The sequence below is a fragment of the Hyaloscypha bicolor genome (assembly GCF_002865645.1).
Source record: "Hyaloscypha bicolor E unplaced genomic scaffold K444scaffold_10, whole genome shotgun sequence".
Classification (NCBI taxonomy): domain Eukaryota; kingdom Fungi; phylum Ascomycota; class Leotiomycetes; order Helotiales; family Hyaloscyphaceae; genus Hyaloscypha; species Hyaloscypha bicolor.
The window spans coordinates 2,874,869-2,935,816 of record NW_020194512.1 but is presented as its reverse complement, the minus strand read 5'-3'; the positions used below and the strand labels follow the sequence as shown (position 1 = coordinate 2,935,816).

At 32.6% G+C, this 60,948-nt stretch overlaps 8 protein-coding genes across 8 annotated transcripts; 3 read left to right on the top strand and 5 right to left on the bottom strand.

The window, feature by feature from the left end:
- Positions 1-233: 233 nt before the first annotated feature.
- Positions 234-4,096, bottom strand: K444DRAFT_515187 (uncharacterized protein; the record flags this gene model as incomplete). The annotated part of the gene is made up of 2 exons (XM_024873573.1): positions 234-306; positions 3,978-4,096. Coding segments are annotated over 2 exons (192 nt in total), but the record flags the coding sequence as incomplete, so codon positions are not given.
- Positions 4,097-9,622: 5,526 nt separating this feature from the next.
- Positions 9,623-11,169, top strand: K444DRAFT_606407 (uncharacterized protein). The gene has a single exon (XM_024878986.1). The coding sequence runs from the start codon at positions 9,664-9,666 to the stop codon at positions 10,993-10,995; it is 1,332 nt and encodes a 443-aa protein (XP_024744372.1). The 5' UTR covers positions 9,623-9,663; the 3' UTR covers positions 10,996-11,169.
- A 454-nt stretch (positions 11,170-11,623) lies between these two features.
- Positions 11,624-14,283, bottom strand: K444DRAFT_606406 (uncharacterized protein). Its single transcript, XM_024878985.1, has 6 exons — positions 13,875-14,283; positions 13,586-13,824; positions 12,513-13,536; positions 12,374-12,462; positions 12,112-12,325; positions 11,624-12,055 (listed from the first exon to the last, which is right to left on the bottom strand). Exons 1-6 carry the CDS (start codon positions 14,040-14,042, stop codon positions 11,870-11,872), a joined length of 1,920 nt encoding a protein of 639 aa, XP_024744371.1. The 5' UTR covers positions 14,043-14,283; the 3' UTR covers positions 11,624-11,869.
- A 1,184-nt stretch (positions 14,284-15,467) lies between these two features.
- K444DRAFT_639411 (uncharacterized protein) lies at positions 15,468-16,770 on the top strand (the record flags this gene model as incomplete). Its single annotated transcript, XM_024884381.1, has 4 exons — positions 15,468-15,606; positions 15,700-15,953; positions 16,006-16,434; positions 16,486-16,770. 4 exons carry the CDS (start codon positions 15,468-15,470, stop codon positions 16,768-16,770), a joined length of 1,107 nt encoding a protein of 368 aa, XP_024744370.1.
- A 728-nt stretch (positions 16,771-17,498) lies between these two features.
- Positions 17,499-19,874, bottom strand: K444DRAFT_606403 (kinase-like protein). The gene is made up of 2 exons (XM_024878984.1): positions 18,184-19,874; positions 17,499-18,129 (listed from the first exon to the last, which is right to left on the bottom strand). The coding sequence occupies exons 1-2, from the start codon at positions 19,830-19,832 to the stop codon at positions 17,793-17,795; spliced, it is 1,986 nt and encodes a 661-aa protein (XP_024744369.1). The 5' UTR covers positions 19,833-19,874; the 3' UTR covers positions 17,499-17,792.
- A 1,122-nt stretch (positions 19,875-20,996) lies between these two features.
- Positions 20,997-21,203, bottom strand: K444DRAFT_515813 (uncharacterized protein; the record flags this gene model as incomplete). Its single annotated transcript, XM_024873629.1, has 1 exon — positions 20,997-21,203. One exon carries the CDS (start codon positions 21,201-21,203, stop codon positions 20,997-20,999), a length of 207 nt encoding a protein of 68 aa, XP_024744368.1.
- Positions 21,204-26,251: 5,048 nt separating this feature from the next.
- Positions 26,252-26,982, top strand: K444DRAFT_606402 (uncharacterized protein). Its single transcript, XM_024878983.1, has one exon. The coding sequence runs from the start codon at positions 26,496-26,498 to the stop codon at positions 26,778-26,780; it is 285 nt and encodes a 94-aa protein (XP_024744367.1). The 5' UTR covers positions 26,252-26,495; the 3' UTR covers positions 26,781-26,982.
- A 24,278-nt stretch (positions 26,983-51,260) lies between these two features.
- On the bottom strand, positions 51,261-54,446 carry K444DRAFT_514843 (uncharacterized protein; the record flags this gene model as incomplete). The annotated part of the gene is made up of 2 exons (XM_024873551.1): positions 51,261-51,572; positions 54,141-54,446. Coding segments are annotated over 2 exons (618 nt in total), but the record flags the coding sequence as incomplete, so codon positions are not given.
- Between the last annotated feature and the right edge of the window lie 6,502 nt (positions 54,447-60,948).

Below are 60,948 nucleotides of genomic sequence, written 5' to 3'. Positions count from 1 at the left end.
TTAATACCGGTATTAACGGAGATAATAAGGCGGATCTGCTAGATCTGAAGTGGATTGCTAGAAAAAAGAATATATATCCGCTAGAGTACTACCTTAATTAAGAGAATAACTCCGACAAATCCGAGAATAAAGATAAGAACTATAGTAATAGTAGTCTTCTTCTTCTGGATATAATTAAGAACTAGTTTAATTAATATATATTCTATTCTCTTCTTATCTGCCGTCTTTTACTATTAAATTACTAAGCTAACTCTCTTTAAAAATACTGCAAATATATATAAAAGAATTCTATCCGGATAATATAGGCTATCTTTTGCCAGATATTTAAGGCCTTTTTCGAATAGATATTAAATTAATATTAGGGGAAGAGTAAAAGAAGGCTTATAGGTATTAAATTAGCTAGAATACTCGGGATATACTAGAAGATCTTCCGGCTTATATATAAATAAGTAACTAGAGAGAAGATTAAAGGGAAGCTAAACTATTAAATATATTAGATAAGTAGTATATCTTATCTGGCCGCTTAATTTAGTTCGAATAATTATAGATAAGAGGCTAATATAATATCCTTATTATAGGTCCTTAGGAAGCTAGTAAAGAAGTACTATCTATTAACGAAAAAGTGTAAGAAGACGGCTATATATATTAAGAATCTTATAGAATACCTCTAGACTAATCTAATTATAATAAAGAAGCGGTTTATATATAGCCGGTAATATATCTAGCTTATTCTATTTTACTAGCTTATTAGGTTTTCCGGAAACTGCCTTTTAGTACTTCTTAAGCTCTACTACTATAATATTATTATAATTCTGCTTCGGAACTCTAATAGTGGCTTTTATTAGATCTTAATAAAATTTATCTATAAGTTTATAAAGCAATTTCTTAGTATAAAAAATATATAAGTTTTTTAGCCTATTTTCTTTCTATATCCTCTTCTTATTTATATCCGGCTTAAATACTATTTATATATACTTTAGAATTAAATTAATTTTTCCCGAGATTATCTTTAATTCTTCTTTTATCCTAAGCCTATATGTCTTTCTCTTAGGCCTTACCTTTACTAACGGAATATTTGCAGCTTTAAATCTCAGGTCTGCTATATAATTAAGTAAACTAGATATCTGATCTGGCTATTAATAACTGGAATTACTTTTTAAGCCAAGTATACTTAATATTCCCGTCTTTAGAAAGTCGGTTAAGACAGGATATAATTATAAGATCTTACTATATAAGCCTCTAACTTATATAACTCTTTTATTACTAATAAAGGTTATTAGCCTTATACTTAAGTTCCTATAACCTATATACTTATACTATCTCTATTATAATACCGCTAATAAATTTAACTAGAGCGGTAAGTACTTTATATTTCTATACCTATATCTATAGCTAAGAGCTAATAACCTCTATATAGGTAATATAACCGATATTCTTTAGAATATAATACTATAATATATAAGTATTAATACTTTTATTAAGTACTATCTCTCGAGGCGGTCCAATAATATCCGGGCTATTATATCTAGCTATAAGTATTATAAGTATAAGATCTAGAGTCTAGAAGGTATAGTTAGACTATTTCTATTTCGATAATTTAAAGCTAAAGAGAAAAAAGAATTTCGAAAAAGCCTCGGATCTAAATAATTGCAAGCTATATATAGGCCTATATACTAGCTTAAGCTCGGGGTCACGTATAATTATTAGGTAACTACAGATATTATACTCAGATACTAGATACCTTACTTAGATACCAGATATCTCACTTAGATATCAGATACCTAGCTAGCTCTAGTCTAATTCCTACTAGTATTATATATTATAATAACTATAATATTACCCCCTCTCCTTAAAGTAAGCTTATTCCCGAGCTTCGAAAGTTCTTATCGAATTCTCAAGTTATAGTTATATATAAAAGGCCAGGGCCTTTTATATATAACTTGTAAGGATTTCCGTCTATATTATACGGTTCCGGTAGTATATTATTCTTAGTATAATCTAACTAATAGGGGAGGTTCTAGGGCGGTTCTAGCTATTCGGGGTTCTTATTATAAAAGCTCTAAAGAGCTAAAGCACTATTATTTAATAAGAATATAGGATATTACTTCGGATCTAGATTCTATTCTTTTTACTAGACTCGGTATTTAAGCTTCCTATAAAGTAGCTTTACTACTAGTATCTCTTAAACTTTATATTCCGTTTCCCTATCTTATAGTTCTAATAGTAGAGGCTTCGGATTTGCTTGTCCGGAAAGGGGGTTACCTGGATCTTTATATAGCTTCTCTATATAAAATACCGGATATATTCTTATAAATTCCGGAAGCTTAAGCCTAAAAAAATACCCTACTTATTCCAGAATTTCATATAGTTCTTCTATTTAGTAAGCTAGCTTGCGGCTCGGATAATTATTCTTTTAATACTTAGTAGTAATTTATACCTTATCTTTTATTCCAAAATCTACTAATTAATAGTACTTATTAGCTTAAATAATATAATATTCTTATACTTATATTATATTTTCTTATATTTTTTGCTATAATTTATAAAGCCATATTACAAGGGCCTTTACTTCTTATCTATTTAGCTTTTTCTTTAAGGTATCTAATTATATTTAGGTTTCCTAATTAAATAATATCTGTAGTTTATAGCCCTTTTTTATAAGGAATAGGAATTAGCTTATAGTCTTATAAACTAGAGCTATTTACTAGTAATTAATTATTACTACCTATTTATTCTAATTATTCTAGTAATAATTTATATAGGAATATAGCTATTAGCTAAAATACTAGTTAATAATCTCTATCTAGCTATTAGTTTAGAAATAGTTAGTAGTTAATAACTTAAGCTTTATACTAATATACTTATAGAACTTATTTTAGAAATCCGATATAAACTAGGGGCCTTAATTAAATACTATAGTTTCCGGGATACTAACTTAACAAATTATATAAATAAGAAATAGGGGTACTAATTCTTTAGCTATTATTATATCTCGGACAGGAATTATAATAGGGTACTTGCCCAGATAATTAATAAAGATTATTACTATATTATACTTATTTTTACTTTCTGGATACTTTTTAAAATCTACTAATATATATTACTAGAGGTAGTTAGAAACTAGTAATAAATATAAGAGCTCTAGCCTTCTATTTCTGGGAATATAGAATTATTAGTAGGTATAATAATTATTTCTATACTAATTAATATTTATATTTTAGCCTAGCTAGTAATAGTAGGCCTAAAAAAGCTATTAAAACTTAGCTTATTCTAGATATTCTATTAGAAGCTATATATATACCTTCTAAATAAGGGTAATATATAGGGATATCTCGGGCATTATTATATTATTAGATATAAATAATTTACTATATTATAAGAGAAGGCTATCTTATAGTATTTAAGTACCTTTCTTCTTATTTCTTACCTTATTCTATAATTCTTCTAGCTCCGGTAACTTTCAGTTCTTGCTTAATAGCTTGTCTACTAGCTAGATACTATTATACTGGGTTTCTTCCTGAGCCTGGCTTACTAAGGCTTTAATTAGGGCTAATTAGAGATCCCGTATAATATTATTATTAATCTTTTATTATAGGAGGAAAATTTGGGTTTAGTAAACTATTATTATCTTATTTTAGGTAATTATATTCTTGTATTTCTTATTTAGAGTATCTGCTTATTTATTTAACTTGCCTATCTAATATATAAGCTTAAAATAATAGCGGGAAAAATACTTTATCTAGTAAGCTTATTTTACTAAAAGCTTCTTTATAGTTATAAAGTACTTAAGGATTTAGTAATTTAAGTAAATTATAAAAAGTATCTTTTATAGGCTTTCTAGTTCCGCTTACTATTTAGTTAAGAAAAGAATAATAGCAAGTATCTCTTTATTATAAATATTATAGTTTAGCTTTACTAGCTATATAGTTTTAGAGAAAAATACTACCGGATACTAGAGTTCTATCTAGAGGTCTTACTATAAGAGAATACCGGCTATAACTTTATTTAATATATTTGTCTTAATTATAATAGGGAAGTTCGGGTTATAGTAATATAGAATTAGTACTAAGAATATAGCTTGCTTTAGCTTTATAAAATCTTCTTAATACTAATCTATTTATTTAAATAGAACTCCCTTATATATTAGAGCTATTAGGGACTTTACTATATAGCTATATTCTGTAATAAAGTACTAATAAGAATTATAAAAGCCCAGAAAGCCTTATATTTCCTTAATTATCTTTAGTAGTTACTAGTTCTTAATAACCGCTATCTTATCTAGATCTACTTTAATATCTCTAGTAAAGATAATAAAGCCTAGATACTTTATATAAGTAATCTTAAACTCTAATTTCTTAATATTTACTTAGAGGCTAGTATTTTATAGTTATTAAAGAATCTTTTATATATAGTCTTTATATTTCAGGGAATTATTCGAGTAAATTAGGATATTATTTAAATAAGCTATATAAAAGATATTAAGGTAATTAAAAAAGATATTATTTATATACCTCTAATATATAGTAGGGCTATTAGTTAGGCCTTCCTAAAGAACTTTATATTTATAGGCCTTATATCTTATATAAAATATTATAAGTTCTTCTAATTCTAGATTTATTCGAATCTAATAGAATACTTACCGGATATCTAGCTTTATATAGACTTTCGCTTAAGCTAGCTATATAAGAGTCTTATAAATAAGAGAAAGAGAATAATAATTCTTCTATATTAAGTTATTTAGCTTATAATAGTTTATATAGAATCGGAGAGCTCTATTAGCCTTTTTTATAAAGAGAATCGGGGATATAAAAGGGAACTAGCTTAATTTAATAAAGCCCTATTAGAGGTTTTCTTTAAGGAAACGCTTGACCTTCTATAGCTTATAGATTAACTATTAATAAAGCGGGAAATACCCTAGGCTTTCCGGGCCTTTAGAATTATTAATCTAAATCTTATAGTTATATAGCTAATATAGGAATAAGATATTTAATATTTTCCTTAAGAAAATATCTGCAAAATCCTTAAATTTCTCTAGTAAGACTTTTACTAACTACTATAGCTTCGTCTCTTCTAGCTATTACTTATCCGGAACAAACTCATTCTCTTACTATAATTCTAGCTCTTTATTAATCTCGAAAAATAATATTATAAAGAAAAGGTTCTTCTTTTTCTATAAATTTATCTAGAAAGTAACTAGAAAGATACCTATAATATTAATTATAGACCTTAACTAGATCTTATAGCTTTTCTTTAGATAGTATATCTTTAATATTTCTATCTCTAGCTTAAGAGAAACTTCTATATTTCCTAAGGCTACTTATATTTCTTTATAGTATTAAGCTTAATTCTTTTATTATATATAGCTTTCTAAGCCCGGCTCAGAAAAAGAATAAGGGAGTTTCCTCTTTATAAGCTAAGGTTTCTAGAACTTATTTATAGCTATAGCTTTATTTCTTCTATCTGTATTTTCTTAATACTAGTTACTTTTCCCAGATTTCAAGTTCTTATATATAGTAGTTAGGACCTTATTCTAATTCTTCTTTCTAGGCTAATTATCTAGCCAGATTAACTTTCTATTCTTATAATTAATTAGAATACTAGTACTTATAAACTATTATTATTCCAAAATTATATTATATTTGCCTAGTTCTATAACTAGTATAGGTATTAGAACCTTCCGTCTATTAATTAAAAGTATAAGCTTAATATAGTAAGTAATAGATACGGCCTACTTACTATTAAATTCTCTTATATTATAGGATAATACTAATTAAGTAGGCTTAATATCTAGAAATTATTTAATTATTTTTATAAACTTGAAATTAATAAAGATATATCCGTTTACTCTAGTATTAATAAGAGAAGAAGTCTTAATACCTAATTTATTATTACTAACTATATAAGGAAGTATAAATGCTTTATTTTCTAGTAACTAGCTTAAATTAACTTCTACTATATTTATATAATATAGCCCTAAAAAGGAGACTTCTTTTAGAGGTCCTTATTTCTCTGCTCTATATTCTTAGATAGCTTACTTATAATAAGTACTACTAGCTTGGCTACTAAGACTTGCTTTATATACTTTATTTTAGGCTTTAAATAGTTTCTAGATATATAATTAAATCTATTATAGTTATAATACTTGAGATCTAAGAATTCGGGCTTTAGAATAATAGGTTTATCTATTACTAGGGTCTTAGAAGCGGGCTTTATATAAAGGGCGCCTCCTAAGCTTGGCTTATCCATATTTTTATTAGCTTTCTTAGATATTTAATTTATTTATTTATAATAAGCTTGAATCTACTAGTTATTTATAGTATAGTATTATATAAACTTTATAGTATAAATAGCTGAATTATTATAGTATATAGCTATAGCCTCTTAGAGCTTTCAGGTAAGCTTATTATTTAGGTTATTCTTAAGATTCTATAAGTTAATATTTCTATTTACTATATATCTTAGAAATAAAATATAGAATTCTTAGAAAGTCTGGCTTTTCTTTATAAATAGTTTCTTAAAGGCTTATCGAGTATTATACTTCTTATTTGGGTTACTATATAGCTTCTCTAGGTAAGTATATAGTTCTCTAATAGTCTTATATATATATTAATTATTCTAATTCAGGCGGAAAGAGATTAGTATAAGAGTATAGCTACCTATATAGCCGGAAATATAAATAATCTTAAGGTTCTCTATCTAGTAAGTATTAGAGTTACTATAGAGCTTGTTCTTAATCTAAACCAACTAATTATTAAAAGTAATACTATTCTTAGTTATGCCTTTAAAGATAGGAGAATTAGAGAGTTTAACTAAGTATTTACTTTCTAAAATAGAGGAACCGGTTATTTCTATAGGCTATATAATAAGCTTCTTAATAATAGCTTTATTCTTTTATAGGGCTTACTTAATTTCTCTTAGCTAATTATAATAATTCTTGCTATAAGCAAGGATATTATATATCTTTAGAATTAGCTTAATAATCTCCTTATATAAAGCCTCTAGATTCCGGAGTAACTCTTAGAAGTCTGCCTTTAAAAGAGCAGGTCTCTCTTCTTCCTTAGCTCTTTAAAAAAAAGTATCTCTTCTACTATAAGTATTAACGGAATATTCGGATCCCTTAGGAAACTTAATAAGAGGCTCTGGTCTATCTTCTAGTAATATACTAGTAGCGTTTTATACTATAGCTTCTTCTAACTTGCCTAGTTATTCCGGAACTTACTTTCTTATAGATCTTCGTTTAGTAATAAGGTTACTAGCCTATCCGCTTATCTAGCCGGTCTAGGGCTTTCTTGCCTAGTTATTCTAGGGCTTTCTTTTATTCTAATATTAGTTAACCGGTACGGGAGTAGCTATAGTGTATTACGTCTATACTCGTTAAAAAACTAATTGGGTAGATATTATTTAAATTCTTTACAGGATTAAAAAGTAGAAAAGCTTTAAATTATATTACAAGTATAAGATCTAGAGCCTAGAAGATATAGTTAGACTATTTCTATTTCAATAATTCAAAGCTAAAGAGAGAAAAGAATCTCGAAGAAGCCTCGGATCTAAATAATTGCAAGCTATATACAGGCCTATATACTAGCTTAAGCTCGGGGTTACATATAACTATCAGATAACTACAGATACTATACTTAGATACTAGATGCCTAGCTAGTTCTAGTCTAATTTCTATTAGTATCGTATATTATAATAACTATAATAATAAGCCCCAGAAAGACCTAATATAGGCCGCCTCTCGGATAATGCAATAGATTAATTCCGGTCGCTTGCAGGCCCTTATAGTTAAGCAGTCCCAGTCCATAGATAAATACCGCCGAGTCCGCTAACTTCTCGTACTATATATAAGGTGAAACTACTGCTATAAGGGCGCAATAACGAAATAGTCCGGATATCAAAGCCTAAGTAGCGAGATTATTAATCTAAGGCAGTAATTAAAGGCTATACTACTTAAGTAGCTCTAAGACAAGTGGGATACAAAATACCCTATAAATAAGGTCGAGCTATAGCTTACTGGGCTTAAATTCTGTAATAACTCTGGTACCAGTATATCTATAGTTAATAAGATACCCCTAATATAGAAGCACTTGGCCGTAACGGTTATAACCTTGCCGGGAACGACTATAGAGAAGGAGTTCCGCCGGTATAATACTATAATCAGCACTATTACTACCTACTACCACTTCCAAGAAAGCGGAGCTATTACTATACTATATAGGAGGCCGTCTATGCGAAAGGCGAGTCCGACGCCGGTAAAAGAGATTAACCCGCAGCTGGCAGTTACTAAGGCTAAGAAGCAAGCGTTAAGGAATACTATACTATTAATATTTATAGAGAAGAGGACCACTACCTGCTTCCTCTATTTAGGGGAGCAGAGCTTGCCGTTCGAAAAGCGTACCTACAAGTTTGCCAAGCCAGGAAACTTGATAAAGCACTTCAAGCGGAAGTATCTAGCCAATATTAAAAAAGGGGATCTGCTCGAGTATAAGGTCTATCAAATATCTCTCGAATATAAGATATATCTTCAGAATTATACAGAGCGTATTTACGGGACTATATTCTAATACTTTAGTAATATACTAAGAGTATATAGCTATATAGCTCGACTTTTTATTTCTTTCTTTCTCCCTCTATTATTAGGTATTTGGATATAAATTAGCAGTGGTACTATATATCTTTTATTAGTCCAAATATATAACCTTGGATTTCTATAATTCTCTCTTCTTATCTTTATATACTTGTATATTTACTAATTATAAAAGTCACGTGAATGGGAGATTTGGCAAGTCAAGTGATCTGTGACTAACGAGTTCGTCGAGGATCATGAGGGCATACCAACGCGATAGGGGGAGTACGCTTAGATGCGTATACGGTGTACCGACTTGTGGTAAGTTGGGTGACCTCCGCCCGAGACATGGTAGCACGAGGGCGAGCCCGAGAAAGAATTCTCAACACCTGCCTGAGCCAGGCAATCTCATCCGTAATGTCGGAGCGATACAGCTGTGAGCGAAATCGGTGTCCTGCTCGTCAAACACTTTAAAGAATAATTTAAGCGCACGGTTCAGCTAAAGGCGGTGCGGATTAAGTTTAATCCGCGCACGGTACTTTATGGACCCCGAGATACAATCTACCTCTAACGCCCTCGAATTAGGCAGTAGTGATGCCACAACTAGCTCTTCTACAAACCGCCATGAACGGCTCGACCGCAATGGCGCCAAATCTCACATTGCAAGGATACTTTTGTACTACAGTATTAACTAATGCCTCCCCCCCCCCTTTTTTTTTGGACATAATCCAATAGTTTCATTTTTGAAGCATTGCTGCCTTACAGCCTTAACGAAATCGGCTCATACAGTACAGAGAAATATGAACATTAGAATTTTCCTGGTGCGATTATAATGTGACTCAGTTCTCATCCAGGGTCGGCACTCTTTTAAGAGAGCATTGTATCTCTGCAATGCTTGGTAACTTCATATGCATCTGGAGACAGCGCCGTGTTCGAAAAGGGAAGTGATTGGCAAGATTGGCGCTTGGTGCTACTAGCGGGTTTCAGGTGACCCGTTTCGGCCACCAGTGCGGCTGAAGCCGAAAATTTAGACCTATCCGTATATATATTTCGTGGGAAGTCTCATCGTCTTGCCCAGGCTCCCCCAGCTCTTGACCATGGCAGTACCAACCTCACTTGCTCCCTCCACATCAACTTGCCACTTTGTCTCAATTCCAGCTACGACCTCGACTATTGTCTACACGAGCGGTGAAGTTGGTCTCTTTCCGCAGACCACATACACAGCATTGACGACCTCGTTCATAACGCTATCGTCGGACCTGGTAGTAGAGTGCGATCCCTTATATCCGGGCGAGACTTCCGTATCGATCGCGGATCTGGGACAGACCTGCTCATCGACATGGCTCCCAGCGACAACTGAATATATCACCTACACGTCGGGCCAACTCAACGTCTTCTTTCTGACCACGTACACTGCAGCTTCAACTGGCACCATCGTTTCTGAACCCACAAATTTTGTAACCTGCCAACCTTTGCCCGACTATCAGAATCAAGCCACCTGCCACGGAATCTCCCCCTTGACTTGGACTTCACTCGTCATCACATTTGTCTCGGTTCAGCTTACATGGTGGATCTTCGAACTGCCGCTACTGTGGAAGGAGAACGCCGGCTGGATGACCTTCTTCGATGCGGTATCCTGGGCCTGTGTGCGGTCGCATTCTCCAGGTAGCGCAGCCGCTATCGCAGTCATGAAAGGCTCTGACGCATCCGAATTTGCTCGGATATACTATCTTGGACTTAGACGGAAAACAGCGCCAGACGAATGGATAAAATGGAAGTTGTACACCAGTATTGGGGTAGATTTGATGAGCATCACCGCTACAGTCATAACAATCTACCAGGCTTGCACGCTGCCGCAATATGATCCAAGGCGCCACTTCGGCCTGAGTCTATGGGTGTATCCAACCCTCCCAGTTGCTTTGATTGGCCTCTGCCTCCTTGCTGGGGAAAAGCTTGCCCCTCGTACGCATCATGCGAGCCGGCGTCTATTTGCATTTACAATTTCTATTCTAGGACTCACCGCAACCGCCGTTTCCCTCGTTCTCTGGAAATTTGCCACGACTGATGAGAACGGCACTTGGTGGATTTCCCTGGTCTTCTACGTTTTAATGATCCTGCCGTTGTTATTCCTTGCCAATCTACTGCCTGGTTTCTTGTACGAGATACTTTGGCCCGCCTGGTCCAAGGTTGGATGGTTTTTTTGGTGCGTGGCCGCGTGGGTGGTTCGCGTTGGCGGGGTGAGCATTGCAGCACTGGACCACTACAGTGGTGGTGAGCCGTATTGCAAATTTGCAGGACCTGGTTTTGCCATTGTTTACATGATTTTGGGCGGCCTCGCCGCTGTTCTGGCTTGGGGGGGCATATTTTATCATGCTGGCCCTTATTTAGGCCAGCCGAAAATAGCTTCAAGAGGCGTACAAGGCTCCTAGATGTATTCCGGCCTGTTCTGGGTTTGCACTGGTACAGCTCAACAGCTCCATTCAGGTATATATTAAAGGATATATACCTTAATACTTAGGCTATAAGTTAGCTATTATAGGTGTTTTCCTACGCTAGAGCCTAACTTTTTATTCGATATATTGCACCTGAAACTCCACTTTTACCAAGGGATCTTTATAACCTAAATGCCCCTTTTCAGTGGCAAATACGACAAGGGCGATCTCGTGAGCGGCGCCGCCTTCCATTTCTGCCTTGCTGCCTAATTCGAGCTCCGGCGCTCCGGGTTCTAGTAGATTGTATATCAGGGTCCCATTAAGTACAGTAGAAGGCGAATTGGGTGTCGCTAAGTTTTAAGTTAATTATTTTTAGCGTGGATCCATTTCCAGACACTTGTGGCTGTGCACCCCTGTCTGGTTGTACTCCAAAGGTACTGTACCGCTACTGATGGTCATCGCAGCGCAGAGCCAATTCTTGCCCATTCTACGCCTCATGCTCAAGCTTACAGGTTCGCAGTCTGATGACTTCGAATTAACCTTACAGTACAGTAAGGTTAGAATTCGAAGTTCATTTCGAATTGCTGACTTTTCATGATGGATATTACGCATAACTTATAGACAACGAAGCTTTTGGTTGTTTGTGTATGGCGACAAAGAGGGCTTAAATAATGTAGCAACTAAGATAACTTTCAGAACTTGTATGCTACAAGCTTCGACCACCACCCAAAACGATGAACGATATAAGTGCGTCTCAAAACAACCGTATTAGTCCACCCAGTCAAGTCGCTCTTGAATCCTGTCATACGCCAACGCGGGATGTCAAGTTCTGCGCGAAAAACACATTGCATTATTCGTTCAATATGCTTCATCAAATATGCCCCCAAAGATTCCACAAGCTCTTTTCTGGCTCTACGTCGGCAGCGCCCCGATGACGAATCTCGTTGAGCCTCCGGAAAATCTCCTCAACTTCTGCGCATTGAGATAGATCAACGAGAGCCCATTTAGCCCCCTTGGTGAGCTTCAGCAGCGCAACTATCAATACGAACACTATGATCTGGTTTGTGACATCAGTGTCTACACAATTTGGGCACATACAGGAAGGAAACTTACAGTCAAATACGCCGATACAAAAGGCACCCTCTGAAAGCCACGCCACAGAAATGCCCCGTTAGCGACAATTAAAACCAACAGGCATGCGAAGAGAGCAAAAAATCCGGTCACGGGCTGGCCGTGGCTGCGGAATGGGTAATCGTCGTCAATACGTTGGAATCGGCGAACTTGCGGGAAGCGCTTCTCCTCGAGGGTAGGGGCGTGACGCTTCACGCTTTGTAGTAATGAGTAGACGCCATCTATAAACACGAAGGAGACTCACCAGTAGTAGAAGCGAAGGAATGCCCAGCACTCACAAGCCCAGACGATGATCACACCGTCTGTTCCCATTTGGCTGAGCGCCTCAATGAACTGTAGTGATTTAGCAGGGCGTTCATGGTGTAAGCAGGAGTAGAACGTACCATGCCGATAGGACTCGAAGAGTCTGATCCCCCTGGTGCCAATGATATAAGAGGGACCCACCAGAAAGCGACAGCGGAAAAGATCATAGCGCGCATTGGCACATTTCTGTTGTTCGTCTTGCCAAACCAGGCAAGTATACGTTTCCACGGAGGGGCACCCTCTCCTCCTCTTAGACGACTGGCCAGGCCAAAGAAAGTACGCGACGCGACATACAGATTGGTGTTTGCACACGTTATGGCCGTGAAAATGAGGAAGATGTTGATTGCCGATGCCAGCGAAGGAAGCTGTGATCGTTTCGCAATGGCTACGAAAGGCGCCATGCTGGGTCTGTTCGCCTTGAAAGGTATGCCATTCTCAGCACACAGTAGCTTTCCATCGCTATCTACTTTTTTGATCCAGCTTTGCCGAGTCAGCAGACAATCGTCGTGCTCGATGTTCGAGGCTACTAGAATCCCGCCAACAGTGTACGCGATCATCGCAAACACGGGGATCCAGACGGCCGCGAATCTGATCGTTTCACCGATCAACATGGCGCTCTGGCGCTCGGCGTCATGACCGCCCACATTGTTTGGCTCCTCGTCATCAGATCGCCTGGATGTTGGCCACCGAGCTTCAAGCGCTGATGCTGCAATGATTTCGACGCCGACATACGCAAAGCCAGCCACTGACAATGTCATGAGGAATGCAATGAACCAGTCAGACGCAGCTTGCGTCTCATACGGTGTAGGACTATTCCAAAATCTTGCGCCAATGTGCCCCCCGTCTGCCACTGGATCATTGCCTGCTCCTGCATTGATGGCAATCATCGCGATGATGATCACAACGAAGACAGAAATCTTCATGCTGCCCACAACCACCTCCACTAACCCGTACACTTCCACTCCTAGTGCGTTGATGAGCACCAGGATCAGAGGCACCACCACAAACATTATAGCTCCTTGTATGCCTTTGCTATTATTCCAATATGTGACTTCGGCGGCGGTCGTTGCGAGAAGGGCAGCGAAGGAGACGGAGTACGTAAACCTGCAGAATTCAGCCACACAATTGCTCGGTGGAACAGAGTACAACATACCAATAAGCTATACCGACAGCAATACCAAGCTCGTTGTCCACAAACTCGCTGACGTAGATTGCCATGGCTCCTGGGACCGGCCAAATACACAGGAGTTCGGTGATACACTGCATCACCGTCCAAGCAATAAAACCCATGATTAGGAAGGCGAGGACGACTGCGAGCGGGCCGCCCATCTCAACGATATCACCGCCTCGCCAATACAATCCAACTCCGAGGGTTCCATTGATGGTAACCATCTGAAAACAAGTCAGCTGTGCTCGAACTCATCTCATCTTGGAAGACTTACAAACAAAGCTAACGGCCCAAGCCAACGATTGACGGATCGCGAGTTGTCAGGCTGTTCTTCTCGGGGCATGCTAGCGGGAACACGTTGCACTTCGACACTCTTCTCACTCGGAGAGGATCTGCTCGAGCGCGGTCTCGACCGAACCAGCATCTCCATGGAGTCGGCCATGTTACCGTGAGGCAACAAGAAGCCGCTGTAGGGCTCCGCGTGTGCGACGATTACAACCGGACAGCAGCGGTGGATCGGTGGATTTTAAGGCTGGTGTGACAGGTCAGGGGAAGACAGATGTCGTGGACAAGCTCGCGCCCGTCATAGGTAGTGGAACATACAAGGCTGAAAGACCCTCTGGACTAGTACTGCCATCACATTATGACTCCTAACAAGACAGGTGGCTGCCTGCCCCACGGTAACAAGGCAAAAGGGGAATCCACAGGGCTGTGCATTTCTGCCCGGCACTCGGTCACAAGGTATCGTGTCTTGCGCAAGCTCCCGGCCCGATACGCACGTCCCGCGGGCTGAAAAGATATAGCCACGTTGAGTCCGCCGTACCGTTAAAGGATCACAGCCACGCGACTGCCCCCTTTCTCATTCTTACCAGTCTTCTGCTTCGATCATGGCGCTCTCACGGCAGACAGTGTCTAAGAAATACATGCTGAGAGATGACTTGGAAAAGCTGCTGAAGGGCCTGTTCAAGGGCCAGAAGGAGTTCAATATCCGCGTATGCATCACGTACAGAGTGCTGCATTGGCTCGTTGACTAAACCGCTGGTAGATGGCGAACGACATATACTCATTTGACGCACCGAGAGCGTTGACGGATGTAAGTGTATCTTCACATCCATTTCACTTCGAGGGAAGGCTAATCTGTGGACACAAGACAGAGATTGAGTAAGTATTCGGCCTTTGATGCTGAAACGAGCAGGCGAAATTGGAGAATTGACCAATGCTGCAGGTCTGCGCAAACGAAGGACTAGGGTGGCAACTAGGGGCTGCGGACGCAAAAAACTTGTTGCAACATCATCGAGATCGATTGGCTGGGCATACACCACACCGCAATCAGCTCATCCTTGCTTTGCAGCAGCCCCTGGCCGTGGCCTCGTTTGCGTTTCCCCCCGACTTGCCGGTGGCTTGACCGGTCGTCAAAGCCTTTGTCAAGGAAACTAACACTGCCCCCGAGTGGAGAGGAGGCTTGGGATGGCAAGGCACAATCTACATTGCGAGAACTATAAATTATATAACCACAATACAAATCGAGTACGGCTCTTTCGCATTGTCCCATTGAAAACCCATCCACCACATCTGCTGCCCTTACTTCACCCCCATGGCTTCGTCACTCAATTATCTTAGCAAGACTGTAGATGTACCCGTCAAAATTCTAGATCTCCCAACAGGCGGAGACGCAGTTTCATCCCATCAATTCTCCGATGCGCAATCTCTCATTAACTTTCTGGCTCCTGATGCTGGCAATTCGAACTATTCATGCCGAGTAATGTACGAAAAATAATGTGACTAAGATAGCGGCCACAAGATGCTAACATGGGCTAGTTCGATATGCCAGAAGCACTCATGGAGACCCCTTCAAATCAGTGAAGAAATGCTGGATGCTCTTGTGAGCCAATATGGGCTTGATGAACATATCCATGAGCTGGCCTCGTGTTTCTTTCAACGAAACCTTGCTCTTGAGGAGACATACTGCGTTCCATGGATGCAGAAACGGAGTACTACAAGCGAAGGTAAGATTACGTTAACTGGCCCAAGTAAATGATTTTTTGTCGGCTAATCTCTTGGTAGACCTGCTTTACAGCATTCGGTATCCCGAGTTCAAGAAACTAGCGAGGAATGGAGCATTCGTCAGACTGGATTATATCACCAAAGACGACTGGATGGCTCAAAAAACGTGTTCATTTTGCTACACCCACTCCCAAACTCAGCGTTACAGACGTCCGTAGAGCGTTATGTGGATGACAATGCCGGACGGTTTGCTGCTAGCCCAATGTGGTTGCATGGCCTGCTCTTTGATACATATTTTCCAGCTTGGCGGCATTACAGTCTTTCTTTGGAGCGAAAATTCTTACCCATAGTAAGTTTTCCTCCAGCATCATCGTGCTAACAAACTGTTGACCACTGCATAGGTGAACCTCACATGGGCCACCTTCATTGAAGAAAACCTGCCCGTCGACCACGAAACACTCAGAACGTTCGCGAGTCTTCGCAATCAATTCCTGCAGATCCCGTCTATCCTATCCCAATCCGCAGATGTCTTGCAAGAGATAACTGCAACGCTGGTCGATCTGAAAACAACCCAGCCAGCAGCATCAGAACACTGCCAACATATCTCCTCCCAGGCCAACAATTACCGAACACAGTGTGCGACTCTCACCAAGACAGCTTCATACCTTCAGCAGCGGGCGGAGGTGATGGCAGGCTTTTTGGCAGGGACGTTGTCTCTCCGGGATCAACTCGTTTCAAAGCAGCAGAACAACAGTATGGTCCGGTTGAACAAATCCGCCGTCTTCATAACGGCTTTAACATTGCTATATCTGCCTTCGTCGTGGCTGGCTGTAAGTTTCTCGCAAACCCTCTCAGATCCGATCCAGTCTAACACCAATCAGACATTCTTCGGCATGAACTTCTTCGTCATGAACCAAGATAGCCATCGACTAGTCGGCTCGCCCATGATCTGGATATATGCTCTCTCTGCAGCCGTCCTCACAGCGGGCACCATGTTATTTTATTATGTATTGATACAGTACGAGGGGCAGTTCTTCAGTGGACTGTCGCCAAAACCGCAGCTCGGTGCCCCGGAGAAAATCACCCGCCTTGAAGGGTTGAAGAGAATGTTGACTAAGTCAATGACGGGGGCTATCTATGACGAGTCGAAAGAGATGATGGTGTAGGAGACGTGCATACAGGGCTTCAACTCGCGACTATTAGCTTTATAATAGCGCCCCGTTGCGTGGTTATGAGCATGTGTCGTGGTCCATCATCTCGGGACAGAGCCACCGCGATTCGGTCACTTTCCGACAAGTCCGGGAGCTCTGCAATCAATGCCGGAGAGGGCTTTATGTCCCGTGTCGGAACGGACATCCTCAGAAGCAGCAACCTATCTCTTCTTTCCCCGGTGGCAAAAGCATAGATGGCCTTGTCGTCGTGGTCGACTAGGATGTGTAAGATGCGGTACTTTGGCACATCGTGTTGATAAAAAGTAACTTCGGCGCCTTTTGGGTACGGATGAATCCATAAACGCCGCTCACGAGTGATTATGGAGAATGCGCATTGCGTGTTCAAAGGAGCGAATGTTGTCAGAAAGCCAAGATTACTGTTGTCTTGTCCCTATAGAAATTATCAGACTATCGTAATTTGGAAATCATGGGTTTTGGCAACTTGCGTCCGCATTGGCATTTTCATCCAATCTTTTAGCGCTATTTGTGCCTAATTGAAAGAGAGGAAAACTGATATTGTGTTTGCCTCCACGGACCGTTAGCTCCGGTCTGATGGCAACGTGCAAATTGCCAGCGGCCGAGAATGTGAAGTGTGTAACTTGTCCAGCTTCGGAAGAGAGCGCTGCCGCTAGGAACGGATCTTGAGAACTGACTGAAGGATGCATCGAGGAAGTCGGAGAGGAAAGATTCGATAACGATGTTGAGCTATGGCGAGGTTACAAAGATGATTGACTTTGGCAGGCCTATTGTGACTTACTCAGAGTCGGCCAGGCTTATTAGCTCTTCTATCCGAATCCAGCGCAACCTCAACGGTGATCTACGTCCAGTCGTTACGCAGGCAAACCACTTGCTATCATCTGATAAGGCAATATTTTGCGGTGGAGGGCAGCTGCTAATATTGATAATATAATACTTTTCCAGGTTTGGTTCCACAAACCGTCCACCTCTGAAGTCGAAAACATAGCACTACGGACGCATTAGCTTCGTCCACACACCCTAGTATAAGCGTCTACCCAAGAAAAATTTGTACGTCTTCGTACCTGAAATCTATCCTTGTTTGTTGAAGCCACCAAGAAAACTTCAGTCAAACGTACGTCCCGCCAGGTGACGTTTTCTCCTCCGGGAAGTGTGAAGACGGGGCCATTATCCAGGGTGCCCGAGCTGCCTGCATTCGAAAGCATCTGAGCCGTACAAAGCGCAATCGTCTTGTCGGTCCAATATGCTGCCAAGGTTGCATCTGCTGTAACAGAACATCCTTTAGGACCCGAGAGACTCATAGTCCATTGTGAAATGTCAGGAGCGACATGTCGCTCTCTACTTTACGGGTCAGCGATTTTCTTTGTATCTAGTGAACCGGTTAGTACTGACCTACTGAAAGGATTCCAGAGTCCGTGCTTGGCAGGTTCCGATGCATGGCTGGAGGAATGGCCATCTGCCACAGCTGGCTCAGCCAGCTTTTTGTAACCCTTGTACGCATCCTCCATCTTCCTAACAAACTCTTTCGCATCCGTACTTCTTCGGCGAGATTCTGGGTTGAGAACGAGTACGGAGTTGTCAATATATCCAAGAAGATGTTGCACAATCTTCGCCTCGTTTGGATCTCGTTTCTTAGCTTTCTTGACCAGCTTTGCGTGCCACTCCGCAACTGCCGGGTGTCGCCTCGCTTTCTCAAACCTTTTGCTATCCGAAGTCAGAAAGAAGTAGTCGTAACCCTTGGAACCCTTGTACTCGTTGCGTGCTGACGTGTACTTCTCGAGTCCATCCCTTCCCTCTTCCATGTATGTAAATAGGGTGCTGATGATGGCACCTAAAGACCATACATCGCTCTCTCTTCCCGACGTCTTCGTCGAAGCTTGAGTCTCCGGAGCAAGATACGTCCCTTCGGCGCGGAGATTCTTCGTCTTTGACAACGACTGATTGCGCTTGAGAAATGGTTGTTCGAAATCCTGCTCGTCTTCATTTAAAAACTTCACTCGCGACATGCCGAAGTCGCTCAGTTTCCAAATCATCCTGTCTCCATCCTCGAAGAGCAAAATGTTCGCCGGCTTAAGATCCATGTGGTAGCAGGCAAAATTTTTGCGATCCACGGTCGTGGACATTTTGTAGTGGAGAAACTCCAAGCCTTCTGTGAGACCAACCGCACTCCAGAGGATGGATGACTTTTCAACGACGGTTTTCAGACGCTCAGGCCCCTTCTCCTCCATATACTTCTGGAGGTCACATTTGGCCAGAGGCATGAACAAGCTGTATCGAGGTTTGGTGTCGTTTACAACTTCTATGCTCCCAAAGCTCTCGACAATATTTTTGCAGTTGAATCGACTGGTAAGAATCGCGTTGATGATGTTGTATTCGCTCTCCCCATACCTTTTGGGATTGAGCAAGTAATCTTTTCTGGCCACAGGGATCTCGTCATAGAACGATTGTCCGTCTTGGGTTTTCGTTACCAAATGCCCCGCAGCGATTTTAACCGCGTATACCTCGCCAAATGACCCATCTCCAATGTATGTTGGCTCGAGATATGGAAGCCTCCATTCTTTGAGATCTTGAATTTTTAGCGAATGAGGATCGCCTATTACGACGGTGCAGAATATTGGCTGGGCATCGCGATATTTGCGGGTCTGCGCGTGGCTGCCATCAAACAGTTCCAAGCAGGCGTCACGCGACAAAGGCAGATTGCTAGATCCATCGCCGATGACCAACTTGGAGATGAAAGCTTGAGCGGCTGTGATGTTGCAAGATGCGTAGAGGATAATTGCCAGGACATTGTGGAGCTTCTTGTCTTTGATTTTCTGAACGAAGACGTTCTCGTTGAAATCGTCGGGCCAATCCGTCGGAGACAAGGACAGACTTCGGAATACGCTGCCTAAGTTCTCGTCGTGCAAAACTTGCTCAGCGATGCCGCGGGGTGCGAAGCGCAGACTATGCTCCTCGTCTGGCAAGAGGTTGCGGGACAGTTGACAATAAATATGCGTAGAGACTTCATCGTAGCTGTCTGAAGGCACGCTCCCACCAGCCATAATGCCTGCAGGTGGTGCTTCGGGAATCAGAACATGTGTTTGTACTTGGAGCTGCTCTGCCTCTTTGGAGGGAAACGAGGCTCTGACACCCGCCGAGCAACTAATGATGCTTGTTAGAATACGGTGAGCTGTTTTGACCTCATTGGCATGTTAGGCACGTGTTGAGTCACGGGCTGGATGACTCTATTGAGTATGGCTGCCTATGGATGCCTACTACTTGAGAAACTATATAGGGACTTGCTTTTACAGTCAGAATAGAGCAACTCTTCCACTACTGATCTGTTAGAATGATTGGTAATCAACCCGTGACCTGCTGCGCTAACAATGCTATTTAAAGGTAAGCGACACGTGACTAATAATTGAAAATTGCTAGTTAAAAGAACGAATACTGTACGCCTTAGAGTTTTCACATTTTGCTTATTGCCTTAATAGACTGCGATAAACCCCCCAAAAAGCACAAGCGGATGTCATTGGTGCACCAAGTTCGAATACCTAGCTCGATTAATTTATGTATTCCATCCTGCTTAGTAATATATATCTCCGCTCTGGTGCTCTGCGATAACAATTAGCAACGGTACCTTTTGGGTACAACCTGGCAGGGATGCACAGCCACAAGTGTCAGGAAATGGACCCCGCTTAAAATAATTAACTAAAAAACTAGCGACACCCAATTCGCCTTCCACTGTACCATGTGGGGATAAAGTTTAATCCATACCGCTTTGAGATGGTCCGTACGCTCAAGTTATTCATTAAGTATTTAAAGGGCGGACACCGATTTCGCACATAGCTATATCAGGTTGCATCGGATGCATCTTACTTTTGGGGTACTTTGAAGTTATCTCGTCTCTATAGCGTCTTGTATTTATATAATACTATTTACAATAATTAATGCAATGTATTTTGAGGGTATTTATTTAATTATTACACTTGATTCCGTTCTTCAATTATCTGACTATAATTTACAAATATTAGCTCCGTCATTACAATCTCTATCTACTGCCCCTCTTCTGCCCCGACCTTTTGCTCTACCCGCTCTAGTCTAGCACGATTCTTGAGATTTCTACGCCCTGCTTCTATATCATACGGAAGCAGGTTCACCGGTACCGGGTATAATAGTTGCTAACTCCCCGTTAGTTACACCCTTTAAGACCTTTAAAAGCAAGGCTAGTAACTTGCAATTTGCTCTTTAGAGGGTGGCCAGGACTCGAGATCGACAGAATTATACGTAAAGTAACGACCAGTCTGACGGTTACGGATAATAAGGGCTACATCAATATTGCAAAGCTCTGCCAGCTCGTAGGCCTTATTAATCAAGGTAGACTTCCGTCTGCTTAACCTTTCGCTTCTTCTTTTGGGTGGTTTGACAGCCATAATAAGGGAGGTTATTCTTTAAATATTAAGAGAGTAGGATATATAGTACTTTAAATAATCTAAGCTCAGATATCAAATATAGGAAATTCTATAAAAGAGCGCTTGGAATAAACATTTCTAAAATACTGAAAGTTAAGTTTCGGTAGCTAATTTAAAGAAGTTGAAAATAGAAAGTGTATTCTCGATACGGATTTGCAACTCGCGCATTTTCGAAAGGCAATAGAACGGTCCGCTTAGCAACCGCTCAGGCAAGAACACCAAAAAAATTACGATTTTTTCAAAGTACTTAGAAAATTCTAAAAACTTCCAAGATAATTATAATTAAGTTGTAGATTACAATTATTAACTATTTTTCTTTATTTTGTTGCGTTATTATGGTTAAATAGATATTTGGGCGGTTGAGGGATATAGGCGGTTGAGGGATATAGGCGGTTGAGGGGTATAGGCGGTTGAGGGATATAGGCGGTTATTGGGTAAATCCTTGTATTACTTTCGAGGAACGAAAACAGACGAGCGAATAGAAAATAACTCCACCTTTCGATTTCCAAGTAAGGTCTCTTCTTTGACTGGCGTTGCAGGCGCGCGTTTGATATAGCAGTAACAGGAAGTAAATAGTAAATGCTTGCTAGTCGAAAACAGTATTCTGCCGGGCATATCTATAGCCAATTACATTTCAAAGAAAATAAAATAAAATATTTTTCTATATATCTTGATTGGCTCTTCTAAAGTTGGGTACGCAATTTCCTCCATAAGCAGGGCGGTAATTGCGTGGTCGCTTGCCCCACCTTAGCATTTAGGGAACTAACGTCTGTTCCTGCGTCCCAAGACGCACCCTGTTACAAGACAAATCTACAGTTTTAGAATTACAAATTTTTTCTTAGTGGATCTATAAAGTTGTTATTAATATATTACTTTCTTTACCTATTTCTCCTTCAGAAGACTACTTAGCAATAAGAATAAAGAGTACAGTTAATTATACTATTAATTATTTTAATTATACTACCGATCGCCGCTTCTGCTATCTCCCCTTATTTAATTGCAACTATTAAAGTCTTTTCAAAATTCGGAGCACTTGAGGAAAGGTTCTATTACGAAATAATATAGCTCCAAATTTTGAAGACTTTCAGAAAGGAGAGAAATACAGTCCGAGAGTTACGCCGGTATAATAAGAGGGTCCACATATCTCAGTACTTAGTAATATCTATTAGCCTAGTAATAAATATACTATATTTACGCCCGGGCTTGCTATATCTACTCAGATATAACTTTTAGGGCTTATCCCGTATATGGCGTAAATATAGGGTTCTCGAACATTCTATAGCTATAGAGGAATGCGATCCTAATTAATTAAACAGCAGCCGTTTTTATCCTTAACGGAGTCTTTCATTCCGGATAATATCCCCTATATAAGATCTTAGAGCTATTTATACAAATTCCTGTATATCTATATTAAGAGCTCTTATACTCTATAATATACGAATTGCGCCCAGTTTAAAGGCCATTTCTAGTCTTTCGCTCGCTCCTCTATAATACTCGTATAAAGTGCTACTATAATATCCCGACTCTCAAGACGCAATATGCCTTATTCTATAAGCGATATATAGAAGCCGCAAGCCACCTTAATATATACTCGATCTGGCGACGGCTACAAGTATCCGATTATATATGGAAATTCTGCTATTTAGAAGCTACTAACTATATAGATTACTTTATTAGCCAAACCGGCGGCTTTATTCTCGGCTATCAAGCAAGCAGAGAGGTAGGCCAGTCGAGTATATTACAAGTTAATCTTCGAGAGATTATATATAATTAGTATATTCTATATAGGACTTCCAGATTCGTCTTTCTGCTATAGTATTAGCCTACTACTCGAAGAATTAATATAGTTTATCCGGCTATAGTAGGCAAAGTAGGTAATATTATACTTCTTTATATAGTAGATAACTACTTCTATACTAGGCCGCTTAATATCTTCTATAATAGTATAGTATTATAGTATTTCTATAATAGTTCTTTTCTTATTAAAGATTCCGGGAAGCGGTATTATACTTGAAGTTACTAATATTATAGTAATTAGGGATTTTGATTATAAACTTATATTAATGGAATAATAGGACCTTATATAAGAGAGAGCCTTAATAGATAATATATACGAGAAGATAATATAGTTAAATGTATTCTCGGTCGAGCCTAGAGAATAATTCCCTGCTATATAAAAAGGCATTAAGTTTATAAGATCCGTTTCTATCTACTATAACCTTAAGAGATATTTAACTAATATACTCTTTATATAGCTAATATTATCTAGAATATACTTTATATATATCTTTTATAGCTATTTTAGGAACTTTCTATTATATAGCAACTATAGGCTAGTTACTTATATAACTATATATACTATATTTAGCTCTGGCTATTCGTGCTATACTTCTCTTTATTAAATAATCTGATTATATTATAATATAACCATATTTAATATAATACTTTCTATATTCTATATTTCTTGCCCTATATTTGAATTTGAGGCCATACTACTATTTACTAATTCAGATCTCTATATTAGCTGCAGACAGGCTTGAAAGATATATTATATAAATACCAGTTAGTAATATAATAATGGTATTACTATATAGTTGACTTATATTACCTCGGTACTTTGGGCTGCTATAAATAACTTTTAACTAGATATACTTTAAATTAACTTAATATATAGCTCGAGCTCTATAGCAGTAGTATAACGCCGCTATATAGTAAGAAGTTAATCTAATTCGGTACTCGAATAGCCGGAATAAGCATTAATAGTATTATAGAAAGCTTTAAACTTTATAGCCAGCTTTAGATAAGCCTTTGCTAAGGATAATAGATTACTCTAGTTATTAATTATCTGGCCTAAAATAATAGTATAACCCTTTTTTAGGTACTTTAGTACGGTTTCTAGGTCTTATACCTAAAGAAGTACTTTATAAAAGTCGGTAGTAATGCCTGCAAATCTTGAAATAATATATTATCTATTATTACAATTAAGGGACCGGGTATTAATAATTAGAAGGAGATCTATAACTAATATTGCGATTTCTATAGCTTTATTATATTATTTTTAATAAAATAGTAGTTTGAGGCATTAACTTACTATATAGATTCGAATAAATGGTAGGGAAATATAAAAGTTCTAAGACCGGCCAAAAACTCGATTTATTTTTTTGAGATCAGCTATATTTCCTGTTTACTAGTACTGCCTCTTAAGCTTATTACTAAGGCTAATTAACTAGTATACTAGATCTGAGTAGTCTTTAGATATTAATATAACTACTTAACAAGCGACTTGGATAGCCTCTTCGAGGTCGGCTATATTACTTGTCCGCTAGTAGCGGCTCTTAAGGTAATTACTAAAGTTACTTAAATAGCCTGTTAGATCGAAGTAGTTTTTAGGTATTAATATAACTACTTAACAAGTAACTTAAATAGCCTCTTTGAGGTCGGCTATATCTCCTATCCGCCTGTATTACTACTCAAGCTTATTACTAAGGTTATTTAAATAGACTACTAAATCTGAATAGTCTTTAGCTTTAGATATAATTGCTTTTCGAGCTAATTAAATAGCCTCTTTAAGGTCGGCTATATCTTCTCTCAACCTATACCGCCTCTCAAGCTTATTACTAAGATTATTTAAATTACCTATTAAAGCGGAGTAGTCTTTAGGTATTAATATAACTGCTTAATAATTAACTTGGATAGCCTCTTTAAGGTCGGCTATATCTCCCGTCCACTTATACCGACTTTCTAGAAATACCCTAAAGTTATTTAATAAATAACTTATAATTTCAGGTTTATTATATTTATAGTATAGAGATATCTATATAAAGCTAATAGCTATATTAATCCACTCTTTAATTCCATTCCGGGTAAACTTATTATAAATCTTGTTTGCAACTATTAAGGCTTACTTATAAGGTTCAAAATCTTGCATTTCCAACTTCTTAACCAGATATACCAGAAAAATATTAAAGTCCACTTACTAATCTTCCATTTCGATAAAATATATCTCTTATTATAAATAATTAGTCGCAAAATAAATAAAAGTAACTTTGGTATTACTTTATTAGCTATTATTTAAGCTATACTACCAGTGTATCTTATAGCTATATTAGTATAGGGTTAAGGCAGTAGCGGGTCTCTTGGTACTACTACTATACCACATTACTTGAGTTATACTTGTATACCTTTCTTATATCTTAATTTGCATCCCTAGAAGTGTAATAATAACAGCTATTCTTCTTTCCCAGATTTTTATTACAGTCGGATTAATTAAGCTCGGACAGCTTGTTACTAGTATTAATTATCCCTACCAAGACTACTATAATTCTTTATACTTCTCTACTCCGAATCTAATAATTAATATTCGTATATACTATAGCGGCCCCGGTTATAAGCTATATATATCGAACTTTTCTTCGGTACTAACGTTTTTGCTATCCGCTAGATATTTAAAACGTACTAAATTAAAGGTTTATATTAAAACGAACCTAGTTCGAACCTATATATTACAAAACTCTATATAATAGTTTGAGAAAGCGGTCTCCTTTAAAGAGACTCGATACTGGTTTGAGAGAGTAATTGGCCAGAGCAATAATATATACTTTATTATAGGCTTCTATACTATTATAGATATATAGATTATCTATAAGTCTGTAGAAGGTAATAAATATACGGGGCGACTTGGGCTGCCCGTTAGATTAGTACTAAATATAGCAGGAATAATAGCTCCCTTTGGAGACCTTACTAATTCACAAGTCGGCGTTTATTACGGGAGTATAGAAGGAATTATTAAGTATTTCAAGGCCCCTGGAGAGTAAATCTGTACCTTTTAGTATCGGAAAGTTTACTATTATTAGCTATTAAGCCAAAGTATTAATAAGGCCACGTTAGCAAAAATACTGTAATAGTCGGCAGGCGATTAATGGCGTAACGAGGAGGAAAGGGTTGAGGACATTCTTGAGGTGGAGACAACGGATCTGGGTCGGCTAGAAGGAGAGTAGGATGTAGAGGTAGCAGATAATGAAACTCTTCTGTAACTATTATAAGCTAGGGAAAGATATATATATCGATCAACAATTCCGTACTATACCAAAATTGGAACATAGAGTAATAACATCCCAACCTTTCTCTCGCTTCTTGTTATGTTGTCTTCCTTTACTCGCCCTTAATATCACCCGCCAGCGTTCCACAAGAAATAAAGCGATCAAGCCTCCAAGCAAGAGACTGGCCCATCGACTGCGGCCTGCTTCGCGCAGAATGTATCTTCCTCCACCTAGCTTTGTTTACAGTCTTGTTCTTGTCCTTGCCCTTCTTCAAGTCTTGATAAATGACCTCCTCTTCTTCCCAGGTATGAGAGAGTATTGCGTAAGCAGGGGCTTCGCTGCTGATGAATTCGCGAAAGACAATCTCGCTGTCAGGTTTGCATTGCAAGAGGCGTATACGAGATATGGTGGAGGTTCGCGAGCGATCTCGTGGCAAGAGCGACTCGTATCACTACTTCAGCGAGTTGGTACAGCACTGCGATTAAGAATTAGATGTTGAAGACCTGAGCGCGAGAAGGATATTCCAGGTGTGGTCGTAGGTGCCTATGAGGCTCTATCGTGGCATAACCTGGCCAGTTGGAAGAGCGGTAAGATGCTGTAGGTGGGAATTAAGGGGACAGGACGGTCATGAAGCATCAACGGTCGCTGAAAGACGGACTGCTTCGCACAGGCTACTTTTTGCTCTGCTCGGAGGATGTCAGGAAAGCGGGATTTTCCGGCAAGATCTCGCGCAGCTACAAACGCGCAGATTTTACCGAGATTACTATAAGCACACCGCCGCTGACCAGCATCTTTGATCGCTTAATTGGACGAAGTATCAGCCTACGTTGCGACGGCGTATAACATTGTACGCTCAGGCCGCTACAACACTGAGAATGCCGTTCTAGCATTATACTAAAACCTGGATATCTATTTCAGGTCATTTTATAAGTTTAAAAGGTGAAAAAAACTTGAGGGTAGTACTGCGATTCGAGGGGTCTATTATAGTATCAAAGGAAGGCGCTCTGTAATTTCAATTTGGCGGCGACAACGTGGTTATAATTTTCGGAATTAGTAAGTCAAGAGTATTCAGGAGTGGTATATAATTCATCTGAAACAAAAAAGAAATAGAAATTTTTACACGATCGCAGAGTTCTAATTGCTTAAACTCGAAGTACCTATATTTTGTCTCGTTATAGGGTGCGTCTCGGCATATAGGGATAGACGTTAGACAACATTTTCCTTTTCCTAGAGGCTTGCTAGTAGATTTCTACTGGTCTTACAGACGCCCTTCAAACCTGGAGAGCTCCTCAAGGCTAACGTCCGTCCCTGCGTAGCGGAAAACCCTATGTGCCGGAAAATTAAACGAATTTCAACATTCACAAGTCACTATATGAATAGAACTCGTGTGATAAACTTATTACTAACTTCAGATATAAAAAGTTTTTGTTGTGATTGATTTAAAGAGGGTGTAGTGGAGGAAAATCCGCGATCGGTGCGATCTCATTAGTCGTTTCCGGCACACCGGGTTTTCCGCCACTCAGGGACGGACATTAGTAGATTTCTACTAGTCTTACAGACACCCCTTCAAACTTGTGGGAGCTTTCGTAAGACCAGTAGAAATCTACCGGCCTTGGGAGCTCGCTAAATTTTAAGACGTATTCGTACGACTAGTAGAAATCAACCAGCCTTGGGGAGCTCGCCAATTTTTAAGGCATATTCGTAAGACCAGTAGAAATCTACCAGCCTTAGAGCTCGCCAAGCCCCTTAACATTATCACGTGATATCAATTTTTATTACACATTATAGGGCTACCATATTCATAGAAGGATATAGCGGGGCTCTTATATACTTGGTATTTGCATACTTCTTAGTTTCTATACAATATTTGGTTCGCACACTTTATATATTCGCTAGAATACCGAATATAGCCGCTTATATTCTGTAGCTATATAATATCCATATTTTCTTATCTTTAATACTTCTCTTTTATAATATTATCTGGTAGCTATAGGCATAACTTTATATATATAATATCTAAAACTATATTCTATCTAAAAGTAATAAAGAAGTACGGGGGAAAGTTAAATTACGGAATAAAAAATATTATCCAACTACCCTATCTGCCTTACTACTATAAAGGTTAATAATCAAGTTCGAAGAAGCTTACTCTATCCGTTAGATAATCTTGTATAATACTTTATAACTTATCTCGAATCTCGTTAGTACTAGAGACTTTTATTTATTAGTACGGCCAGAATAATAGACTAAGTAACTTACCTACTATAAGTAACTAGCTATCTCTTCTAATCCGTTCCCTAGATTTAAGTTCTCCCTTAACCAGTATCTATATATCCCAGTTAATATTATTTGTTAGTTTCTTCTTAATATACTCTCCTATAACTTCTGTCTAAAGGATCTCTTCTAATAAAGCTTTGCCCGAATAGACCTTTATATACTTCCTAAAGGATTTTTCGCTAATATTACTCGATTTATAATAGATTAAGATAAATAGAATCTATTCTCTACTATTAGCAAGTACTAAGAAAATAGATAGTTTATTTATAATATATATCTAATTATTATCTAGTATATTCTTATTTAATGTCCTATTAAGAAGCGGCTAGGCCGCAACTATAATATCTGGCCCGGTTAGATCTCTATTTAAAAGAAGGTAAAGATAGAGTTATAACTTACTAATATCCCGAATCTATTAGACCAGATAGATTTAATAAGTACAAACCTTATAGGTATTATAGCTATAAATAAGCTACTTTAGATATAGTAAATATACTATAATTCCGAAGCTACTAGCTACTATAAGGATATTCTTATAGTTGTCTATAGAAATACTTTTCCTATAAGATCCGCTAAATAGTATTCAGGAATTTATAGTATATCCGCTCTTAATATACTATAAGAGTTCTCGGGTTAGACCTTACCGAGACTCGATAAAGAGATCCAGATAATCTTGCAGCTTCTCTGCCTATAAAATTACTATAAATAGGTAACTTTATAAGAAGAACTAGAAGCTAATAGAAGGCATTTATATTTAAAGGTTAATAGCCTGCCTGGCTTTAATATTAAGTGGCTTCTAAAGCTATATATAAATCCTGACCGCACTATATTTATAGGTAATATAGGCCTATATACTATAGTAACGGAAGACACCGTTTTGGCGGATAACTATATATTTTTAAGTAAGATATATAAATAGAAATAGCCCTGCCGAGATATAGAGATATATATAGAAGAAGGCTTTCTCGGAAAGCAAATATTACTAGATAGAGTAGGTAGTAAGTATAGCTAAAACTTAATAGATACGGAGGAAAAGTTTATAGAATAGTTAATAGAAAAGTAATATAGAGAATAGAAGAATAATAAACTCTAGTAATAATACTTCTTATATAGAGTATTAGCGGCGAAATATAGTAAAGGAACTACTTATAATAACTGCAAACCTATTCTAGAGCAGATATAAAGAAAAGAAAGGCTTTAAAGCTATTATAACTAATAGATAAAAGATAGTAAATATAACTACTATTATATCTGCCGACTAATAAATCTGCTAAAAGATACTAAAAGTTATATCTAGTAGATCTATAAAAGTATTAAGATATAGAATTACAAATAGTGGAATTAGATTAATTATTATAAGTATTCTAGCTTAAAGTCTGACTTATAAGATAGTTATATTTCAGAACTTAAAGTAATATATATTTCCTATAATATAGATTAGCTATACTAAAATACCGGCTCGACTTTACGGGCCTAGAAGCCGGTACTAATAAAGAATATAGTAGTAAATTAGATACTTTAATATAAGAGAAGAGAGATATCTAATAAGGCAGATAATTAAAGAAAGACTATTAATAAATAGAAGAAGGCAGAAACTGCCGCCTATAATAATAGTATATATAAGGCTAATATCTATAATAAATAAGTAAGAGTAAGAGTAACTATTTACTATATAGATAAAGACAGATAGTTATAGAGAATAAGGTAGAAAAAAGGTTAATCTCAAGAAGAAAAGGGATAAGAGAGAGAGGAAGAGAGGTAGAAAGAGAAAGGAAATCTGAGAATATAGTAAAACGGTTGCTTATAAAGTCTTTATTAGAAGATAGAACTATAAAGAAAGATATAGAATCTCTCTATCTATTAAGATTAAGAGATAGTCTTTATTAAAAAGTTATAGGCTAGAGGTAGTTACTTTATAATAGTTATTTCTATCTAAAATATATAGTCTATAATTCTAAAATACAAATACTTAAACTAGAGAGTTTAAACTAGACCCTGCCTATTTTAAGCTCTTTTAATAGGGACTTTCTAGTTAAAGGAAGCTATAATCGGCAGCTTCTAAAAACAAGTAAGTTATTTTTAGAATAGAGAAATTAAAATACGGCTTTCTATTATTTTAGTTTAAAAGAGACCGATTTGGGCCCCTTATTATCTAATTAAACTATAGATTTAAGATTTAAAGAACCGGGGCTTAAATTTAGCTTCTATATTTCTATTATTTATTAATATAATAGAGTCCCTAAAAATAGCTATTAAAAATAGAGGGTTTTTTTAAGTTGGAAAGTATTAAATAACCTGAAAAATCTTCTTAATCTTTAGAGCAGCTACTATATAATAGATATAATAAAGATTAAATATAAAAACGAGAATATTAAAAGAAAATAAGAGAATAAAGAAATAAATAGAAAAAAGAATATTTTAATTAAGAAAGTATATAAGTTAGAGCAATTCGAGAATATAGATATAGTATTAATTATTTATAAGTATAGTCGGTATACTATATATAGATCCAGAAATTATAAAATATAGCTATTATTAATAGTAGAAATTATAAGTATTTATTTAATTAAATCCGAGTAATATTAATTCTAATCTAATATAATATATATCCTCTCCCGAAAATAATAATATCTAAAGATATTAAGAAGTGCCTTTTAAAATAGAAAGGAAAAGGAAAATTATATTTGAATAAATAAGAGGAATTAAAGAGCTATTAACTTAATAAGTAGAATATTACTAGTAGATAGATAATTAGTTACTATATAAGATAGAAAATAAGGCTATAATAAATTAATAGAATTAAATAAAGCCTCTATTCTCTAATATATTCTTATACTAGCCTCTTTTATAGTAAAAGACTTTTTAGTAAATAGCTTAGACGAATAAAATAACAAATCTTCTATTAATATAGTTAGGGTTAGTAGAATTACTAGAGTATTAGCGGGCGCTATTACTAGAGTTCTTTTCCTTATAACTAAAGTAAAGAATTAATAAATTAGAGAAGGGATTTACTATTTAAATATTCAAATACCCAAATACCTAAACTACTTAAAATTTGATTTGGTTATAATAATACTATAATTTAGAGGAAATAATATAATATCCGGGCTATTTGAGGTATTCTTTATAATTTGTAAAGTTTTTAGAATTTTCTAAGTACTTTGAAAAAATCTCAAGTTTTTAGTATTCTAATAGAGATATATAGGCAGTTAGAGGATTTGGGCGTTTAGGCAGTTATTAAAGAAAGTAATATTATAATTACTATATAGCAGATATATACTAGTAGGGGAGAATAACCCGAATTATTTATTTCTATTCGAGTTCTATTAAACTCAATAAATAAGCTATTCTTTCTATTATTTACTATACTAATCTTAAGTAAATAGTAATTTAAAAGAAGTTAAGATAGAGTAATAAAATACTGCCTCTTAACTTAGAACTAGATTTAGAGCTGAATTCAGATATAAATAAAGTTAGAAATTACTTCTCTTATATCTCTCTTCTCCTCTAATTCTTTTAATATCTTTTTAGATATTTAATTATCTAGTCCGCCTACTATAGAACTGCAATATTACCTAATATATCGAAAACCACTCTGCCGCTTATTATAAAGTTATAGTAGCTATTTAAGAAATTCTATAGCTAAAGCCTTTATTAACTCTGGTATCTATATCTTAAGAAGAGCCTAATACTAATAGCCAGGCTTATTAGTATAAAAATAACCTCGTTAACCCTTATAATTATAGCTCTCTAGTAACCAAGTAAGAGCTTAGTTAAAAGGGTTATCCTTTATATTATATCTCTACTAAGGATATAAATAACTCTAGTATTAAAGCAAGTAATAATTCTTAGTATTTAATAAACCTTAATATTTAGCCTCTATCTAATTATAATAATAATATATATAATTAGAATACTTGTTAAAATAAATAGCCCTCTAAATCCACTATTATTTCTTTAATTCTATAATAACTGGATATTATATAATATATATCCTCTAAATATAAGTAGTACTTTAAGGATAATAGTACTTTAAAATATATATATATCAAGCTTATAGATATAACTAAAGGCAGATCCGGGAATAGTAGTATTAGATATCTAATAAAACGGATATATAAAGAGTTTACTCTGGAATACTATATATTTATTTCTTTAATATTACGGATATTAGAAGTTCGGAATATAGCAGATAAGATCCTTACTAGGGTACTTGAAGTAATAAAGAGTAAGGGTTTAGATAAGTATTAATTCGGGCTTATAGAGATCTTCTTCTATACTAATATATTAGTATTTCTGGAGAATCTTAGAATAATTTATTTTAATTATTATACTACTATAATTCAGAAGAGTCTAAAAGCCAGATACTATTACTATAAGTATTTGGAAATATAAAATACAATTATTTTTACCCAGTTTATTACTCGGAAATATCTTACTTAGAAGTATATATAAGAGACTTATAAGATTAAAGCTACTACTATAATATAAAGAATATAGTATAGTTAGAAGTAGTATAAGAGCTTTAATACTTTTTATAATAATATTATTCTTATATAAGCTATTATAAAAGGCTTCTTATAAAAAAGGGAGATTATAGATATCTGCTTTAGAAAGGCTATAGTATTAATTTAAAGGTTTTAGTACTTAAGGAGATATATAAAAAGTTAGAGAGAATATAGATATAAGGTTATTCTTATCTAGAGCTTATAGTAAGATAAGTATTCTCGCTATAAATATAAGAAGATTCGTAAAGTAAAGCCTTTATTTAATATTATAGATTAAGGAGATTATAGGAATAATCGGTTTATAAAGTTACTTATAAACTAGCAAATAAAGCTATAACGAATTAAGAATATAGAGGTAATTAAAGATTATTAGCGTTCCTGCTATATACTATATTATTCGGTTATTTCTATTAATATTAGGCCTAATTAGAATATCTTGAAATAAAGTAGGAAACCGGACAAGATTCTAATTAGAAATTAACTAGTAAAGCAGGCTAAATTCAAACTTAAAGATAAATAGATAAAAGAAAAGTCTCTTGATTTCCTAAAAATAGTATTTCAAGTTTTAAGAAAAATAGCTCTAGTAGAATTAATAGCTAAATATATAAAGGAAACTAAAGCTAATAAAGCGGCGGCGCCCAAAAAGCGGAAATAACTATTTATTAAGGAAAGATATATTAATCTCCTCTTCCCTTATTTAATTAAGTATAAGAGAAAGAAGAAGAAGAAAAAGAAGAAGAAGAGAAAGAAAGGTAAGAAGGTAAGTAATTAGAAAGGTTAGCAGATAAGTGAGAAAAAGATATATAAGAAAGCAGAAAAAGTATTTAAGTATTAGTTATAGTTAGAGAAGCTACTATAGAGAATATCTAAGTACTATAGCCTTAGTATTCTAGTTCTACTTTCTAAAGAGGTAATAGAATTAATATAGGTTCTTACTTCCCTAATATAAGTGGAATTATTACTCTAATTTACTAATTATTAGTTTCTATATACTCTAGAAAAGTCAGAATTAAGATATTATTAACTATATTAATTTATATTATCCAGAATTAAAGAAGTAGATTAGTAATCTATCTTTTCTGCTTTCTAATATAATTACAGATAGGCTTCTATTAAAACGGTTAGTAATTAAAACAATTCCGTATTATAAATTATCGGATTATCTCTTTAAGAAACTATTTTAGTTCTCTAATAATTACGAATTAAAACTTAATAACTTTCCCTTAAAAGAACTATCTTAATTACCTCAGATATATATTAATAAATAGTTACTCTATATCTAAAGTACTATTAAATTAGTTCAAAATATTAGTTCAAACTATACTTCTGAAAGCCTTTAATTACACTTCCTTAATATTGAAATTAAGGATAAAAATCTATCTAATTCTATTATAGATTATAGTAAATATATATACTTATTAGTATATTATAAGAGATCCGATTATTACTAAAAGCTTAATTAGAAGTTTAGTAACTATTACTATAAGGATATTAATTAGTATATATAATAGCCGTCTGCTTATAAGAGAGAATTTCTGGACTTTCAAGATAGTAACTTATAGTAATTAGGTTCAAGTAAGGCAGAATTCTCTAATTGGGATTTATTAATTAACTATTCTCCTTAAATTACTTCTAGTATTATATTAACTAATTATTCTATTTTAGCTATTAAATCCAATATAAAATCTCTAGCTCTTATTAATAAAGATATAACTAATTATATAATAGTATAGACTACTTATAGTAAAGGCACCGGAATAATTAATTCCAAAAATCTCTTTTAAGTATCTATTTAGTATTTAATATAAAATAAATAATTATTATTAAAGCTTTAAGCTTTAAGAATATTATATAATAAAGCAGTAATACTTTATAATAGCGAATATAGTATTAGTAAAGATATATATAATTTACTTTAGTATTAGGCTCTCGGCTTCTTGGGATAAGAGCTAGAGGCAGTTACCGGGGCTTAGTAGCTAGTATATCCAGGATATAAAGACAGGAGGTAAAGACAAGGGTAAAGACAGAAGCAGAGATAGGGGGCAGAACTAAAAACCTATTCTTAGTCGAAACTCAGATACCAATCTGGCTTATATATATTATTCTAATTATAGCCTGGGAATTATAAGAGCTATATTAGATACTATAATCTTTAAACTCTATAAATTAGATATTCTCTAAATTAAGTATCCTTTAAACTAATACCTCTAAACCAAGCGTCCTCTAAATTAAATATCCTCTAAATCAAGTATCCTTCAAATCAAGTATTCTCCAAATTAAGTATCCTCCAAATTATATATTATCTCTATATCTAATAATTATATAGCTATTTCTGAATAGAGGAAGAAAGTTTAATAGTTTATACTTTCTAGTATAAGATCTAATTATATAGGTATTAGAGTTATACCGAACTATATTATTTAGCTTCTCGACTATAAAATCTTTAAATAAAGCCTAAACGGAATTAAAGAGTTTAATATATAAATAAATAAAATAAATATACTAGAATAGAATAAAATAGAATAAGAATTAAGACTAGAAAGCTTATAATTTAATAAAAATATAATATAATAAATATTTAAATTTAAATATAACTTCTATTACTAATTCAGAAATTACTCTCTTAATATATACTTATAATGCCCGTATATATAGACTTGAGTTAAAGATATAATACTAATAAGTAACTCTTTCCGGTTTAAATAGCTTAAAAGCAGATACTATAACTATTAGAATATGTCTTTAAAAATAAAGGGGGAAATATACCCTAAATAGCTCTACTATAGAAGCGGCAGATATTATTATAGAAAGAAATCCGATAGTATCTAAATTTAAAGGCTAGTAATTTAGATTATTAATATTAATAGCTCTATTCTCTTTAATATACTTCTATATTAACTTTATTATAATTAATAAGAGGGCTCTAATATTTTAAGGGTTACCCTTTAACTCTAATTATATATAATAATATTCTTGATTTATTATAGGACCAAATTAATCTATATATTAACTATATTAGGAGGGCTACTTACTAATCTTTATATTACTATCCGTATTTAGTAGAATACCCGAGTAAATAAAAGACCTGTATTTGAATTCTTTTATTATAAGATAGGCTATATCTATTATAACCTGCTATAGTTAGTATAGATTCTTAAATAAATAATAGAAGCTTTATCTAATCGAGAATAGCTGCAAGTTATTACTTATTAGAATAAGCTAGTAATTTTATAATCCGCTTAAAGGAAAGGGATATATACTTAAAAATAATATAGAGGCTACTATTAGTTATAAAAGCTTTAAGGGCAGTAATAATATTTTAGTACTAAAGCTATTAAAACAGATATAGTATCTTTATAGTTATTTGAATTATAAATACTCTTATATAAATAAGCTTAACGGAAGAGGCCTTTTAAATAGCCACTTCTATAGGGCCGCCGAGTTCAATATTATAGATCTTCTTATACTTCCCCTATAAGAATTCCTATATTAATCTGAGTTAGAGGAAGCTACTTGTTACAGATCTAATAGCCTTTAATTATATCCTTTTCTTCTCGGTTATAGTATTCAAGGCATCTACTAGAGAGCCGGCTTCTTTCTTACTCGAGATACTACTTTTAAGAGTCAATTTAAGTAAGTTATATAAGATAGTATATTTCGTAACCTTATTTAATAATTTGGCCGCTTCTATAGTAAGTATATCAAGCTATATAAGACGATTATTAGAGTAATCTATCTTAGGAATATAGATAGATAATAAGTTAGAAAAATCGGTACTAATAGGTAAAATATATATAATAAGGAGAATATAGAAGTAAGAGAGGTCGAGTAGAGGACCGGATAAGAAGTAGGTTATACTTTTATTATATATAGTTTGGAAGGTATTTAAAGACTTAGATAGATTAAGGTATTATTTTAAGACTTTAACTAAATTAGAGATAGAGGGAAATAGAATTTGGCTTCCTTATCTTACCTATAACTTTATCTATTACTATTTCTATCCTCTAGATACTATTTATCTCTAACCCTTCTTACCTTAGAATATAGCAAGCTTTTAGTTAAGCTAGAGCAAATTCTCGAAATATATCTATCTCGATTTTATAGTAAGAGCTTATAATTAAGGCTAATAGGGTTATTAAGGTAATATTAATAGAAGATTTCAGACGGTTAATAGCTTGAGATTCGCTAAAGTTTCTTTAGATATAAGATATAGATTCAGAAATACTGCTTGCGGCTTCGGGAAGTAGTACTTTTCCAGAAAATATATACTACTAAAGAACTTCTCTAAGGTACTACAGTTTCTTATAACTTACTTTCGGGGAAACTATAGCTTCTAGAAAAAATCTTCTAGAAGCTAGCTATTTTCGGAAGTTCTCTTCTAAAAGATTTCTTCTATATAATATATACTTCTTAAATATTACTTCTAAATCTGCCTATATTCTTAAAGAATTCTCCTATATTTTTTCCTTTTCCTGAAATTTTCTTCTAATATTTTAAACCTTCTAGATATAATACCCTTCTAAGAAATATCTTTTAGTATTTTAGTACTTCTAGAATTATTATAAAGCTATTTTTAGTAATAGAATAATTCCAGTTTACTAAGGTTAACTTAAATATTATACTTTTTAGATATTATATATATTTATAATAGTAAAGATAGATAGACAAATTTGAGTAAGTTACCTAAAAAGGGGGCCTCTTTTTGCTTCTACTTCTTTTAGAGTACCCTTATAATATATAAATATATATTTCTCTTCTATCTTTTTTTTCTTTTAACTTTCTATCTCTATATTAGAATTCCCTATAACCTATTTCTTTTCTTTACGGAATAGATAGTACTTAATATATAGTACTTTCGAGTCTATCTAGAGAACTTAAAACTAGAGGCAGAGATATAGCGGATATATAAAGGGTCCGCTTATATTAGTCTCAATATATTATATTTTCAAAGTAATAAATATAGGGATTTTAATAGAAAATATATTAATTATTTAAAAGAATACTTCTAGAGAAATAAATATTACTAGCTAGAAAAGAGAAACTATATTAAGGCAGCCGTTAATTAGCCAAGCCTTAATACTATATTTCGGAGCTCGGATATCTCTACCTATAAGCTACTAACTAATGAACTAAACGGTTACCTAAAGCTAAGTTTTCTAGTAGAGTTCAAGCTTTATTATCTCTATAGATAATATAGGATATAAGCTATATAAGAGTTCCTTCTACTATATAATAAATAATAGACGGTTAATTTCTATATATTAAATAAGTATAAATGCCTTTTACTAGATTTAAAGCTAATAATACCTAATCTTATAAGTCTATATATATAGGGCATTTTCCGGGCATTTTCAGGCTATATAAAGACTATTTTAGGGTCTCGAATAGTAAAAGTCTTTATAATTACTTAACTATTATAAGATAGTAATAAATAATTATAGCCTATAATTCGGGCTTTAAGAATTAAAATAGATAAAGTATAGTTCTATTAATTAATTCTTAAAATTTAAAAGTTCTAAAATATTTATTATTACTAAAATGCCCTATATATATAGACCTATAAGGTTGGGCTTATAAGTACTTATCTCTATATTAGATCTTAATAATAATCTAAAATAATACCTCTATAAGCAGTATTTAAATAAGGATAAGCCGAGTAATAGAGAGATATATTATAAGATATAGAACTATTATTTTCAGGATAATACTAAATTCGAGATATAATAGAAGGCTTATCTACAAAATTGCAGGCTAAAGAACCTAAAGGAACTTCTTACTAATAAGAAGCTAATTACTGGATTTAATACCTTATTAGATATTTCAGGCCTCTAGAATAGAATAATAATAACTATATTATAAAAAATAATAGCTATAGGCTATAAAGATATAAGTAACCCTATACTTTAATTACTAATACTAAATTCTATATTAGAAGATCTTATATTATCTCGGTAATATTAAGAAAGAACTATTAGCCCTTATAAAGAAAGATAAATAGATACTTAAGAAATTCGATTAATTTATAATAATAACCTTAGAATCGAGAGTACCGGAAGCTTTATTAGCAGATATATAGTTCTTAAGAAACTAAGAATATACTATATTTAGCGCTTTTACTAACTATAAGTATAATTAGATCTTAAACCGACTACTAATACGGAGATAGCGGTATAAAGTAACGGAAATATAGGATATATTTTATAATATATTAATAAAAACTACTAATAGGCCCTATAGGTCTTAGTTTTATCTCCCTATAATAATATTCTAGTTCCTATAAGCTGTTACGCTCTGCCGCTTCACTAGGAAATTTAGCGTTACGTAACCACGCGATAACGCATGCGGTTGGGGCTAGTATTTAGAACACCAAAGCTCCTGTACATACGAGCTTCCTTCCTTAGTTTAGAATCCTCGGATTAAGAGCCACTCTACTTTGCTTTCCAAGCCCAGAGCCCGGTTTCGTGACATAAGCCCTATAAGGGTCCCCTAAAGCAATTAATTAACTCTATACCCCCTTAAAAGAAGTAAATAGAAGCCAAACTATAATATTAAACTATACTAATATATAGCTATTTTCTTCTGGCCTTTCTTTCTACCTTCTTTATACTATTTCCCTCTTCTAAATAAATTATCTCTTATATATAATTAGAAATTACTATAATCTACTCTTGAATCTTACTTTAGGAAAGATCCGCCTAGTATTTCTTCTATTTTATTCTGAGCTTTTTTCTATTACTTATAGGCTTCTGCCTAATAGTTTTCTTTTTTATCTAAAACTATACTTTCTCAATTATATTAAGATTAGATAAGTTTTCTGGCTAAAGTATCTTTATAATCTTCTATAAATTATAAATCTTCCCTTAGTAATATAACTTATAGGCTAGTATATTATTCTTTTATATAATTATATTAGGGCAATTCTTTTAGTATTTCCTTATAAAAAGTAAGAGCTTCTTAATTAATATTCTTTTCTAATATTAATACTAATTAATTCCTTTTTATCTATTTTTTATAATAAAGGCCCTAGTCTTCTTATTATACTTCTATACTTTTTATATACTTTCTAGTATCTAGCTATAGACTTTCTTCTAATTCCTTAACTATTTCCTTTACTTCTTTTCCTATTTTTATTTATTAGCCTTTTTAATTAACGAATTCCTTATATTAAAATTAGCTTTATACTTTTTCTTTTTCTCTATAGTCTTCTTTTCCTATATATAATAAGGCCCCTTCTTATTAAAAGAAAAAGCTTCCCAAAATATAAACTTAGAAAAGCCCTTCTACCTTCTTTATATATAATACTTATTATACGCTTCTTCAGATAATCTCTATATATATCTCTTGCCTCTTATATCTCCTAATTATACTATAGTCTCGTCTATAAAAATTACATTTTTCCAGTCTTCTAATATCTAGTATATTCGCTTTAAGTACTACTCTAATTACTTCTTTTTATTAAACTTATTTAGTTCAGGCTTTACTATTAATTTGTACTAAAAATAGCCTGCTTACTTAAGGACTTTCCAGATAGTTCTAGAAGCAATTTCGTATCTGCACTTTCTTACTTTCTTTATAATTATAGTATAAGAAAAGCCTCTTATAGTCGAGTTCTAAAATATAACCTTTAAAATATACTTAATTATATTAATTGAAATTAGAAGTCTTCCAGATTATAGTATATTTAGGATATAATTTGTTTCTAAAGGTATATCCTTATTCTCTCTCTAGTTATACTTTCTAGTAATAGTATATAATTAATAAACGGTTGTTTTAGGCACTTCTATAGCCTTTTTAATCTGAGCTAGAGTTTTTCTATCCTCAAGTATATAGATTACCTTAATTCTCGTACTAGTAAAGTACTCTTTATATATAGTAGTAGAAATAATAAGTTCAGTTGAGGGTATAGGTTATATAGGAAGTATTAAAAGCAGTAGGCTTGAATTATTATTTTTATCCTTATTTTCTGAATTAATAGGTAAATTATACTATATATTATCTTTATTTTTAGTATATTTATTAGAATACTCGTTATTAGACGAATTAGGGGGTAATAAGAGCTCTAATTATCTATTTAATAAATTAGAGAAGTTAAAAAGACCTTTAAAAGTAGCTATAATAAATTAAAGTGAGAGTAAAGAAAAATAAAGAATATAAGAGAGTTTAATAGAAAGGTAAAAGCTCAATTTACCCCGCTACTAATTACGGATATATATCTAAAAATATAGGAGCTAAGGCCCTATAGAATGCTATAGCTTAATATAATGTTCTAATCGAGCTATATAAGGTTTTAGTAAGCCTTTAGAAGTCTTATAGCCTTAACTCAGTATAATTATAGTAGCTATAGGGCTAAGTAAGATACTATAAAATATATTAGAGGCCCTAGAATTATATATATCCTATATTTCCGTTACTTTATACTACTATCTCTATAATTAACGGGCTAATACTAACCCTCTCTTTCTTTTTTAAGGATTTTAATTATTTCCAGCTTTTTATTAACTATTTAAAGAGATTAGTAATTATCCCTAAGCGGCAGAGTATCTGCAAAACTATTTAAAGCAAATATACTAGTATAAACTAGTAAAAGAGGCAAATCAAAATTCAAGTTACGAAAAATACGGAGAATACTTTTATATATAAATTAGAAACTAATATAGACCAGATAGATTTTAAATAGTAATAGCTTATTACTTTTATTATATAGTACTACTCTTATATACTACAGAACCCTATTAAGGAAAATACTATAAAGAAAGCAATAATAAGAGTAGACTAAGCTATTTTATACTAGCTTACGAATCTTATATATTAACTGAAATTCGAGTTTACCTAAATCTATATTCTATAGTAGTATTTAAGCTTACGGATTACTAAAGACAATAACCTATAGTTCCCGCCCCTATATATAACCTCTAGTACTAGTATTAAAATATATTAAAGATCTGGAATTTCTTATACTAAAATATATAAAGAAGATTAATACTCTTTATTTATTAACTACCTTTATAATATATAGATATATTAAGATAAGAAAATTATATTCTTCTTTATCCGGAAATCTATATATCTAGTATTCTTTAGTAGACCGAATAAGGCAAGTATAATTCACTTATTACAAATTCCTTCCTTTAATAGTGGCTTAGCCTTTAATTCTACTTGTATTACTAGTAAGCTCCGAGAAGCCTTCGAGAATTTAGAGGCGAATAACAGGCATTTATTAAACCAGAAGAGATTAGAATAAGAGAGGCGAGAGCTTAGGAGAATAGAGAAGACCTTAGAACAGAAGGGCTTATAAGAAAGGTTAGTATAAGCTTTACAAATATAATAAAACTTAGAATAAGAGAAGTAATATTAGCAGTAATATAAGAAGTAAGAGCAAGAAAGGCAAGAGAAGAAGAGGCGGCAGTAAGGGACTCGGGAATAAGAAAGGCGGAAATAAGAGGCACTAGTATAAAAGAGTGCATTTATATAAGGGAGGGTACTTATAGAAAGGAGGGCACTTAATAATTCAGAGCAGGCTAGGAAGCATTATATACAAATCGATATAGAGAGCCTTAATACTATTAGGAATTAGCGAGGTCTCATTATTATAGGCCAAATACAGGAATATTAATATTATATAGGTCAGGAGATTCCAGAGTCGAATTTGCAATTGGGTCGAGAACTGGTATTAGCAGACCCTAGTAATCTATAAGCTCCAGTAAAGAATAGGTTAGAATAGAAGGGGTTAGAGGAATTAGAGCGGGCGAGATTGGAGCAAGAAAGATTAGAGCAAGAGAGATTAGAGCAAGAGAGAGTCGAATGGGAGAGGCAAGAGAGATTGGAGCAAGAGAGGCTGGAACAGGAGAGGCTGGAGCAGGAAAGGTTGAAGCAGGAGAGGTTAGAGAGGTTAGAGCAGGAAAGATTAGGGCGGGCAAGATTGGAATAAGAGAGGTTATAGAGGTTAGAGCAGGAGAGGTTAGAGCAGGAGAGGTTAGAGCAGGAGAGGTTAGAGCAGGAGAGGTTAGAGCAGGAGAGGTTAGAGCAGGAGAGGTTAGAGCAGGAGAGGTTAGAGCAGGAGAGGTTAGAGCAGGAGAGGTTAGAGCAGGAGAGGTTAGAGCAGGAGAGGTTAGAGCAGGAGAGGTTAGAGCAGGAGAGGTTAGAGCAGGAGAGGTTAGAGCAAGAGAAGATACTTAAGGATTCAGAGCGAATTAGAAAGCGTTATACGCAAATTAATATGGAGAGCCTCGTCTCTGGTAGAGCTATAGGAAACCAGAACAGTCTCTCTCCTGCAGGTTATATACAATATTAATAAACCCCGACAGGTAATTATAATACAGAGCAGAAGACGACAGGCTCGAATTTACAATCGGGTCGAGAACTAGTAGTAGCAAACCCCAGCTCAAATACCTATAATCTACAGACTCCAGTAAGCAATAAAACCAGCGGGCGACAGGTAAATATACAGGCGTTCTACTCTTAATTTCAGTAAGCTTACTTCTATAGGATTTAATTCCACTGGCTCGGGAGATACCGCATTCTATCCGCATTATATATAAGGTTTAAGAACGAGGGATTTGGAGGACCTCTTATACTCTTAATATAGATCCCTCTAATCCCTTCGAGATTGAGCAGATAGTAGTGAAATATATAAGAAAGTATATAAGGTTATTTAATACTAAACTAAATATCTTGACTCCGACAGACTACTTCGAGGCAGCGACCGCCGACGGAAGCAATACTATTCTCTTGATTCCGGAGACGGAGATTAATATTACTAAAGAGCTAGAAAATTCTATCTCGAAGCTGGTATCCGAAGAAGACTCTCTTTAGGGGAAGGCGCAGAAGCGAGGTCGTTAATAATATACCTGATAATATAGATCTGCTTATATATAAACGACGGGCTCTCCCAGGAGGTACGGAAGTCTGCGAATATAGATAGAGAATATATTACACTTATATGGTTAGGGTGGCCACCCAATAGCTAAAGGGGCTGGCGTAAGTACGTATATATGAAGTAAAGGTATTAGGAAGGATCGGATTCGGACGGCAGTATACGGCAGGCTTGCAGACATTACGGAGTTAAAGGCGCCTATTAATATAAGAAGTAGTAATAAGAAGCGGTTAGGACCTCAGGAAAATGACTACAGGTTAGCGGAATCTTAGCCAATACTATAGCTATAAGACGGCGATAGCAAGAGAGGAAGTTTAGTAATTATAAGAAAAGAAAGGGAAGGAAAAAGATACGGAAGCGGTTTCTCTCCAGATAGTTCTATTAGAACTATATATAGTAGCAATCTTCCTTATTATATTAGCTAGTCGAGGCCGGGCGCATTTTTTTTTAGTATAATATTAAAGCTAATCCGAAAGTTAATATACTAATTAGGGAAGATACTAGATAATCGAAAGGTTTACTATCTCTTTCCCAGATATATATTTAATAACCGAGTCTAGTCCTTTATTTATATTTAAGATAAGATATCTAAGAGACTTAGAAACAATTATTAGTAGGATCCTAAAGCTATAGAATATTAAAACTGGCTGGTTTTGGGCTTAGTAGCAAGAGACCAAATAGACTGGCTATTATTATATATTTCGGCCGCCTAGAGAATTAAAATGCTTCTTATATAGGGTCTTATAGCTATTAGCCCTTATATATCTAATACTATCTATATTATTTAATAGTAATAGAGATATCTAATAACCTTAGCTAATTTAACCGGTATAATTATAGACCAGAACTAATATCTCTACCTTCTGAATTATAATAGAAAAAAGCAAATAATAGTATATAACCTCCTTTAGGCGCTATAGATAGCCTGGTATTATATAACCTTGCATTAAGTAGTATTATCTATAGGGGGTTTAGAGATACGGGTATTAGATAGTTCTATTCTATCTACCTAACGGAATATATTATATCCGAGATACCTTAAATAGCTAGACTATAATACCTATTTAGGATTTAGCTAAAAGCAAAGCAATACGGTATCTTAATAGCCCTACTAATAGAGGATATAAGTACTTAATATTAGATAACCTCTAGTAGCTATACTAACTATTCTCCTTAGTTTAAATATATCCTTTACCTTAAAGTACGGAATATTTATAATAGATATAAGCGACTTACCTACTAAATCTTAATTAGATATTACTCTAATAATAAATATCCAGTAAGATTTCTCAAGTCACTTATAGGATAAGATTATTAAATCTAATAAGGTAATCGAAGATTCTATATATCTATTTAGATAATTTGTCTCTACTATAACTTCTTTAAAGAATATCTAATCTAGATTAGAGGTAAATTAAAAAGTACCGTTCTATTCCTTTAGAAAAGCTAATTACTAATTATAGTTCTCAATATTTATATAGGATTTATATATAAAGGCACTATCCGTTACTTAATATCTTATTCAAGAAATCCTCAAATACTCTAGGGATAATTCTAAACCTGAAGTTCAAGATAAAAGACTATTAAGAAGAAAGAAGAAAGATCTTACTTATTAGCTTCTAAAGCCTTTTAAGATATAAATATAGGCGTATATCTTTAGAGACAGATCTGAGAATTTATATAAAGCTTCTAATAGTAGCTCCCAAATTAGTAATAACTCGGTTATATATTAATCCGGCTATAAAGGTACAACTATTAACCAGAGTAGTAATAGCCCTATAATAGAGAAATCCCTTTCAAAATACAAGAAAGATATTCCAGAGATTATTATTAAAGAAGTTCCCTAGGAAGAAGTATAAGGCCAGTCTTCTGCCTATAGCCTCTCCCTGCTATCTATAGGTAGCAAGTTAGTACTCTATTAGCTAAAGGCCATATATAATAGTAATAGCGCCAAGATAAATCCCGTCTATAAATAGCTATTAGTAGCCCTTAACAAGCCGACCGAGAATAGCGAGACTACCGTCCGCCCTCTCTTACTAAGCGGGGCGGAATAGCGAGAGATAGCCTTACCAGAAATCGACGGAAAAGCATCTAATAATCAAGCTATATTAGCCTCCTCTTTATTATATAAGACAGAACCGGCTTCTCCTCTATCTATACCTATATAATAAATCGGCAGAGAATTCTAATTACCTCTATCTAATAATTAGATACTATATATAGCCCTATTTATACCTATAGTAGATAGAGAAGTTCTATTACTTCTAACTAAAGGTAACCGAACCGCCTCTTTACTAGATAAGGTAGTAATAGCCTTACTAGAGAGAAATTCATTATTATTACTAAGGACGGAATAACCGCTTCTAACTCAAGATAGCCAAACTATACTATTTCCTCTCTTATCTGGAGAGGCTCCTATATTAACTAATATAGTTACTAAAGTAGTTTATATTATTTATAAGATAAACAGGTATTAGGAAATACTAATAGAGGTCTATTTAAGAATTCTTAGTATATTATAGCCTAGCCTTAATAAAATACCGGCTATAACTACTATAGCGGAACGGCCAGATTCTATATAAATCGCAAGTAGCTTAATAATTTAGTTAGCCTCTATATAGATTAATATACTAGAAGCAAAATATATTTATTCTAAGGAAATAACTATCCTTAATATAATAGAGTAAATAGATACCTCAAAGTAATATAATACCAAGCTTAAATAAGCTAAGAAGATACTGCTTCCTATAAAATAAGGAATACCCAGAAAACGTCTAGCTATTATAGTTCTAGATAAATACCTAAAGAAGGCACCTAATATTATAGTTACGGAGAGCCCGGGAAAACTCGCCTCTAAGAATAATAAAGATTATTCTTTATTAGTAAATTCGGCTAGTATTTAGAAGAGAATCTTTAATATAAGAAGGAAGAGGCTTAATAATATTCTTTATAGAGGGCAAATATTATATAAACTAATCCAGATAACCTGTTTTAGAATTCTCTTTAATCCAGATATATAATATATTTTATAATATATATATTATAATAATAATTAACCTTAAGTATATTACTAGAACCTATATAAAGGCAAGTAAAGAAAATATTAATAAAATAGCTATATTATTTTAGGCAGATCTGCAAAAAATAGAATTACTCTCTATCCTTAATAAATAGGTAAAGCTATTAGCTAAGGAAAGATAACCGGACCTGTCTTGCCTCTTTAACTTACTTGAATTACATTCTATTATACTATTAGAGGAGGTTTTAAGCCTATAAACTAAGTATAGTCTCGAGAAAGCAAGCTAATATCTAGTTTGGGTTTTGAATATATATACTAATATAATATATTTAAATAAAAGAAACCGGTACTATAAGGCTATTTAAATACTACTATTAGCCAAGTTATTAAAAGAATCGGCTATATTCTTAGTAAATATATATTTAATAATAATAATTCTATTATAGTAAATAGTATAATTAAACTATTATATAGTATATTTAATAGGCTTTATTAGGGAATAGCTTAACTACTAGAATATTATAGCCGCTCTAGAGATAACTAATAGGCTAGTATTTATAAGACTCGGTCTCAATATCTCTTTCTATAAGAAAGAGGCAAATAGTAAAGTTATACTTTTTCCGAATTCCCTATATTACTAGAAAAAGAAGATTAATAATTATAGATATAAAGGTAAAAGTAATTCTAATAGCCTATAAGTATATATTTACCCGCTAAATATTAATACTAACTACTTTATACTACTCGAGATTAATAAATAAATAAAGATAATATATTACTATAATTTAATAATAAGCTATAGAATTATTTATTATAAAATAAAGTCTATTCTAGTAAAATAAATAGTAGAGGTAAGTGGATTTAAGCAGGTTATTTAAAGGTAGTACTAATCCGCTATAGAAGAAGTTTAAATATTTAAATTTCGGATATACTAAGGCAGTAAGTATATATAGCCTAATAGACCGCTATATACTAATCTAGCGGCTAGCCTGCTCCCTAGTAGAGAAACGGATAGAGTTATAGCCTAATAGCTATATATAATACTAAGCGGCAAATAATTAGACTTCTAGTTAGTAGGTAGGATAATAAGATAGATTTAGACCAGATAATTAAGAAGGTAGTCGGGAATTATTAGATATTTCTTAAGAATAATACTCTTTAGCCAAGTCTCCTTTCCAAGAAGTATAAAAGAATAGTTGAGGGCCCTCTAAATAATATTCTTAAGCCAAGTTATAGTTCCAAAAAACTTAGAGAGATTATCTAGGGTTTCTAGATAGTTCCTTAGAATAAGGCTTCTTATTATCTGGCTATAAGAGTTAGGGTTAGTATTTATAAATAATAGTATTATAGGATTAATAAATTTATAGTTTAATCTTTAAATAGATTTCTCGAGGAAATAGTACTTTTAAAATAACTCCGCTCTAAGCTTCTTTTATCTAGTATATAAATCGCCTTATTCTAATAAGAACTTGGAATTATATATAAGTATTATACCTCTATTATAGTTTATTACCTATAAAGCCGGTAATATAACCTTTATAGCTACTGAATTATAGTATATAAGGTTGCGGTATAGGCGAATTTCTATTATAGCAAATATAGGTTCAGAGTAAAATAAGGATATTAGTAGTAGAATAGGCGAGTATACTAGGGCCAGCCAATTATATAGGGAATGTATTTCCGTTATAGAATACTTGGTTCTATAAATATTATTCTATATAGTAAGTATAAGTATATATATATAAGTAATAGTAATAATATATAATATATATTAAGAGGTAATTAACTTGCTAATTAATTATAAAGCTAAAGTAGGGTTAGTAAATAAGCTTAGCCAAATACTATTATACTATTATATTTATTTAGGATATAGAGTAGTAACTAAACTCTTAGTTAATAGAGGGTTAGTAATAATAATAAAGAATAATAATAGATATATAATATACGATTTGGCTAAAGGTTCAGACTATATAATTAAGGCTCTTAATAGTAAAGAGCCAGACTTTTATATATATAAAGATTATATAATTCTGCTCTAGTTTAGGAAAAGACTCTTATTAAGTCTTGGAACTAGTCCCTTATCTACTACTCTCTCCTCTCTATATATATTCTGGTCCTCTATTAGAGCTAGAGCTATAGTCTATAAACCCCTCCTCCTCCGGTCCGTATTACTAAATACGTTATTTTATTCTAATTATACGGCGTTATTATATCTATATTCCCTTAATTAAATTAGTAACTAGTATATATATTTAGTTCTCGGTATCTTTAAAAGTCTCCTCTAATAGTTAGTATATTTGGAAATCTAGGAGCTCTAATACCTTAGTAATTAATTTTCTGTTCTAGGCTTCTATTTTCCTAATAATAGTTATTATTATGCCTTAGTAGTTTTTCTAGGCCCGGAAGAGAATATTAAGGCTCTTTTCTATTAATACCTCTAGCCTTTTACTACTGAAATCCTTAGACTATATAAGCCTATACTTCTTTTATTTCTATAAACCGAATATCTTATTATAAGTTATATTTAACGAGTCTAATACTAATTAGTTTAGTATTTCCTATTTATAATAAGTGAACCTTATAAGTAACTTCTTTAGATAATCCGCTAAAGCCTCTCTTAGGCCTCCTTATCTCTAATTATTTTCCGAGTATAGGTCTGTCGGTTGCAGGCTCGATATATTTAAGAGTTATACTCGAAGCTATACTTAATAAAGTCGGCTCGATATTAGCTATATAAGTGCTATTATAGAGTTGGGACGGTATTAGCAGAAAGGTTTAAGTGGGTTAAACTAGATTCGGGTAGAAATATTAAATAAGGTAGCTAGTAATATCTGGAAAAGAACTTATATTTATAATATTTGGGAAGGTATAGCTAGCTAGTCCTTTATAAGCAGCCTATACTTAGCTAAGAACCCCTTCCCTAAGCGGCGCTATACAGAGTTTAATTAGGCAGGCATATTCTAATAGTATATATAAGATAAGTCTATTCCCTAATTTTATTATATAAAAGATTCCAGAAAACTATTAAGCCCTTAATATAGGTATAAAGAAAAGAAATATTACTGGATTTACTATATATTGCAATAATATACCCTATTACTTAAAGATAACTAAAATCCAGAGAAATAAAAGATAATTTATATTTATAATCTGGCAGACTTTCTTAAGTCTATATATATCCTTTTTATTAGAATACCGTTATAGCCAAAACAGGTTAATAAAAGAATTAAGCCCGCTTATATAATCTCTTCTATTCTCCCTATCTTACTAGAGAAAAATGCTACTAATATAGTCTGAACTATTATAATTACTTAGAAACTCCTTATTTGCAGCTATAGCTTATTTTAAATATAAGAAAAGTATAATACTCTCCTACTTAATAGCTATTTTGCAAGCTATAGCAACTATATTTCTGATCTATTTTCTCGGTTAGTAATATTTCTTAAGGTCCGGAGCAAGTAGACTTATCTCTCGACTATTAAGATATATATTACTTAGATATTTCAATTTATTATTAGAGATACTTGGGTCTTTATAGAAGATATATATCTGATTAAGGAAATTCCTTCAGAGCTCGCTCTTTATATTACTTTTAAGGTTATTATATTTCACCTTTAGATAAATTCTGGAAAGAGCTACTAAATTAAACTCAGTTATATAGTTTATTATAAGAAGTATAATACCTTAGTAATATTCTATTATACGGAGGAATACTAAGACAATACTATTACAGGCTATATTTTTGGGTATATATTTCTCGAGAAATATATCTGCCTTATTAAGTAGCAGAATTATATTCCAATATCTTATAACCTGGAAGATCTTAAAGAGCTAGCTCTCGAGCCGACTTATATTAGTAAGCAGATCTCCGGCAGATACCTAGAAATATTAGAAGAGATATATTTCTTTGAAATATAAGATATATTCTTATACCAAATATATCGGCTTTTAGTAATACTCTGCTATTGCCTTTATAGTTAGAGTCTTTCCCACTCCAGGCTTGCCACTTGAATTATATATTAGTACTTATTAGAAGACGATAATCGGAGTATTATACTGCAAAAGAATAATAATGCTATATCCCTTCCTATTAATAAAGTTATTAAATTCGTAATCTGAATTATAACTGGTCTCAGTTTCTATTACAGCCATTATAGTCTCTCTTTATTTATCGGATAGAATTAGATAGTTGAAAGGCGCCGAGAATTACTTGATCTCTTTAATATTAGTAACTGCAAATTCAACTATATATAAGCAGATTAGCCTGACTGCCTTATACTACTAGAAGAGAAGAATCTTACCCTATATCTTATCTTTAAGGCTGAATTCTGGTACTATAGGATAGCAAATAAGGAGGAGTTTATCTGTAACGCTGCTTTCGGGTAGGTTAGGAGATATTAGACTTACTAGATTAAAAGATATTATAATTAAGCCGTTATTAGAAGATACTTTACTAGAGGCCTTATTAGAGGATTTATAGTTAAACGGATCCCAGAAGGCCGAAAAGTCGAATCTGTAGTCTAGATTAAGGACTATTAGCCTGAAATAGTTTGGATTTATCTTTTGAAAGCAGGCTATATTAACTATAATCCGACTATTAATATATACTTCTACCTATTATTCGTTATATATATAAAAGGTACTACTATTACAGTAATAATAGTAAGTGCCCCTTAGGGATATAAACTTCCGTCCGTATTTAAGGAGGTCGGCCCGAAATATTATAGCCTTCTACTATATTATATATTTATTAACCGAAACTTTAATAGATACTTAGAAAATGCAGTATCTCTAGAGTAATACTATAGATAGCCTTAGCCTCTTTATTAGCTCCCTTCTCGATTAAGTAATCTATTATCCTTATAACGCCTTTCTGGTATATAAAGTAAAGCGGCGTTATACCTTTACTATCTCGAGTTACTATATTCGCTTCTTTTTCTAGAAGAAGTATAAGAATACCTAGAGAATAGCCCTATATAGTAAGGTATAGTACCGTCCGCCTCTTGAAATTAGTAGTAGATATATTAACTTTATAGTCGAGTAGTTCCTTAACTATCTCTTTATATCTATCTAGTACTATTAAATATAAAGGAGTTCTGCTATAGTAGTTCTGTACTATATAAGGCGTATGTTTTTCCAGAAGCTTCTTAACCTTTAGAATATTTCCTGCTAAAGCGGCGCCTGTAAGAACTAGGGCCTTATCTAAGGAAGCAAGCCAGATTCTATAAGTAGAATACTGGCCGTTAAGAACGGACTTGAATAGGCAATTTTTATAAAGCTAGTAATTGCAATACTATAGTCAAATTATACCATCCCTAATCTACTAATTCTCGAAGCAGAAGTAATAGCGTTCCTTAATATTACCTGTATTTGCAGTCTTTCTAATAATATATATATCGGATAGCCGGCCGGAAGTATAATTCTATATATCTGATATATCTTAATTAGTAGTATTAGTATTCGACTATATACTGGAATTATAGTTTAAGAAACGTAAATTATAATTCTATAGGGTATTAGTTAAATTATATCTTTTAGTAGTAGCTATATTATATATTTCAGAACTATATTTCTGGGATATATATTTAGTAGAAGGCACCTTATAATAACCTTAGTAGAGTGTATTTAGCTTTCTAGAAGCTAAGATATTATAGCCTGAGGAATAAATCCAGTTAACTAGATATAGATATATTCAAATAGAGTTTCCTATAATTACTAAGCCTTTAGAGGGAGCTGGAAGTGGGATATAGAGAAACTACCCTATATTACTAGTATAGATATATATAGATATTAATAATAACCTTATATAATAAAGTATAACCAGATATAAGAATATAAAGAAAGCCAGAATAAAGGCTTATATATCCAATCCAAACTAGTACGGATTTGGAGCCTATAAACCCGGCTAAAAATAACCGTTTATAGCTTTTTTTAGCTCTATATCCTTAAAATTATATTCGAAATCCTTATATATAATAATAGCTACTTCTAGATAGGATATAGTTATCTAGTATCTCTCTTAAATAGCTAGAGCTTAAGCTATTAATACTAGGTTTTTAATCTAAAACAATACTATTAATTAGCTTACTTCTCGAATATATAAAGGATATACCTATCTTATAACTATTATACTTCTTTTATATTCAATTATTAAAGATATCCCGGCTATAAATTAGTATTTTCTAAGGTATAGTTACCTTTTCCAGAAAGTATTACTAGATATTAGTCTACTATTCTAGGTTTAACTTATTATACTTTAGTTTAAAGTAGATTCTACTAGTAATAGTATTATTAATTTACTATATCCGGTTAGTAGTAAGAAATATTATCCCTTAATAATATTTCAGGATCCGCAGAAATATATAAATAAGAGTATTTTAATAAATATCTTGGAATAAGTACTATTTGAGAAGTATATCTGCCTTATCTAGAAGAAGAACTATATTCTATTAAGAAGTATACTTGAAGATATAAGGCAGTTACTCTTTAATAGCCTCTACTATTATATCGAGCTTACTAGTAAAAACTAGTATAAGTACCCTATAAAGATATTCGGTAAGTAACTCGGCTATTAAGGTCTTTCCTATATCGGGTAGTTCGCTAATATAATATATTAGCAAGATTATAATAATAATGGAGCCTAGATTTTATATTATAAAAGAATACTAAACTCTTACCCTTTTTCTTTAATAATATTATTAAAGGCATTAGTTAATACCCGTTTAATATTAGCTTCAGAAAAAGCTTATATAGCTTTCTTCTTCCTTATAAGGATATAAAAGTCATCTAACGGGGCTTATTTCTAGTTAATCTCTTTAATATTAGTAATAGCCAATTCCGCTATATTAATATATTAGCTAAAAGAAAGATATTACTATAGCAGAAAAGAATTAAATACTTACCCTATCTACTCTTATCTAAGCTAAACCCAGAAACGGTTAGACTATAGATAAGCAGGTCGTCTTCTTTTACTTCTAATAAATCCATTCTATTATCCTTAATAATAGACGACTTCTCTTTATTATCTTTATTATCTTTATTAAGATTAAGAATAACCTAGCTAGGTAATAGTAGTAGGCCTCTATTAGATTCCTTAATACTCGGTCTAGAGTAGTTTGGGTTCTCTTCTCGAAAATAAGCTATATTAACTATAATTTAGCTCTTAATAAAAGTTTTAATAACTTGTTCTTTCTCGATATAGAATGCCTTGCCTTTATATTCGCAAAAATAAATATCTATTATAAATAGAAATTTCCGACCGTATTCGGAGAGATAGGCCTTTACTTGCTTTTTGCCTAAGTAATATTTAAGAGGAAATACCTCTAGAATAATAATTTCTTTTATCCTATAGAATTTCTTAATAGTATACTTATTTAAGGTCTTCCTAAATACCTTTCTATTAAAATTCAAATAGCAAGCCTTAATATAGAAGTATTCTACCCTATCCTTTATTCTTTTCTCTTCCCTAAATTCATATCTAATATATCTTAGCTAGCTAGTATTAAACCATTTGGTATATACCAGAGTATTCGGCTTAAATAATATCTATAGAAAGTTATATATAATTTAATACTTCTCGAGAAGTGGGCTAAAACGCTTAGTAATTAAAGTATAAGCTATTCTAATAAAATCAAGTAGCAAATCTAGATACTCTAGGGTAAAATAATTAAGGGCTATACTAGAGTCTTAGTAATACTTCTCTAGATTAGACAGATAATAGTAAAGTAGGCTTTATTTTATCTAGTACTTAGTTAGTAAATACTCTAGTATTTAAGTATTCGGATTGGCTCGAGACTTACTAAAGGCTTCTCTTTATAGAGGCAGATTTCCTAGATATTTTATAGAACCTTCCGGAAAATATCCCGCAAGCCTAAAGATTTAATATCTATATATTAGATCTAATTCTTGGTCTCTTTATCTAGACTACTATTAGAAGTAAAGAGTAGGATAGAGGCTAAGATACTTACTAATATATATATAAATAATAAAGATATAGTAATTAAGTTTATTTACTTTATTAGATAATATTAATAATTCCATAACTTTATATTTATACTTCTTTTTATTCTAGCTATATAATATTAGTTCTGGTAAGATCGGGCTCTGCTTAATATATATATATACTTTATTAATCTTCTTAAACCCTAGTATTAAAGCTCGGGCTTTTAGTTCCTCGGATTTATCTTTATAACTAGAGCTAAACGGCTTTATAGGAAAGAGAGGCTCTTGCTTAGTATTAACCGACTTAAGTACTTCTATAAGCTACTAAACAAACTCTATAGTAACCTATAAGGATAACTTTATTATATAGTTAGGGCAGGGAAATAGTATAGTATAAGAGGGAAACTATAATAAGACAAAAACCCATATAAAGTATACCAGAGTATAAAATATAACTTAATAGCAAAATAATAAATTAAAAGTGTAAATAATAAAGCATAAATAGTATATAGTATATAAAAGCCCAATTAATTAAATACTTATAAAGAATTATTCTCTAAGTCTATAGAAAAACTAGCTTTCTTATATAATTTCCGCAAGTTATATATAAAAGGCTGCAGTCTTTACTATATAATCTAAACCTCAAAACCGCTAAAATAATATAATTTTTAATAAGTATAGCCTATTATACTATATCCGATCCCCTATTTATTTGTACTTGTCTTCTAAATACTAAAAATAATAGAAAAATCCTACTTAGAGTTCAAAATAATAAAATATTCAGGATCTTCCTCTATTAGTTAATCTAATTTCTTCTCTATATACCTAAAATAAGACTTATTACCCTTAAATAGTCTTATTTCATACTTCCGAACTTACTTAAAAGTAATCCGAATCTACTTAGCTATATTCTTATATCAAATCCGATATAGTTCTCTATATTAATTAGTATCTGCCTTTAACTATTACTTAATTTCTGCCTTTATTATAGGATATTAAGGAGGCTTATTATAGTAAATTATATTATAAATTGCACTAATATACTTTAAATAAATAGCTTCTTCGAATTTTATATTATCTATAGTATCCTTAAATTAACCTTTAGTAAGAAAGGAAAGCTCTAAATAAGAAGCTTTAATAACCTTATAAAAGACTTCATTTTCGTATATTCTATCCTTAATAATAACTAGATTTATTAGAACTATAGTAAAAGGCCTATTAAGTAGTAAATTATTATTAAGCTATTCTTTAACTTATATATTATCCGAGAATTAATACTTTCCTATAATTTCAGACTTATAAATTATCTAGCTAAAGGCATTTATTTATCTAGTTAAATAGACTATACTCGAAGTCTTTCTTCCTACTACCTTTAGTAAATACTTGCCTATTTCCTTAGCTATTTCCGGCTTAAATTTATCAGAAATAGAGAAGTAATTAATATCTTTAAAGAACTTCTTACTAAAGGTAGCGGCCTTCTTATAGTCTATAAGGAAAATATAGCTAATATTCTAATACTCTTTATTAAGGTAGAATTCGCTACTTAAAGCTTTAGTAGTAGCCAGATCTTTAGTATTGCCTTTATACTAATTATAATTAATATTTCCAGAAATAAAGTATTAGGCTAGCTAAAGGTAAGTAATTAGATAAATAGAATACTTACTTAATATCTTGTAAAATCCGAGCTATATTAATAAATCTGCTATTAAAAGTTAAGAAACTAAGGTAAAATAGCTATTACTAAGATTTCTATATATTAATATATTATCTTTTCGGAGATAGAACTATAATATCTCTATTTTCTCTATTAAGAGTTCTTAAATACTAAGTTTCTTAATTCACTTCAGGTAATTCTTCTTATAAATATAACTATTTATACCTAGATTAGTAGTACTAGACTTAGAAACAGAAACTATAGTATCGAATTAAAGCTATAGATTAGGGCGAAATTAATTAGAAATATAGTACTTATATTTATATTTCTTAATTTCCTAGTTCTTAAAAAAGAAATCCTATATTTTCTTATTTATCTAAGTAGCGGAAATATACTTCTTGCCTTTAGTAACTTTATAGATCTTAGTAACTAGCTTTAGAGCGTCCTTAATCTCTTATATATTAATAGAGAAAGTATTAGTAAGTTACTAAGTATATATTATATAAGAAGCTTTAAGGAATCTATTATTAACCCTATAGTATTCTTATTTATAAATAGATCCCAAAATACTACTATATATCTCCTTAAAAATATACTTATCCTACCGAGTAAGTATTAACTTCTATTTAGCTAGTATTTTATAGGTATATTAAATGCCTTTATTAAGTTCTCCGGACTTAATACTTTTAGTCTTCTGCTTCTTAGTTCTAGATATAATTATAGGTATTTTTCTAGATAATATCTTTTGCTTTAGAATAAAGAATTTCTTCTTACTTTTCTCTATTTCACTAATCTTATACTTGGTCTAGTACTTAGATCTCTGCTATTTATTAGAAGTTTTAGGCTTAGCTTACTTTCTATTCTTGCCAGGTTCTTCTTGTCTAGTTATACTAGTTCTACTAGCTTTACTAGTAGTTTTCTTACTAGGCTCTATTAAATTAGCTCTATTTTTCTTAGCTAGATCTAATTAAGTTAAAGCAGAAATTATAATAGGGGCCCATTCTTTAGGCTTATCTCGGAAAGCAGGAAAAGGCTTATTACTATAAACTTCCTTAATTAGAATTCCGGAAGCATTAAAGGTATACTATCTAGCTTTAAGGTTATTAGCTAATAGTGGCTTAAACTCTAATTCTCTAGGTTCCGAAATAGCTTTAGTATACTTAAGTACTTTAGTAATATATAATTTAGTAAATATACTAGTATTCTAATACTTCTTATCCTTAATATACTCTAAAGTAGCTTTATTAATTAATTAAATAGCTTTATATACTAAAGCTTTTATCTTAAAGAGAAAGTATAACTTCTTATAGATATTCTTACTAAGGTTATTACAGATATTATTAATATATTAGCTAAAAGCTTTACTATATAGTATAATTCTATTCTAACCCTTAGTATTAAGGCTATTTACTATAGTCTTAATCTTATTAAGCTTCTCTTATCTGCCTTTAGAAATGCCTTTAATAATATTCTTGAATTCCCTATTATTGGCTTAGTAGTTCTTTAGCTTCTCCTTAGTTAATTCCAGTTCAGTTCTATTTCTAATAAAGGTTTTCTACTTTAAGAGCTTATTATATATACCGCTTAGCTTATCTAGGATATTTGTATTAAATTCGGTAATTATAGCTATCTTTTCTAGTATTAGCAGGCCTTCTATAATTGCCTAAGCTTCTTTAATGCTCTGAACTTTAATACTATTAATCTATAGGCTTTTAATAATACTACGGCTTGCAAGAACTAGCTATTATACTTTACTAGCTTAAAGGATCTGTACTTTGGCCATTTTGTTATTCTTAATATATTATAAAAGTATTATTAGTATAATAGTTATAGGTTATAGAATTAAAGGTTCTCGAGATTACAAGAATTTCTTTTAAATATATTTTAAAATAAAGAGTGAATTAGAATAGTTTTAGATTATATAAAGGTATTATATATATTCGAGTTTTTCTTTCTTTCTAGTAAGAAAATAAAGCTGAAATAGTAGTATATATAATAGGGAAAGTAGGTATAATAATTAGATATATTTGAGGTAATATAGTTATAAATTAGAAATAATTATAAAAGATAAAATGTAAAGTTAGGCTTCTACTATAAAAAAGAATATAAATATATATATCTAAGGAAATATAATTAAGGAAATAATTAAGGCAGATTAAACTAAATAGTAATAATAGGGAAATAAGAGGGTAATATAATAGAAATATAAATATAGTAATAGTATCTAAAGTATTAGAATATAGAAGGAAATAATAAAAATTTTATAATATAAATATATCCTAACTTTTTATTTATTTAGAGATATTTCTATTAATTTAAAGAATAATATAAAAGAAGGGAAATAATATAGGAAATATATAAAAGATAAGATATATAAATATACTAAAGATATTAGGAAAATATAAAGTAAGTATTAATAGAAAAGAAATTAGAATAATAGAATTAAGAAATAACTTAAAATAAGGTATTATTTCTTCCGAAACTAATTTATATCTTTTCTAAAAGCTAATTATATTTGCTTAGTACTTATTAAAGTCGACTTTATATAGTATAAAACTATTTAGTTAGTTAGAACTTTAAAGTAATATCTATATTTATAAAAGTAATACTAAAGGTATTAGGGTTTATAGAAAGAAGAATTATAAGATAATATAAATGGGGTTTATAGTACTATTATAAAGTTTGGAATAATTAAAGCTAAAGTTAATATAGAATGTAAAAAGATTAGATATTTCGAATTAGTATTAAGAATATAGTATTAAAGGTATTTTCTTAATTATTTAGATAATATTTAATAATAAAAAATAGATTAATAGTAAGAATTAGCGAATTATACTAGCTTTTTAAAGAAGTAATTAGTTTCCGGTAATAAAACGGTATCTTAATTAGAGAATGAGTTCTATATAAGAGAAGTTCTTTTTATATAGAAATAGAAATATATAATATACTAACTAAGCCTTAATATAAGTTTTAAGAGTAGCTATAATTATATTAAAGAAGAAGTAGGTTTTCTAGTATAAGATAGGCTTTAAATAGGCAAATCTAGTTTATCTAATATCTAAGAGATTTCCAGAATTATATATTATTAAGTATTTTTAGAAATAAGTATTAGGTTTAATAAGGTTTCCCTTTTCTCTTATAGAACTTCTAGTTTAGTTATTTCATTTATATATGACTTCTAATTAGGAAGTTTATTTAGATATTATAAGGAAACTTATAATAGTAGTTTAAGTTAAAGTCGAGATTTATAAATATTATAGTTAAGCTTTAGACTAGTATAAGCCGCAAAAATAGCTAGTTAAAAAGGCAAGTAAAGCTTTTAAAAGGTTTCTAGTTTAATAAAATATATATAAAAGACTTCTTTTCTTCTTTTCTTCTTTTCTTATCTCTAAATATAGTTATTATTTATTACTATAATTCGGAATTAAAAGTCTATAAGGTAATCTCTCGACTTCTCTATTTATTTTCGTACTAAAAAAGACACTTTATATTTAATTCCCAAGATCTAGTAATAGAATCTTATATTAAAAATATTATCTAATAATAGTAATTAGATAATAATAAGAAATAAGTAATAGTAAAGTTCGTCCGACTTCTAGAATAGTAGTCTAATAATAATATTCTTTAATAGTTATAATTAATAGTTAGAAGAAAAAAATAAAAGATATATAAAGAATTAAAAGTAACTAGCTTTATTTTAGATTAGAAAAAGCTTCTATTATTAGATACTTCTTTCTAATTCTTTATAAAAGAAGATATATTTTACTCTTTCTAATTCCGGTAACTCTAGAATATATATAATAATACTAATAGCTTTCTTAATCTCCTAAATACTATTTTACTTATAATATTCTATAACTATTTCCTTTTCTAGTTCTATATCTATCTTGAAATATTTATTTATAAATATATACTTATTATTAACTTTTTCTTTAGGGGAATACTAGAATCTATTTCTTTTAATAAACTATTTAAGTTAATTTCTGGTATATATTCTTTAAAATATAGTACTATTAAGTTCTTCTAGTATATAGTATTCTTTTAGTTAATCTATATACCTTACTCTATACGGGCCAAGCTAGTAATATAGTAACTTTGTATTTCTTGACTTATTTTAATCTATTAACTTAATATTATATATAAGAACTAGATTCTTTTCGGAAATAGACTTTAAATAAATCTAGTAAGTAGTATTAAATTATTCTTTTTCTTCTCGGTATTATCTATTTTTCTTTATTCTAGCTTCTTTAATATCTTTATCTCTTATCTATATTTGCTTTATATATATTTCCAGAAGCATTTCTCTATTATAGACTTTATTCTATTCAAGTATTTTCCAGATTAGAAAGTATATTTCTATAGATAATATAGCTTCCCTACTATAGACTATATAAA

Excerpts from the sequence above, each read along its gene's own strand:
- K444DRAFT_606402 (XM_024878983.1), top strand. The coding sequence starts at position 26,496 with ATGTATCTTCCTCCACCTAGCTTTGTTTACAGTCTTGTTCTTGTCCTT.
- K444DRAFT_606406 (XM_024878985.1), bottom strand. The coding sequence starts at position 14,042 with ATGGCCGACTCCATGGAGATGCTGGTTCGGTCGAGACCGCGCTCGAGC. Across the intron at positions 13,825-13,874 it reads TTGGGCCGTTAGCTTTGTTT|ATGGTTACCATCAATGGAAC; the intron begins GTAAGTCTTCCA and ends ACTTGTTTTCAG. Across the intron at positions 12,326-12,373 it reads TTCCTTCGCTTCTACTACTG|CGTGAAGCGTCACGCCCCTA; the intron begins GTGAGTCTCCTT and ends ATTACTACAAAG.
- K444DRAFT_606407 (XM_024878986.1), top strand. The coding sequence starts at position 9,664 with ATGGCAGTACCAACCTCACTTGCTCCCTCCACATCAACTTGCCACTTT.
- K444DRAFT_606403 (XM_024878984.1), bottom strand. The coding sequence starts at position 19,832 with ATGGCTGGTGGGAGCGTGCCTTCAGACAGCTACGATGAAGTCTCTACG. Across the intron at positions 18,130-18,183 it reads CTCTGGAATCCTTTCAGTAG|AGAGCGACATGTCGCTCCTG; the intron begins GTCAGTACTAAC and ends CCCGTAAAGTAG.